General features: G+C 38.6%; 1 protein-coding gene across 1 annotated transcript; it reads left to right on the top strand.

The window, feature by feature from the left end:
* The first annotated feature begins 42136 nt into the window (after window positions 1–42136).
* FAM98A (family with sequence similarity 98 member A) lies at window positions 42137–57722 on the top strand. Its single transcript, XM_040224623.1, has 8 exons — window positions 42137–42288; window positions 45514–45662; window positions 47791–47925; window positions 51460–51644; window positions 52666–52746; window positions 53287–53403; window positions 55657–55824; window positions 55918–57722. The coding sequence occupies exons 1-8, from the start codon at window positions 42236–42238 to the stop codon at window positions 56584–56586; spliced, it is 1557 nt and encodes a 518-aa protein (XP_040080557.1). The 5' UTR covers window positions 42137–42235; the 3' UTR covers window positions 56587–57722.
* Window positions 57723–72089: the final 14367 nt, after the last annotated feature.

Genomic DNA, 72089 nt, shown 5'->3' with positions numbered 1-72089 from the left:
AAAACCACAATTTAAGAAAAAAAAAACACAAATGAGAGGATGCTCACTCATGAAGAACATTAATCCAAAGACTGGAAAAGGCTACCAAGAGTCAGACTAGAGAATGAGAAAAGAGCCACAGTAGAGTTATGTCACTATGAAATTCCTAAACATCAAGGTTTAAAAAATTATAAAAGCTTTCAGGACAAAAATATTATATAAAATGTCAGTTATAACGGCTTGGAATAGAGAATGATTAAATTAGACTTCTCAAAAACAATGACAGAATCTGGAAGCAATATTTTTCAATTCTGAGGAAAACTGCCTTCAATCTAGATTTTTATACTTAGCTGAAGTATTAATCAAGTACAAGAGTACATTTAAGATATTTAAGACAGGTTGAAGAATGTCCTTTACCAAAGTAAGTAAAATGAGAAAACAAACTTAGTATCCAATGAAACAGGAATCTAAAAGGGTGACAGAGAACACTGTTAGAGGATGGTTGTACAACAGGCCTAGAGATAGGGACAGGAAATGTGTGGGCACAAGGAAGGTCTCCAGAGAAAAAGAAGATCTGATGAATCATCTGATGAGCTTGTCCATTTACAAAATTGTATTAAGAGAAGTTACACATATCTGTTGAAAAGATATCTCTCTTACATCTCCTTCTGAAAGCAAGCAAGACCCTGCAGAGCCTACCAGGTACAAGAACCCTGCCATGTCCCACCCCCCACCTTTTTTTTTTTTTTTTTTTTTGTAGAAAAAACCTTTAGTCTCCTAGGCCTTCCCTGAGGTCCAACAAGCACATTCAAGCAGTTACTAATTAGGGAGGTGAGAGAATGCAAAATCAAAGGAAAAACAATCAAAAACAATAGTTCAGAGTCCTAATTCCTCCTCAGGGGATATATGTAACAATGAGTTGTTCTGCAGGCACTAAGACCCCACTCAGGTGGAAGATGTTGACAACATACTGAGCACAAGCAGGGAGACCCCAGACTGGCTGGAATCAACAGGCTGATAATTAAGATACTTGGATACTTAAACCACCACCCTCTTACCTCATCATTAACCAATCAGAAGAAAGTCAGGCACCCTGAACCCCTCACCCCAAATTTTGCCTTCAAAAACCCTTCCTTGAAAGCTATCAGGGAATTCATGGCTTTTTCATCATATGCTGCCTATTCCCCTTGATGGGTCCTGCAATAAACACTTCACAAACTGGTGTCAGTAAATTGGCTTTGCTGACAGATAGGCAAATGGACAGTTTCAGTTCAATAACACCTCCATCACTCTCTCTCTCCTTCTCTTTTTCCTATGTAAGTTTGTGTGTGTATATCATATACAAATGTACATAAATATATTTGTGTAAGTACTTTTATATATTTTCAGGTACATTAAAAATAAAGCAAATGAGAAAGCAACAATTATTAACTTTAGGATAAACAAAAAAAGAAAAAAGAATACAGAAAACAGAAAATAAACAAATAGGGAAAGTGAACCATGAAATCAGGCTGAGGGAAAACAATACTTCAAAGAGTTAAATCCTCATCTCTCATAATAGGAAATGAATAGATAATGCTCAGAAATAATATATTAAGACACTGCAGTATTATTTTAAACTATGAAGGAAGATACCAAAAGAAATAGGCAAAAGAGTTAAAAGTGCTTACCTCTGGGAAACTGAACTGGGGATTAGGAAGGATTAATCCAACAGGCTGATTTTTTTTCCCTTAAAGTCTTTTGCTTTATTTAAATGTTAAATTCCAGTTAGAAAAGCAAAATAAAATTTTTAAATTATATAAGGACCATACATCTATTAGAATGGCCAAAATCCATAATTTTCCTTCTCTATCAAGGACAGAAGTTAATCACCGGATAAAATATAGACCATACCAGAGAAATCTGTGTAACAAACCTTGCTAAAACTAGTCTGTGTCTTCCATTAATTTCCCCCTATATTTGCCTTCCCACAATTTGCCACCCTAGAAGCACAAAGTCATTTTCCTTTGTCTTGTCACTTCTCTAAAAATTTATTGGTCTTTTGTTAAGATGCTATATAAGCCCAAATTCTAACCACCCCTTAGAGTTTCTCATTTCTGAGGGCTCCCATGTGCATGCACAATGCATATGCTAATAAACTTATTTTTCTCTTCCTAATTTATCTTCTGTCACTTTAATTTACAGCCCCCAGCTAGAGAACCCAGGAAGGCAGAGGGGAAAAAGTTAAGTTTTTCCTCTCCTACAGCTACAAACTGTATGATTCAACCAAATGACATTCTGGAAATGACAAAACTGTGGAGACTAAAAAAGATCAGTGATTGCCAGAGGTTAGTGGAGAGAAAAAGATGAACAGAAGGGCCACAGAGGATTTTTAGGGCAGTAAAACTATTCTGCATGATACTGTAATGGTGGATTTGTGTCATTATACATTTGTCCAAACCCATAGAATGTACAACATCAAGAGTGAAACCTAATATAAACAATGGACTTTGGGTGATAATGGTGTGTTAAGACAGGTTCATCCATTGTAACAAATGTACCACTCTGGTGGGAGATGTTGATAATGAAAGAGGTTATGCATGTGTGGGGGTAGGAGGTATATGGGAAATCTCTGTACCTTATGTTCAATTTTGCTATGAACTTAAAACTGCTCGAAAAAAATAGTGATTTTTTAAAAACGTGTATTGTAAAAAGCATGGCATGAAAAAATTACATAGGATCTACTCTAATAGTGTCTTTACATAGGAGAGCATAACCAGGTAAAGCCAATGGGGAGTCAGAACAGAGACTAGGGAGTTTAGTCCTGCCTTGAGTCAACAGTTCACCATCTGGGTACATCTTGGAGACATCAATTCCCTCTCATGGGTACATATTCTTCCACTGAGGCACTAAGAAGTCATACTCGACCCACATGTGTTTGATTAATCATGAGTCCCACAAAAGGATACATTGGAAAAAAATAATTTGTAATCAAATAACTTTGGGAAGCACAATATAACTAAACTGTCTCTTGGAAACACTGATACACATTAACATTTTAAAGGGGGTGTGAAATCTTATAATAAAGAAAACTTTCTATTTTTTTAACCTTCATAAATCTCTTGGATCCTGTGTCTTCCTCATCATGTTTCCCCTTTGAACCTCTTGACAGGTCTCTAAACTATTGTTCTGTGAGAAACATAAGGAAACACCACCTCTTCTTGTCAATTCAAGCTGCTATGGCAAAATACCATAAATTGGGTAGCTACTGACAATAGAAAATTATTTCTCACAGTGTAGAGGCTAGAGACCTGCAATTAGGTTGCTGGCTTGGTCAGGTTCTGGTGAGATCCCTCTTTCAAACTGCAGACTTCTATTCTCTTATTATGGGCCTCTCATGGAAGAAAGAGGGCAAGAGAGCTCTCTGGAATTCCTTTCATGAGGGCACTAATCCCATTCATAAGAGCTCTACCCCTCATGACCTAGTTACCTCTCAAAGGCTCTATGTAATAATACCATCATAAGGAAATGGCAACCCACACCAGTGTTCTTGCCTGGAGAATCCCAGGGACGGGGGAGCCTGGTGGGCTGCCGTCTATGGGGTCACACAGAGTCGGACACGACTGAAGTGACTTAGCAGCAGCAGCAGCAGTGGGGGTTAAAATTTCAACAGATGAATCTGAGGGGGACACATACAGTCTATTAACACTACCCTAAGATAATTTCCAAGATGAATATTCTTACATTCCTTCGTTACATAAGATTTCACAGCAATACTCATACAATGGCTCTTGGATAGATTTAAGAAAAGCTACTAATAGGTGATGGACAGGGAGGCCTGGTGTGCTGCAATTCATGGGGTCACAAAGAGTCGGACACGACTGAGCGACTGAACTGAACTGAACTAATATTTAAATTATTTCTTGCCCTGACTTATTTCTTCAGTGCTGTGAAGTAACTTTAAAAGAAGTCATTTAATATAAGATGATGAATGTCATTTCAGAAATAAAATTCCCATAAAATGAATGATTATTTTAAAGCACAGCTTGGATCTACAGAATCATATTATATAAAACTTTTTATGTAGCATAAGTTACATAACAGATGAAAGTCTTCTTCTCTGAAAAATGAATAAAACACACACACAGAGGCACTGCCAAAGTGTCAGTGTTTTAACAAAGAACAGAACCAATTCAGTCATTCCTAGGCAAATAACAAATCTTCCTCTTCTGATAAAAAAAAACCTGAATAAAGAAAATATAATGTATTATTCCATAGCTGTAAACTAATTGGCTTACGAATTTGTGAACAAAGTTGAAGAGAACATTCTGTCAATGCCACAATGTAGAAAACACTGCTACCTAGAAGAAGAGAGAGAGAACCTGATTAAAATGCAGTCAATAAGAAGTGTCCGTCATAGATCATAGAGTGCTGAAAGGCGCTCTTGCTTTAATGCCCTGCAAACTGTGGGAGCAGATGCTGTTATTGGCTCAGGAGAGCCATCAAGGAAACATAAATATGAAACAGCAGTTATGCAGGAATGTTTAGGGGCCTTGTGGAAGCAAAGGGAGAAGGGGCTTCAAAGCATATCTACCAGGATAAGGCTCGAGAGAGAAGTCTGAATTTATAACAGTCATCAGCTATAGAAGATGCTGGAGACCTTGACATCATTAGCAATAACTCTGAGTAGATCTTTCCCCTGTGGGAAGTATTTATTGGTCAGTTTATAGTAATTACTCCCAATTCTTCCAATTAGGGTTATGTGAAAAATCCAACCTGCCAGAATTAAGATTCCATAGAGCTCTGTCTCCCCCAAATCATCACCAGAATCAAGCGGGAAAAAAATATCCCTGTCCAGGTCAATTTAAAAATAAATTGCCATCTGCCACTGGCAGGAAAACTTCTTTGGCCAAGAACAAAGAGACAATTCCAAAGCCATTGCTGAGTACCTGCTACAGCAAAGAACAAAAACCAAGTGTTCACACAGGCTCTGAGGCTCACAGTTATTACAAAATACACATATTTTCCACTTCATTAGCGTTTAGTCAACTCATCTTTTGTTTTCTCTGGATCCACAAGCACACAATTAACATGAAAATGATATTTTCTCTAGATTAGTTCTCAGTAGAAACTAGAGTAAACCAATCTGGTAAGACATCAAGTTGATAAAAATTATCAAGCAGAAAAAAATATCATTAGATGTTGGTGACGACAAACTAAAATCCAACAAGTAGAAAAATTAAAAGCAAGAAATCACGTTTTTATCATGTGAGGCAACTGCATTTTACACTTCCAGTGCACCATGTGGGCCACCAGCCCCCTCTCTCCTATACTGTGAGGCACCATGGAATTGGCCAGTAAGAGAACTCAGCCAAGGTCCACGGATAGAATAGAAGAATTTACTCCTGCTAATAGCGCAGGCACAGGAGGGCCTAGAGGAGCTATCCCACGTTGAAGGTCAGGAACTGCGGCAGGAAGGAGATCCCCTCGTCCAAGGTAAGGAGCAGTGGCTGTGCTTTGCTGGAGCAGCGGTGAAGAGATACCCCACGTCCAAGGTAAGAGAAACCCAAGTAAGATGGTAGGTGTTGTGACAGGGCATCAGAGGGCAGACATACTGAAACCATACTCACAGAAAATTAGTCAATCTAATCACACGAGGACCACAGCCTTGTCTAACTCAATGAAACCAAGCCGTGCCTGCGGGGCAACCCAAGACGGGTGGGTCATGGCGGAGAGGTCTGACAGAAAGTGGTCCACTGGAGAAGGGAATGGCAAGCTACTTCAGTATTCTTGCCTTGAGAACCCCATGAACAGTATGAAAAGGCAAAATGATAGGATACCAAAAGAGGAACTCCCCAGGTCATTAGGTGCCCAATATGCTACTGGAGATCAGTGGAGAAATAACTCTAGAAAGAATGAAGGGATGGAGCCAAAGCAAAACAATACCCAGTTGTGGATGTGACTGGTGATAGAAGCAAGAACCGATGCTGTAAAGAGCAATGTTGCATAGGAACCTGGAATGTCAGGTCCATGAATCAAGGCAAATTGGAAGTGGTCAAACAAGAGATGGCAAGGGTGAACATTGACATTCTAGGAATCAGCGAACTAAAATGGACTGGAATGGGTGAATTTAAGTCAGATGACCATTATATCTACTACTGCAGGCAGGAATCTCTCAGAAGAAATGGAATAGCCATCATGGTCAACAAAAGAGTCCGAAATGCAGTACTTGGATGCAATCTCAAAAACGACAGGATGATATCTCTTCGTCTCCAAGGCAAACCATTCAATATCACAGTTATCCAAGTCTATGCCCCAACCAGTAACACTGAAGAAACTGAAGTTGAACGGCTTTATGAAGACCTACAAGACCTTTTAGAACTAACACCCAAAGAAGATTTCCTTTTTATTATACGGGACTGGAATGCAAAAGTAGGAAGTCAAGAAACACCTGGAGTAACGCAAATTTGGCCTTGGAATGCGGAATGAAGCAGGGCAAAGACTAATAGAGTTTTGCCAAGAAAATGCACTGGTCATAGCAAACACCCTCTTCCAACAACACAAGAGAAGGCTCTACACATGGACATCACCAGATGGTCAACACCAAAATCAGATTGATTATATTCTTTGCAGCCAAAGATGGAGAAGCTCTATACAGTCAACAAAAACAAGACCAGGAGCTGACTGTGGCTCAGATCATGAACTCCTTATTGCCAAATTCAGACTTAAATTGAATAAAGTAGGGAAAACCACTAGACCATTCAGGTATGACCTAAAGCAAATCCCTTATGATTATACACGGGAAGTGAGAAATAGATTTAAGGGCCTAGATCTGATAGATAGAGTGCCTGATGAACTATGGAATGAGGTTCGTGACATTGTACAAGAGACAGGGATCACGACCATCCCCATGGAAAAGAAATGCAAAAAAGCAAAATGGCTGTCTGGGGAGGCCTTACAAATAGCTGTAAAAGAAGAGAAGTAAAAAGCAAAGGAGAAAAGGAAAGATATAAGCATCTGAATGCAGAGTTCCAAAGAATAGCAAGAAGAGATAAGAAAGCCTTCTTCAGCGATCAATGCAAAGAAATAGAGGAAAAGAACAGAATGGGAAAGACTAGAGATCTCTTTAAGAAAATTAGAGATACCAAGGGAACATTTCATGCAAAGATAGGCTCGATAAAGGACAGAAATGGTATGGACCTAACAGAAGCAGAAGATATTAAGAAGAGGTGGCAAGAATACACGGAAGAACTGTACAAAAAAGATCTTCATGACCCAGATAATCCTGATGATGTGATCACTAATCTAGAGCCAGACATCTTGGAATATGAAGTCAAGTGGGCCTTAGAAAGCATCACTATGAACAAAATTGTGGAGGTGATGGAATTCCAGTTGAGCTGTTTCAAATCCTGAAAGATGATGCTGTGAAAGTGCTGCACTCGATATGCCAGCAAATTTGGAAAACTCAGCAGTGGCCACTGGACTGGAAAAGGTCAGTTTTCATTCCAATTCCAAAGAAAGGCAATACCAAAGAGTGCTCAAACTACTGCACAATTGCACTCATCTCACATGCTAGTAAAGTAATGCCCAAAATTCTCCAAGCCAGGCTTCAGCAATACGTGAACCGTGAACTCCCTGATGTTCAAGCTGGTTTTCGAAAAGGCAGAGGAAACAGAGATCAAATTGCCAACATCCGCTGGATCATCAAAAAAGCAATAGAGTTCCAGAAAAACATCTATTTCTGCTTTATTGACTATGCCAAAGCCTTTGACTGTGTGGATCACACTCAACTGTGGAAAATTCTGAAAGAGATGGGAATACCAGACCACCTAACCTGCCTCTTGAGAAATCTGTATGCAGGTCAGGAAGCAACAGTTAGAACTGGACATGGAACAACAGACTGGTTCCAAATAGGAAAAGGAGTATGTCAAGGCTGTATATTGTCACCCTGCTTATTTAACTTCTATGCAGAGTACATCATGAGAAACGCTGGACTGGAAGAAACACAAGCTGGAATCAATTTGCTGGGAGAAATATCAATCACCTCAGATATGCAGATGACACTACCCTTATGGCAGAAAGTGAAGAGCTAAAAAGCCTCTTGATGAAAGTGAAAGAGGAGAGCGGAAAAGTTGGCTTCAAGCTCAACATTCAGAAAACGAAGATCATGGCATCTGGTCCCATCACTTCATGGGAAATAGATGGGGAAACAGTGGAGACAGTGTCAGACTTTATTTTTTGGGGCTCCAAAGTCACTTTAGATGGTGACTGCAGCCATGAAATTAAAAGACGCTTACTCCTTGGAAGAAAAGTTATGACCAACCTAGATAGCATGTTCAAAAGCAGAGACATTACTTTGCCAACTAAGGTCCGTCTAGTCAAGGCTATGGTTTTTCCTGTGGTCATGTATGGATGTGAGAGTTGGACTGTGAAGAAGGCTGAGTGCCAAAGAATTGATGCTTTTGAACTGTGGTGTTGGAGAAGACTTTTGAGAGTCCCTTGGACTGCAAGGAGATCCAACCAGTCCATTCTGAAGGAGATCAACCCTGGGATTTCTTTGGAAGGAATGATGCTAAAGCTGAAACTCCGGTACTTTGGCCACCTCATGCGAAGAGTTGACTCATTGGAAAAGACTATGATGCTGGGAGGATTTGGGGGCAGGAGGAGAAGGGGACGACAGAGGATGAGATGGCTGGATGGCATCATGGACTCGACGGACGTGAGTCTGAGTGAACTCCGGGAGATGGTGATGGACAGGGAGGCCTGGCGTGCTGCGATCCATGGGGTCGCAGAGAGTCGGCCACGACTGAGTGACTGAACTGAACTGAACTTAATATGGCTCAGGTTTCATAGTAAAGAAATTCTAAAATCACAAAGCTTCTTTGTCCAAGATCCATTGTGATTGTCTGCCTTATTAGCAAACAAACAAACAAAGTGTTCTCTGTCTTATCAGCAAACCAAAGATGTGGCCAAAAAACCACCAACCACTATAGCTGCCCACTACAGTGCACCCTAAGGTGCACCCTAAGGGAGAAATACTGGCCCTCAACAGTCCAGATGCATTTCAAAGGAGTAATTTCAAGCAGGTCAGACTTTTGCATCTTCCCAAAGAAAAGCACTAAATTCATTGAGTTTTTTTCCTTTAATTAACAGTACTTTTTTTAAAAATCTTTAGCTAGCCTCTCTCAATGTTAAAATCTTTTTGTTTTTTTATTGAAGGATAATTGCTTTACAGAACTTCATTGTCTTCTGACAAACCTCAACATGAATCAGCCATAGGTATACATATATACCCTCCCTTTGGAACCTCCGTCCCATCTCCCTCCCCATCCCACCCTCTAGGAATTAACATATTCTTTTGATGTTCTGACTACCTGGTTTTTGTTGCAAAAACTCCTGTATATCCTGGCTCCTCACCTTACCTCTTCAGTGGAGTCCCTTAGAGTTATCCAAGAGACTGCCTCCTTAAGGGCTTAAGCCCTCCACAAGTCTGCTGAATAAAACATAATTCTCAACTTTTAGGCTGTACTTTTTTTTTTAATCAGCATGATGAACATTTATCTAGGATTAAAATTGATTATGGTTGACTTTCTAGAGAGATTAGGGGATTTGGGGGTATTTTTCTAATTGAACTTTCTTAAAGTGAATTATATTTTTCTTGGAAGGGACAGGAAATTATCCTCTATATATTTTTTAAGTTACAGTTTTTAAGTTTCAGAGTTTATAATGTCCACATTATTTGATCCTTTTTGAAAGGGATCAGGACATGCTACACCAAAATATGCCACTGTGGCATAAAAATTATTTCAGAATGAAGGCATGTGAGTTCCTGAAACCCTTCATGTGCTAAAAGCAGAGACTTCCAAAAGAACTTAATTGTCAAAAGTCCCTTCCCTAGGGGCAACTCTAATCTTGATACTTACAACTTAAGAAATGGGTTCTACACCCAACAAGATGTCACAAAACAGTCATACCTCCCATCTATTGCCCTAAGAGCCCCTTTATCCTTCCAAAAAGTCTTTTCTATTCAATAAATTTCCTTTCTCCTGCCTGCCTTCTAATAAGTCAGTTGTTTTCCCAATGCTTTTTTCCCCTTCCCCAATTAACAGGACATATAAACCCTGAAGACTGACTACTCCTTTGAGTTATTCATTCTGAGCAATCCCATGAGTATGCATGTTTTTTTCTTTTCTTACTAATTGTTGTTTGTCAGTTTAATTTGCAGGCCTTCAGAATTAAACAGGAGAGGGTAGAGGACAGAGGTCCAATTTGTTTTAGGGTGAATTTAGGGGAAATTCTACTCAACAATAACACACCAATTCAAAATTTCATACCTCCTTTTGCATGCCCTCAAATCCCCTATTATTGGCAGCACATGGCCAAGGTGTTTGGTGTCTCAAATGAGGATAAAATTAAATTATGGAAGATGACTCTGGATCCAAGGTTGAAGCATAACTTATCTAGGAGCAGACTCTTGTTAAGCGGGCTATCATTTGAATGGTGGCTCTTTCTGTGATGCAAGAAAAAGGCAGGCAAGTAGCCAAGTCCTGGAAGAAACCTGTGAGGCCTGATAAAGGCCCTCCCATCTAAGACCCCACCTGTATGTAGCACTCAGGATCAGTTGGCCATTTTATTTAAGGATCCTAAGACCCCTGGGAGGAAAGACGCTTAAGGCTGATCCATGACCCAAGCAGATCAGAGTGGCTTAGAGGGTAGTTCACTGGTGGGAAAAGATATTGAAACCATGTAACTCAGACTAGGACTTGAACCTACAGTCTTTTAACTGAGATCATACACTTAGTTTAAGGACTTCATGAAGCTCAGTTTCTTGATATCTCATTGCAGAAAGAATTCAGTGAGAGACAAAGTGATAGGTAAAAAATGGATTTATTTAGAGAGAAACACACTCCACAAACAGACTGTAGGCTATCTCGGAAGGTGAGAGTGGCCTTGAAATACGTTGTAGTTAGTTTTTATGGGTTGAGTGATTTCATAGACTGATGAGTGAGGGGATTATTCCAACTATATCAGGGAGGGGCAGGGATTTCCAGGAATTAGGCCACCATCCACTTTTTGATCTTTGCTCATCAACTTCAGGACTGTCCTGGCACCTGTAGCAGTGTCATTTAGCTTGCTGATGTGTTACACTGAGGCTCAAGGTCGAATGGAAGTCTACTTATCTGCCATCCTGGACCTATTTGGTTCTAACCAGTTTATGCCGTGTCTTCAGCTATGCCATTCTTTTAAAACTTGTGCCCTGCCCCCTTCTATCCTGTTTCAATATCAAGAGCCCCAAAGTGGAATAACTATAGGGCACAGGAGTATGGGCTGGTCATCCAGGTTTGACTAAAAGCCAAAATCTAGTGTGGACAAAGAATGTTGCCTGCCATTCTAGTGAACAATGAATGTTGCTTACCACCAAGCCTTCAGCCACTGCAGCCACTCTGATGGTACACCCTTAGGGAAATTTAAGATGGAGGAAAACAGGATACTGACCTTAGAAAGTTAAGATGCACATCATAGGAATAATTTCAACTACCCCAAACTCTCATATCTTCCCATACATAGAAAAGCACAAAAACATTAACTTGAGATGCCTGGCTTTTGTGATTTGCAGTAATCTTTTTGTTTGATTACATGCGCTTTTGTTTTGTTTTCAGCAAAAATTCCTATATATCTTGGTTCTTCCCTTACCTCTTTGGAACAGTTCCTCAGAGTTATCTAGCAGGCTGTACCCTGGACTATAGTCCTTAGTAAGGTCCCCCCAAGAAACATAACCCTCAAATTTTAAGTTATGCATTTTGTTTTTGTTTTCAGCCAACATATGGAACCGATCCTAGCACAGAGGAGGGATGACTGTGCAGCCCATCCATATCCACTGAGCCTGTGGAGAAAACAGCTGATCACGTCAACATAAGCCTGAAGCCTGAGCCTTTATAAGGATCTGGGCAAAAAAAAGATATCAGTGAAGAAACAGACAAGAGTCCATCAAGCTATCCAAGACACTTAGCAGCAAAACTCAGTGACAGCATCTGAACAGGCAGATAATGGACTGTCAGGACTTCCCACCATGCTCTTTGCCTGATGTTAAGAAAAGACTGAAACTTTGATCAAAGGGTCCTTGGACAATTGGGAAGGGCAAAAAAAAAAAAAAAAACGCAGTGGGAGATACTTGATTTCCTGACAAATAAGGCATGTGAGGATGAAGAGCATGAAGTGATATTTTTCCTGAAGCAGGTGAAACAGGTCAGATTCATTTAAGAAAGATCATGAATTAATAAATTATGCACATCTAATAATAGAAATTAAACTGTTCATTTCTTAACTTTATTTTATTTGGCTGTGCTGAGTCTTAGTTGTGGCATGCCAGATCTTCAGTCTGTAGTTGCAACATGTAAACTCTTATTTGCAGCATGTGGAATCTAGCTAGTTCCCTGACCAGCAATTGAACTGAGGCCCCCTGCACTGGGAGCACAGATTCTCAGCCACTAGGGCACCCAGGTCTCTTGCATTGCAGGCAGATTCTTTACTATCTGAGCCACCAGGGAAGCCCACTAGGGCACCAGCGAAGCCCACTAGTGCACCAGGGAAGTTTTAAACTGTATTTTTAAACAATGAAAACTAGTTGTCATACCCACTCTCCACCACATGAGGGAGAAGAAAGGGATACCAATTTGAGAAAAACATCTAATTATTTTTCCTTTTTGGAAATATAAAGATGTCAATTTCAACATTTTAACCAGGACAAAAAATAAAAAAACAATGAATAAGAAAACTATCTGAATTTCATGTTTCTCTTTGAAGGTTATTTTCACAGGACATGACACTGTTTTCTAAAGTCTTTGGAATTTTACAAGTTCCCTTTGTTTCTATTTTGCTTGCAAGGGCAGATTTATATTAGCAGGAACCAAGTTAGCAACAATTATTAATATTCACAGAAATCTCTTTACCGCACAGAAAACCGAGATTATGAGTCTAATGAATGTTTCTAGTGCTTTATCAAATTCGGTTATTTGACCCCTTTCAAAGACACAGAAAGCTCTCTCTCCCCCAGAAGCTGCAGGAAAGAAAGAACCTTTCATTCTCTTCTTTTGGGGCCTTCTTCATTAAACAGAAAGACTTGCACTCACTGGAACTATAAGCAAAAAGCAGGCTGTAGACACTCACTGGAACTATAAGCAAAAAGCAGGCTGTAGATATTAATTTTATTCATAGAAATGGGTTGAGAAACGAATAGTCTTAGATATAGATGAAAATGGATGAAATAAGTATGAATAGTGGATTAAAGAGAATAAAGCATTAATCTTTCATTTTACAAGGCTAGACATTTTAAGATTACTTCTCTCTCCTAACTTCAGGCACCCTGGCCATGCTACACCAAAGGAGCCCTCTGCACATCCTTTACACCACTGTCTCTATGGCCAAATGGCTCAATCTTCATTCTTCAATTTTCCGATTGCAAATTCACAAAGGGGAAAAATGCTTGGCCCAGCTCATCTTTTAACAGGAGGCTATAGATCTGGGGGACATTATTCTTAAGTCATGTATTCTCCCCTCACCCAGTCAACTACCACTGTGACTGTAGGAAGACACAAAGGGATGTAGGAAGACACAAAGCCCCATTGTTGGATTAGCAACAGCAGAGAAAATTTCAATAAAAAAGAAGGTGGAAGGACCTCCCATGTGGTCCAATGGTTAAGACTCCATGCTTCCAATGCAGGGGGCGTAGGTTCCATGCCTGGTTGGGGAACTAAGATCCTACATGCCGTTTGGTGTGGGGGGAAAAAAAAATTCCAAAAAACAGGGAGGAAGTGAAAGGGGCAGGCAATGATCAATAACTCTGGGTTAACGATAAACTATTTTAAAGCTTCGATTAAAATATCTTAGAACTGCACTTACATACATGCTTCTTGGGTTTCTTTATCACTTTTCAATACTAAACAAATTCTGAAGTATCTTTTTTGGTAAGAGTGAAATGAAAAAATGAAGTTTCATAAAATTCAAAGGCAGAAGGAAAAGTCAAATCAATTCAAACAAATTTTGAGAACTTTATTCACTTTAGAATATGACAGTCTAAGATCTGATAGATAATATGATGATGAAACAAACCACCAAGACATTTATTGGGACAGATTTTGCTCTCAGTCTCAAGTACCAAATGTCACCCAGTAATCTGTGAATAACTAGTGGTCTTTTCTAGAAGAGAGATAGGGAGCGAGGGGAGCACCAGAATAGCTCAGGCTCTAGATCAGTATGTCACATACTGGATGACAAGTAAATGTTTATCAAATGTATTAATGAACCAAAGCTTTGGTTTTCTAACACTTTAGCAAAGTGAAAGCAATTAGGTAGTTTTAATTAAGATGCTAATGCAAAGTATTTTCTAAAGATGGGTTATAATGCAAACAGAAGAGGTAGTTTTAACTAGGCAAAAACAAGCCAAAATGGAGAAGTACATGTTGGGCAAAGATAGGAGGTGTGGCCTTACTTGGATTTTTCTTAGTGTGAATGAATTTACCAAAGAATATTACTTCCAAGTATTTAGAAAGCATAGGCCTCAGTTCCTTAGTAGTTTCTGGGAACCCAGAGTCCACTCTCAGGACACCTCTGCATAACCAGCAAAAACAACCAGGCCATCTGGGGAGCTATCTGCTCTCAAGGACAGGATCTAGGGGTCTAAGCAGGTACTGTATCTCCATGCTCCTGTAGCTACTCCTTCTCCCCCCCTCTTTCTCCCAACTCTGTCCTCTACCATCTTTTAGTTAATGGAGAGTAAGGCAGTGAAGTGTACTTTTGGAGTCATTTGGCCACGGTTCTTACTCTTCTGACTTTCAATGCCTGTTGAGAGGTTACTCACCCTCCCTATGTATTGATGTTCTCATTGGTAAAATAGGATAATTATTGTACCAATCTCAAGGCACAAGTGAGATGATACTTGTGAGGCTCTGAGAACAGTACCTGGAACATCGTGAGTCTTCAATACATTCGATAATGGTATTCTGACATTTGGAATAAAGGTCTAACATTGGTTACATGGAAAAGGTGTTTGAGCATCACATGTTCATCTTCTTCTTGTCCTCTCAAACTGCACCCAACTTTAAAAGCCTTCAGAGGACAAAAGCCCAAACTCAATTTTACCATCTCAGACAGTTCTCTTAGTGGACAACTGAAAGACTGGAAGGCAAGCTTGAACTCAGTGCCTCTGAGAACAGGAGGCTATATGTATATTCCGCCCATAAAACACGCTGCCAGCTTGAAAGCCAAGCATGGATATTCTACTGCCTCTTTCTCCACTGCTACTATTTTTTCTGACTTCTCTTCACATAGCATTTTTATAGATAAAATGTGATCTGACAAGACACCCTATCAGTGAACACTTTTACTGGCAAGTTTCTCTACTAAGAAAGTTGGCCAGGTGAATTCTCTATGATTCAAAAGAAACTCTTACTATAAGTGCTTAGTGATGGCATCCTGTATAAATTTAGAACAGTATCTCTTTAAGCTTCAGTTTCTTATTAAAAAAATAAAAAGACCATTTTTCTTATTCAATTTCACTATTCAACAGTTTATATTAGAAAAGAGCTACAAGCTTTGTTTTACATTTCTTCAAAATAATAATAAAAATATTTACTGATTGCTTACTATATGCCAGGATATGTGTTCTAAACACATTGCATAGAATGTGTCATTCAAGCCTCAAAACAGCACCATGAGATAGATACCCATTGTACAGATGAGAATGCTGAGGCCCAAACATATCATGTAACTTTCCTAGAATCATACATTTATTAAAGGAAAGAGCCTTTATTCGGGATACTATTATTTAGTAATAGGGAGTCTATTACTAAAACCTAGACTTTTAACTACTCTATCATAGATATAAAGAGGACAGTTAAGACTATCCTGTTTTCAGGAACTTCACATATAAGAAGGAAGAAAAGCCATATGTTGCACGGTGCTATTAATTGTGGTTTAAGAGACAGACATTTAATAAAAGGCATAAAGTTGAACTTTGTGATATCTAATTCCTTTATGCATTAAAGAAATATTTATTTAATATTCACATTGTGCCAGATACGGTTTTAAATATCCACAATGGTAGACAAGTGCTTGATACCATTAGCCAAGAAGGAAATAAAAATTAAATCACAATGAGATAAACCAAGGCCAGTTAGCAGAATGGCTAAAGTGAAAAAGACAAACAATAACAAGGGTTGACAATAACAAGGAAGTGAAGGAACCAGAATTCTCACTTATTCCTGATGAGAATGTAAAAAGCTACAACCTCTTTGGAAAACTTGGTAGTTAATAACTATTCTATGATCCTGTAATACTACTCCTAAGTATGTATCCTAAAGAAATAAACTCATAGCAATCGATCTACTCACAAAGATTTGTGTAACATTTATAGCATAGCAAACACAAAATATGACTTTGTGTGGATCACAACAAATTGTGTAAAATTCTTAAAGAGATGGGACTACCAGACCACTTGACCTGCCTCCTAAGAAATCTGTATGCTGGTCAAGAAGCAACAGTTAGAACTAGACATGGAACAACAGACTGGTTTCAAATTGGGAAAGGAGTACATCAAGGCTGTTTCTTGTCATCCTGCTTATTTAACTTATATGCAGAGTATATCATGCAAAATACTGGGCTGGATGAAGCACAAGTAGAATCAAGATTGCCAGGAGAAATATCAATAACCTTAGATATGCAGATGACATCACCCTTATGGCAGAAAGCAAAGAACTAAAAAGCCTCTTGATGATAGTGAAAGAGGAGAGTGAAAATGGCTTAAACTCAACATTCAGAAAACTATGATGGCATCTGGTCCCATCACTTCATGGCAAATAGATGGGGAAATAGTGGAAACAGTGACAGACTTTGCTTTTTGGGGGGGCTCCAAAATCCCTTTAGATGGTGACTGCAGCCATGAAATTAAAAGACGCTTACTCCTTGGAAGAAAAACTATGACCAACCTAGACAGCATATTAAAAAGCAGAGACATTACTTTGCCAACAAAGGTCCATCTAGTCAAGGCTATGATTTTTCAGTAGTCATGTATGGATGTGAGAGTTGGGCTGTAAAGAAAGCTGAGTGCTGAAGAATTGATGCTTTTGAACTGTGGTGTTGGAGAAGACTCTTGAGAGTTCCTTGGACTTCAAGGAGATCCAACCAGTCAATCCTAAAGGAAATCAGTGCTGAATATTCATTGGGAGGACTGATGCTGAAGCTGAAACTCCAATACTTTGGCCACCTGATGTGAAAATCTGACTCACTCGAAAAGACCTTGATGCTGGGAAAGACTGAAGACAGGAGGAGAAAGGAATGACAGAGGATGAGATGGTTGGATGGCATCACAGACTCGATGGACATGAGTTTGAGTAAGCTCTAGGAGTTGGTGATGGACAGGGAAGCCTGGTGTGTTGCAGTCCATGGGGTCGCAAAGAGTCAGACACAATGGAGCAACTGAACTGAAACACAAATTAAGTTATGATGTACAGATTAATGAATCTTTACAAACATCTAAGAAGACCATGTTTTTTTTCCCTTCTTAGTCTCTAACCCCTCAAAGTTTACTACTATCTTGACATCAAAGATGACAAATTAGTTTTGCCTGGTTTTGATCTTTCTATAAATAGACTCACACACTACTGTACTCCTTCTCTGTCTTACTTCTGTTTTCAATGTTTGGGATTCATCAATACTGTAAGTAAAAAAAAAATACTGTAATTATGGTTTGCACATTTGTGCTTCTGTCTAGTATTCCAACGTATGTGCTGTGCTCAGTCTCTCGGTCGTCTGACTCTTTGAGACCCCATGGACTGTAGCTCACCAGGTTCCTCTGTCCGTGGGGACTGTCCAGGCAGGAATACTGGAGTGGGTTGCCATGCCCTCTTCCAGCAGATCTTCTCGACCCAAGGGATTGAACCCAGGTCTCCCACATTGCAGGAGGATTTTTTACTGTCTGAGTCACCAGGGAAGCATTCCAATGTATAGCATTTTAGAATAACTTTACTCAGAATAAAGGGAATACCCAGATTTGTAATATACAGAGCACTGGCTGACAACAGAATGAAGGGAACCAAAATGCTGTCATGCCCGTTGCCCTTCAGGATGGTAGCACATGGAGTCATAGCTCAAATCTACCTCCAATTTGCCAAATAGACCCGCCTTCTACTCATTTCCCCAGCCTCTGAATGTAGAACAGTGATGAATATAATCACCAGCTGAAAGAATCACAAGCCTCTCTGAACTGCAGAATAAGGGTCACTATGGTGGGAAAGGTACAGAAGAAACCCCTGCAAATGCCTCCATGACCTTTATTTCCACCCTCTGGAGACTCTTTCTGTTCATCACATTTAGCCACATCTGACATAGGATTGAAGTCCTTCCATGAGCACTGAGCAGATTTCCTGGGCAGCTTTTTGCCCATGAAAGGTTCAGGACCCTAAATCATAGTTAAGTCTAAATCAATCACAGCTTCTTTGACCAAGTTTGCAGTTCCTTTGCCAAATTAACTCCTTTAAACAGGTCTCCCATTTTGTGATTCCTGTCAGCTCTATAGCTCTGATTTGTCTTTTTCAGGCAGAGTTCTCAGAATAGGTACATTCCTTTGCTTTCTAGCCCTCAAGACTCTCATGTGAATTAACTGCATGTATCTTGGTTATAAGGTTTCAGGGGGAACACCTTACATTTAATCTCTTTTCCTTGAATCACTGGAGGGATTTACTGGGCAAGCGAATTTAGGTGGATGCTTACTCTGAAATATCTTAGTTCATTCCATTGTTTTAATATGGAGAGTTTAACACTTGACACAAGATCGAATTTTAATCAGCTTTGAATGCACAGAAGCCTTTTCAGTACTGGTTTTTTCTAGTGAAGACTAAGAAGCAACTGTTTCTTCCAAGAGTAAGTCCCTGAATTTGAGGCCTTTCTCTGCTCCTGATGGCCCACACAGAAATTCTTTCCTGAGTTCATCTCTTTCAAATAATACCTTGCAAATGCAACCAATAAAAACCTAAATAAGCTTCTAACATTCTGTTTTCCAATTTTATTCCCTACATCTAAACTTTTTGACTTATATGTCTCCAAAGTTATCACAGGAAATAGTTTTATCAACTGATTCACTATTGCATAACATGGAGTTATGTTATCATTATCATTCTCCCAGCTTGTAAAGCTCCTCCACACCTTAGTACTGCTAAAGAAAATATTTTTTGTGACACCTGTCACAATGGTGAGGTAGATTTTATTCAGGCGAACTAGTACCATGGGGTGCTGGGGGAAAATTTTACCACCCCAATATGTCTCTTTGGGCTGTGGATTATTTCCGGCTGAAAATAATCAAGGCCCAAACCACTCAGGAAGGAACTGAGACCTCCCCTCTGAAGGCCTAAGAGAATGTAGACAGAAGGCCTATTCTGGCAGCCAAGCTATCACCACAGATCTCTGCATTCTGTCACATACTGTTACGCTTTCCAAAAAATCTATTATTATATTAACGGAGTGTCTCATAATAAATTATACCTCACAATCAAAGAAGTATTTCTACCTATGGAAAACACCCTGAATTAAAAACACAAGGATTCTCAGGCAGGCTCCTGATCCCCACATGGGGCCTGCCGGTAACTCTCCTTCAAACTTCCCCATCCACGGCGCACTGAGGGGACCCGCAATCCCTGGAGGACCCGGAGGGCGGCCTGGAGGACAAGGGCAGGCCCTCTGCAGCAGCCAGGAGGGCCCGGGCCTGAGACGGGTGATCCCATGTGAGGTGCACGTCAGGGGCTGCGGGACTTGGCGTTCAGGCTATCCCGGGATGGTCCCTGGGCCCAGGCCTCGTAGGAATAGAGTTAGCCACGAGCAGGGGCTTATGCAGGACACACGGCGAGGTCAAGGTCCACCCAGCTTCAAAACATGAGTTACCTGTTTCCCTGCAGCCTGAAGCCACGTCTCACCGGAACGCCTGAAAGTCTGCCATCTCCCCCCCACCCCCCGCAAGGCCTAATAGTCCTCTGAGGAGATGAGGAGAAACATTCGGGAACTTGACCCTCACAAACGTTCTGTGTGTCCTCCAACAGGTCGGGCTCCAACGCCCTTCTCTACTCAGTATTATACATTATACGTACGCTGCAATTGATGCGCAGCTCAACAAAGGCTGCTGGCAGAGCTGAGGTAGCCTGGATTCTCACAGACCTAGAGGTTCCTGACGCCCTGGGCAGGTGACCGTTGACGAACTGCGAAGGCGCGTGCCGCCCCCACACAGCTTCCAGGCTCTCTCGGTTCAGCACAGGTTCGGAAACGCCGAGGGGTAGACTTAGCCACAGTCAGGGACTTCGGGGGGGACAAGCTGATTGGTGCGGTCCATCCTGCTCAAAAGGTAAACAAACAACAACAAAAATCCATATGCAGAAAGTTGAGGATCAGAGGAAGTGGGTTCAGGTATCAAATTCCTCGTTACTCACGGTCTGGAGCAGGTCAGTTCACACAAACTAAAAACCCTCTTTCCTAAATAAATATACTGCCCAGGGCACATTAGCCTAGGAAACAATCTCAGGTTCTGAATCTCCCTTTGAAAAACTCCTCAATCTTAAAACACTCCTCATTAGTGGAATCGGGGGAGTAATCTGTTCCTCTGTCAGCATAACTCCTAACCTCATTTCTGTTGGAGAAGTTGTTCCCATACTACTGATACTATCATCCATAGTTTTCTCATGTCCAAGTTCACAGTAATAAAGTGAGCAAATAAAAGAACAAATACCTTTCCTCTTCCCCAACCCTATCATGTCTTCAGATCATTTTAAAAAAAGCTTCCTTGTGGTCTAAATGTCTGTCATACCCCTATAATAGTTTTTTAAAAATTCCTTAGAGTTCTCCTTTATCTCTCTTTTCCTACTCTAAGCTTAGGCCCCCTTTTCCATTGAGCATATCAAAAGTCCACTTAAGTGTTATTGCCCTGTAACACACTCAGAACCATTCTTCCTGGACAAACCCTGGTCAGTGTCTCAGATTAAGTGTGTACAGAGCCATGCCCTCTGCTTAGGCTGAGATCTTTACCCAGTTTGGCTGAATGCCTGGATGTTTGTTTTTCACTGCTAAAGGATGTTGAAGGCAAGACTTCAGTTTCAGGTATTTGCTCACTGGGTCCCAAACATCTTCCCATTAGGCTCATCAGACATGTCTGAATCCTTAATGAGTAACCATCTCTTAGGCTTTTGTGTTTGGACTCTCTTGTTTGTTCTATAGTCCCTAAGTCATGTCCAACTCTTTGTGACCCCATAAACTATAGCACTCCAGGCTCCTCTGTCCTCCACTGTCTCTGGGAATTTGCTCAAACTCATGTCCATTGAGTCAATGATGCCATCCAACCATCTCATCCTCTGTTCTCCTCTTCTCCTTTGGCTTTCAGTCTTACCCAGTATGAGGGTCTTTTTCCAATGAGTCAGGTTTGTGCATCAGGTGGCCAAAGTATTGGAGCTTCAGCTTCAGCATTAGTCCTTCCAGTGAATATTCAGGACTGATCTCCTTTAGGACTGACTAGTTTGATCTTCTTGCAGTCCAAGGGACTCTCGAGAGTCTTCTCCAGCACATTCTTTGGCACTTGGCCTAACCCTCACATCCATACATGACTACTGGAAAAACCATAGCTTCAACTATACAGATATTTGTCAGCAAAGTAATGTCTCTGCTTTTTAATATTTAATATTGATATTTCTGATATCTGATCATTATTGATATTTCTCCCAGCAGTCTTAATTCCAGCTTCTGATTCATCCAATCTGACATTTCGCAAAATGTACCCTACAGAGAAGTTAAATAAGCAGGGCAAAAAGACAATATACAGCTTTCATGTATTCCTTTCCCAATTTTGAGCCAGTCCATTGTTCATGTCCCATTCTAACTTTTGGTTTTTGACACTCATTCTAACTTTTGGTTTCTCAGGAGGCAGGTAAGGTGGCCTGGTACTCCCAACCCTGTAAGAATTTTCCAGTTTCTTGTGATCCACACAGTCAAAGACTTTAGGGAAATCAATGAAGCAGATGTTTTTCTGGAATTTCCTTGCTTTCTTCATGAGCCAACAAATGTTGGCAATTTAATCTCTGGTTCCTGCCTCTTCAAAACCAGCTTATACGTATGGAAGTTCTCGGTTCACATACTGCTGAAGCCTAGCTTGAAGTGTTAAGCATAACCTTGATAGCATATGATAAGACCACAGTCAATCCCTGGGTTGGGAGGATCCCCTGGAGGAGGGCATGGCAATCCACTTCAGAATTCTTGCCTGGAGAATCCCCATGGACAGAGGTACCTGGAGGGCTATAGTCCACGAGATTGCAAAGAGTTGGACATGACTGAGGGACTACACACAGCACAGCACAGTACAGTAGTTTGAACTTTCTTTGGTATTGTCCTTCTTTGGGATTGGAATGAAAACTGACCTTTTCCAATCTTGTGGCCACTGTTGAGTTTTCCAAATTTACTGGCAATATTGAGTGCAAACTTTAACAGCATCATCTTTTAGGATTTGAAATAGCTTAACTGGAGTTCCATCACCTCCACTAGCTTTGTTGGTAGCGATGCTTCCTAAGGCCCACGTGACTTGACACTCCAGGATGTCTGGCTCTAGGTGACTGACCACATTATTGTGATTATCCAGGTCATTAAGATCTTTTTTTTATAGTTCTTTTGTGTAATCTTGTCACCTCTTCTTAATCTCTTCTGCTTCTATTAGGTATTTACTGCTTCTGTCCTTTATCATGCCCATCCTTGCATGAAATATTCCCTTGATAACTGCAGTTTTCTTGACGAGATCTCTAGTCTTTCCCATTCTATTGTTTTCCTCTATTTCTTTGCATTGTTCACTTCTCTGCATTTAGTTAAGTATATCTTTCCCTTTATCCCTTGCCTTTTGTTTCTCTTCTTTCCTCAGCGCTTTGTAAAACTTCCTCAGACAACCACTTTGCTTTCTTGCATTTTTGTCTTTGGAATGGTTTTGGCCACTGCCTCCTACACGATGTTATGAACTTCCATCCATAGTTCTTCAGGCTTTCTGTCTACCAGATCTAATCTATTGAATCTGTTTGTCACCTATAAGGGATTTGATGTAGGTCATACTTGAATGGCCTAGAGGTTTTCCCTACTCTCTTCAATTTAAGCCTGAATTTTGCAACAGAGATTCATGATCTGAGTCACAGTCAGCTCTGGGTCTTCTTTTGCTGACAGAAAATTATAGAGCTTTTCCATCTTTGGCTGCAAAGAACATAATCAATATGATTTCAGTACTGACCATCTGGTGATGTCCATGTGTAGAGTTGTCTCTTGTGTTATTGGAAAAGGGTGTTTGCTATGACCAGTATGTTCTCTTGACAAAACTCCATTAGCCTTTGCCCTGCTTCATTTTCTACTCCAAAGCCAAACTTGCCTGTTATTCCAGGTATCTCTTGACTTCCTACTTCATGGATCAACCTTGTTGTGGCAGAGGGGATTGTGTAACTCAATGAAGCTATGAGCCATGTCATGAGCCTCTCAAGACAGACAGATCATGGTGAAGAGTTCTGACAAATCATGGTTCACTGGAGGAGGAAATGACAACCCAGTCCTGTATTCTTGCCTCAAGAACCCCATGAGCTGTATGAAAAGGCAAAAAGATATGACACTGGCAGATGAACCCCTCCAGGTCAGTAAGTATCCAATATGCTACTAGGGAAGAATGGAGGGCAATTACTAATAGCTCCAGAAAGAATGAAAATGGCTGGGCCAAAGTGGAAATGACACTCAGTTGTGGATGTGTCTGGTGGTGAAAGTCCAGTGCTATAAAGAACAATGTGCCATAGGAACCTGGAATGTTAGTTAGGTTCCATGAATCAAGGTAAATTGAACATGGTCAAACAGAAGATGGCAAGAGTGAACATAGGCATAAGAATCAGTGAATTAAAGTGGACAGGACTAGGTGAATTTAATTCAGATGACCATTCTAAAAGAATCCCTTAGAAGAAATGGAGTAGCCCTCGCAGTCAACAAGAGAGTCCAACATGCAATACTTGGTGCAACCTCAAAAATGACAGAAAGATCTGGGTTCATTCCCAAGACAAACCATTCAGCCTCACAGTAATCCAATCTATGCCCCAACCACTAAAACTGAAGAAGCTGAAGTTGACTGAAGTTCTCTGAAGACTTACGAGACCTTTCAGAACAAATATCAAAAAAATTTTCATCATAGGGGATTGTAATGCACCTGGAGCTTCTTGTACTTAGGCATAAAATGAGGGTGATCAAACCATAAAGTGAAATACTAAACCTGGAAAAGACAGATTTCCTCATCCATTTTTTTCAGGCTGCTTATCAGTGACCTGAAAGATCAATTTAGTGGCTCCCAACCAGCATTTTCAAGTAAATGAAATAACTTAAAAAAAAAAAATGGAAAGAAAAGAAAAAACAAACAGGGCTAGCAAAGGGTATGATTTGTTTCATGAAACTGTTTCAGCTGTATATGTGCAGCTTTCTTACTGAGAGACATCAGTCTTTTTAAACAATGTAAAAGTTGTTCTAGATCTATAGTTCTTAAATTGTGGTCTCTATACCAGCAGTGTCAGCCATTACCTGGAGATTCGTTAGAAATGCAAATTTTTGCACCTCACCCAAGACCTACTTTATTAGAATATTTAGTGGTGAGGCAAAACAATCTGTGTTTTAAAAGACCTCCAAGTAGTTCTGATAGACACAAAAAACTTGAAAACCACGTGGATCTAGATAATTTAGCCTTTCTTAATCAAAGGAGAGATATGAGCCTTAGAGAAAATGTGACTCTTTTTTCCGGTATGATTATATAGACAGCTGGCATTGTAGACACAGAGGAGAGACCCAAATTATCACAAACAGTGGATGCCTTAAGGGTTTAGTGCTTAATTCTCTCTTGCAGGTGGTTGAGAAGGACTGGTCTAATTTCCCAAATTTTTCTTGAGTCAAATTTATATGACTTTATACCTAAATTCTCCAAAACACAAAGTAATCCAACACAAAGATTTGAATATAACTGTTTCTGCTCAAAATAGTTTCTTCTTATTTCTATTGTTTTCTAAACAATTATCCTATTGTGATAATAAAGAAATTAAGTATATAACTGTTATCGAGAACTGGAAAACAAGATTTGCTGCTGACACATAATGCCATATTGACAAGTTCACCCTAGGACAGTGATTTATAGCCTTAATCCTCCTTTCACCCTGTTTTGTTCACAGGACACTACCAATCAGTATCATTTCTCACCACAATGTTGCTATTCTCATGGGGACTCTTTTGCAGGGAGGAGAGAGCTTGAAAAGTCTCCTTGAGGATTTTAGCCTCCCCATACAATAATGGATCACAACCCTAGGATGAAAGACAAAGTTGCTAATAACAATCTAAATCAGTAGAGAACATATCGTCCTACCAGAATAGCCTAGTTTTAAATAGGCATTGACTGAGTTCCAGGATGATCCAAGAGCTCAGAGCATAATTCATTGTTGTATACTTATTTATTCCCTGCAAAGAATCACTTTATTCTTTCAGAAGAAAGCAAAATCCAGTCATGAGAAAGGGAAAATTTTCTTGTCAATCAACTAATCAACATTTTTCATGCTTATTGTGTATGCATCAGTGTACTAAGAACTATGTAGGATGTGCACGTTCAGGACGTGCAGTTTATAGCAACTGCATAGAAATGATCAGACCATATGAAATAAGCAGCATAAAAATATAACATTAATATTAACTTGTGAAGGTTGAAGTATGAAACCATTTGATATGGCTTTTAAGAAAAATGGATTCTTATACTCAATCCTAGAAATGTTGATATAAAACTTATCAGAGGCAGGGCCCAGGATGAGACCCAGAGCCCATTTAAGCCTTCCTGATGTTTATGATCGGAGAAGGCGATGGCACCCCACTCCAGTACTCTTGCCTGGAAAATCCCATGGACAGAGGAGCCTGGTAGGCTGCGGTCCATGGGGTCGTGAAGAGTAGGACACAACTGAGCGACTTCCCTTTCACTTTTCACTTTCATGCATTGGAGAAGGAAATGGCAACCCACTCCAGTGTTCTTGCCTGGAGAATCCCAGGGATGGGGGAGCCTGGTGGGCTGCCATCTATGGGGTCTCACAGAGTCGGACACAACTGAAGTGACTTAGCAGCAGCAGATGTTTATGATAGTCAAGCTAGGTACCTTGCACCTTCAAAATCCAGAAGAGGAAAATTAATCTCAACTACTACAATCAGGGAACACCTCTGGCACAGTGAAGCTGAGCTCAGTTTTGAAGACAGGGTAGAATGTAAAGAAAGCAAGAGAGAGACCAGAGAACATCTTGGCACCTGCCTGAAGCAGGAATGTTAGCTGGGACAAAGTGAGGGAAGCTTTGAAAAGGAGAGAATGAGAGCCTAAGGCAGTCAGAGGAGGCTTTGCCCAAACTGAGCCTAAAAGATTGGCAGGAAGAATCTGTCAAACAGAGGGAAAGGGTATTATAGGCAGAGGAATCAACTTATACAAAGTATAGAGATGTAGAAAGGCAAGCTGTGTTAAGTGAATGACAGAAGTTTCATATGACTAGCGAAGGGGATCAGAATTTTACCATCCCAAAATATGCTAGCTTGGCAAGTGGACAAAGGATGCCACCTGCCATAGTATCAGCAAACAAAGGATGTTGTGGTCATCACTGCGGTTGCCCCCAGTGGTATGCCCTGAGAGGGTTCAGGATGAAAAAGAACAGGATACTGGCCCTGGAGAGTTAAGGAGTGTATCAAAGGAATAATTTCATCAGGTCCAGACTCTTGCATCTTCCCATACATAGAAAAATACTAAATTCATTAACTGGAGATGTTTGCTTTTTCTTTAATTAACAGTGATATTTTGATGTTCTGACTACGTACCTGCTTTTTGTTGCAAAAACTCCTATGTGTCCTGGCTTCTCCCTTTCTTCTTCAGAGCAGTCCCTCAGAGCTATCTGAAAGGCTGTCTCCTGAATAAAACATAATTCTTAACTTTTAGGTTGTGCAATTTTTTTTTCAGTTGACAGGCAGATAGATTATTTGGAGCTGAAGTCAATTGAGAATCAACAGATGCAGAAAGAAATCTTCTCCTTCTCAGAGTTTGCATTAAATGACTATAAGCAGAAACTTCTAAGAAACCAGGAGTGTCATAAATCTCCACTCTGAAGGAGTTGTACGGCCATGAAGAAGAAAGTTGGCACTGAAATGAATTTACACACAAAACACACCTTACTAAAATAATGCTGATCTTTCGTTAGTTTCCCCAATACATTTACCTTCCCGCAATTTACCACCCCTAGAAACTCAACAAAAAGTTGCAGAGTCAGACACAACTTAGCAATTAAACAACAACAACTCAACTTCCCTTCCCTTTGTTTAGTTACTTCTTCACAGTGTATCAGTTCGGTTCAGTTGCTCAGTCCTGTCTGACTCTGTGGCCCCATACACTGAAGCAAGCCAGGCTTCCCTGTCCATCACCAACTCCCGGAGCTTACTCATATTCATGTCCATCAGTCAGTGATGCCATCCAACCATCTCACACCCTGTCTCCCCCTTCTCCTCCTACCTTCAATCTTTCCAAATATCAGGGTCTTTTCAAATGAGTCAGTTCTTCGCATCAGGTGGCCAAAGTACTGGAGCTTCAGCTTCAGCATCAGTCCTGACAACGACTATTCAGGACTAATTTCCTTTAGGATTGACTGGTTGGATCTCCTTGTAGTCCAAGAAACTATCATCTGACAAAACGTGGTCCACTGGAAAAGGGAATGGCAAACCACTTCAGTATTCTTGCCTTGAGAACCCCATGAACAATATGAAAAGGCAGAAAGATAGGAAACTGAAGATTAACTCCCCAGGTTGGTAGGTGCCCAATATACAGGAGAACAGTGGAGAAATAACTCCAGAAAGAATGAAGAGATGGAGCCAAAGCAAAAACAACACCCAGTTGTGGATGTGACTGGTGATGGAACTAAAGTCCAATGCTGTAAAGAACAATATTTCATAGGAACCTGGAATGTTAGTTCCATGAATCAAGGTAAATTGCAAGTGGTCAATCAGGAGATGGCAAGAGTGAACACTGACATTTTAGGAATCAGTGAACTAAAATGGACTGGAGTGGGTGAATTTAACTCAAATGACCATTGTATCTACTACTGTGGGCAAGAATCCACTAGAAGAAATGGAGTACCCTCATAGTCAACAAAACAGTCCAAAATGCAGTTCAGTTCAGTTCAATTCAGTTCAGTCGCTCAGTCGTGTCCGACTCTTTGCGACCCCATGAATTGCAGCACGCCAGGCCTCCCTGTCCATCACCAACTCCCAGAGTTCACTCAGACTCGCGTCCATCGAGTTAGTGATGCCATCCAGCCATCTCATCCTCTGTCGTCCCCTTCTCCTCCTGCCCCCAATCCCTCCCAGCATCATAGTCTTTTCCAATGAGTCAACTCTTCACATGAGGTGGCCAGAGTACTGGAGTTACTTCTTTAGCATCATTCCTTCCAAAGAAATCCCAGGGCTGATCTCCTTCAGAATGGACTGGTTGGATCTCCTTGCAGTCCAAGGGACTCTCAAGAGTCTTCTCCAACACCACAGTTCAAAAGCATCAATTCTTCGGTGCTCAGCCTTCTTCACAGTCCAACTCTCACATCCATACATGACTACTGGAAAAATCATAGCCTTGACTAGACGAACCTTAGTCAGCAAAGTAATGTCTCTGCTTTTGAATATGCTATCTAGATTGGCCATAACTTTTCTTCCAAGGAGTAAGTGTCTTTTAATTTCATGGCTGCAATCAACATCTGCAGTGATTTTGGAGCCCCCCAAAATAAAGTCTGACACTGTTTCCACTGATTCCCCATCTATTTCCCATGAAGTGATGGGACCAGATGCCATGATCTTCATTTTCTGAATGTTGAGCTTGAAGCCAACTTTTTCACTCTCCTCTTTCACTTTCATCAAGAGGCCTTTCAGTTCCTCTTCACGTTCTGCCATAAGGGTAGTGTCATCTGCATATCTGAGGTTATTGAGATTTCTCCCGGCAATCTTGATTCCAGCTTGTGTTTCTTCCAGCCCAGTGTTTCTCATGATGTACTCTGCATAGAAGTTAAATAAGCAGGGTGACAATATACAGCCTTGATGTACTCCTTTTCCTATTTGGAACCAGTCTGTTGTTCCATGTCCAGTTCTAACTGTTGCTTCCTCACCTGCATACAGATTTCTCAAGAGGCAGGTCAGGTGGTCTGGTATTCCCTTCTCTTTCAGAATTTTCCACAGTTTATTGTGATCCACACAATCAAAGGCTTTGGCATAGTCAATAAAGCAGAAATAGATGTTTTTCTGGAATTCTCTTGCTTTTTCCATGATCCAGAGGATGTTGGCAATTTGATCTCTGGTTCCTCTGCCTTTTCTAAAACCATGCAGTATTTGGATGTAATCTCAAAAACGACAGAATGAACTCTGTTCGTTTCCAAGGCAAACCATTTAATACCACAGTAGTCACAATGTATCACTCTTCATTAAAGTGGTATATAAACTCTGTGGGGCTTCCCTGGTGGCTCAGTGGTAAAGAATCTGCCTGCCAATGCAGGAGACTTGGGTTTGATCCCTGGTCCAGGAAGATCCCACGTGCCATGGTGCAACTAAGTCCATGAATCACAAATACTTAGCCAATGCACTAGAGCCCTCAAACTGCAACTCCTGAGCCCATGTGCCAAAACTACTGAAGCCTGTGTGCCCTAGAGCCCAAGCTCTGTAACAAGAAAAGCCACCACAATGTGAAACACTCACATCACAACTAGAGAGTAACCACTGCTTGCTGAAACCAGAGAAAAGCCTGCAAAGCAATGAAGACCCAGCACAGCCAAAAATAAATAAATAAATAAAAATTCAAAACAATTTGCCTTAGATATTAAGATAAAAAATGTGATACATACCTGGAAGAAAGGGACAGATTCTCAGAAAAGTTCAATCTTCCGAGACTAAACCAGGAAGAAATAGAAATTATGAACAACCCAATTACAAGCACTGAAATTGAAACTGTCATCAAAAATCTCCCAAAAAACAAAAGCCAAGGACCAGATGGCTTCACAGGAGAATTCTATCAAACATTTAGAGAAGAGTTAATGCCTTTCCTTCTAAAACTCTTTCAAAATATTGCAGAGGAAGGAACACTTCCAAACTCATTCTACAAGGCCACCATCACCCTGATACCAAAACCAGACAAAGAAAGCACCAAAAAAAGAAAACTACAGGCCAATATCACTGATGAACATAGAGGCAAAAATCCTCAACAAAACTTTTGCAAACAGAATTCAGCAACACATCAAAAAGCTCATACAGCATGATCAAGTTGTGTTTATTCCAGGGATGCAAGGATTCTTCAATATATGCAAATTAATCAATGTGATACACCGTATTAACAAATTGAAAGATAAAAACCATATGATCATATCAATAGATGCAGAAAAGGCCTTTGACAAAATTTAGCACCCATTTATGACTAAAACTCTTCAAAAAATGGACATGGAACCTACCTCAACATAGTAAAGGCCATATATGATAAGCCTACAACAAACATTATTCTCAATGGTGAAAAACTGTAAACATTCTCCCTAAGATCAGGAACAAGACATGGGTGTCCACTTTCACCACTATTATTCAACACAGTTCTGGAAGTCCTAGCTACAGCAATCAGAGAAGAAAAAGAAATAAAAGGAATCCAGATCGGAAAAGAAGAAGTAAAGCTCTCACTGTTGGCAGATGACATGATACTGTACATAATTACTAGAGCTAATCCGTGAATTTAGCAAAGTTGCAGTAAACAAAATCAATACACAGAAATCACTTGCATTTCATCAATCCCATTCACCACTGCAACAAAAAGAATTCAATATCTAGGAATAAACTTACCTATGGAGACAAAAGAACTGTATACAAAAAATTACGAGACACTTATGAAAGAAATCAAAAGACAACATAAACACATAGAGAGGTATTCCATGTTCCTGGGTAGGAAGGATCAATTTTGTGAGAATGATTATACTATCAAATGCAATCTACAGATTCAATGTGATCCCTATCCAGTTACCAATGACATTTTTCACAGAACTAGAACAATAAATTTCACAATTCATACAGAAACACAAAAGACCCTGAATTGCCAAAGCAATCTTGAGAAAGAAGAATGGAGCTGGAGGAATCAACCTTCCTGACTTCAGATTATACTACAAAGCTACAGTCATCACTGACACAAAAACAGAAATATAGACCAATGGAACAAGAGAGAAAGCCCAGAAATAAACCCATATGCCTATGGGTACCTTATTTTTTACAAAGGAGGCAAGAATATACAATGGGGCAAAGACAGCCTCTTCACTAAATGGTGCTGGGAAAACTGGACAGGTGCATGTAAAAGAATGAAATTAGAACATTTCTTAACACCTTACACAAAGATAAACTCAAAATGGATTAAAGGTCTCAATTTAAGACGAGAAACTATAAAACTCTTAGAGGAAAACATAGGCAGAACACTCAATGACATAAATCACAGCAAGATCCTCTATGACCCACCTCCTAGAGTAATGGAAATAAAAACAAAAGTAAACAAGGGGGACCTGATTAAACTTAAAAGCTTTTGCACAGCAAAGGAAACCATAAGCAAGGTGAAAAGACAACCCTCAGAATGGGAGAAAATAATAGCAAATGAAACCACTGGCAAAGGATTAATTTCCAAAATATACAAGCAGCTCATACGACTCAATGCCAGGGAAAAAAAAAAAAAACAACAACAACAACAGCCTGACCAAAGAGTGGGAAATGGACCTAAACAGACATTTCTCCAAAGAAGACATACAGATGTCTAACAAATACATGAAAACATGCTCAACATCACTCATTATTAGAGAAATGCAAATCAAAAACACAATGAGATATTACCTCACACAGGTCAGAATGGCTCTCATCAAAAAGTCTACAAACAATAAATGCTGGAGAGGGTGTGGAGAAAAGGGAACACTCTTGCACTATTGGCAGGAATGTAAATTGATCCAGCCACTATGGAAGATGGTACAGAGATTTCTTTAAAAACTAGGAATAAGACCACCATATAACACAGCAATCCCACTCTTAGGTGTATACCTTGAAGAAACCAAAACTGAAAAAGACACATGTATCCCTTTGTTCATTGCAGCACTATTTACAGTAGCTAGAACATGTAAGCAACCTAGATGTCCATCAATAGATGAATGGATAAAGAAGTAGTGGTACATATACACAATGGAATATTACTCAGCCATAAAAAGGAACACATTTGAGTCCATTCTAATAAGGTAGATGAACCTAGAACCTATTATACAGAGTGAAGAAAGTCAAAAAGAGAAAGATAAATATCATATTCTAATGCAATACCCAGCTGTGGATGTGACTGGTGATGGAAACAAAGTCCGATGCTGTAAAGAGCAATATTGCATAAGAACCTGGAATGTCAGGTCCATGAATCAAGGCAAATTGGAAGTGGTCAAACAAGAGATGGCCAAGAGTGAACGTCGACATTCTAGGAATCAGCAAACTAAAATGGACTGGAATGGGTGAATTTAAGTCAGATGACCATTATATCTACTACTGTGGGCAGGAATCCCTCAGAAGAAATGGAGTAGCCATCATGATCAACAAAAGAGTCCAAAATGCAGTACTTGGATGCAATCTCAAAAACGACAGAATGATCTCTGTTCGTCTCCAAGGCAAACCATTCAATATCACGGTAATCCAAGTCTATGCCCCAACCAGTAACGCTGAAGAAGCTCAAGTTGAACGGTTCTGTGAAGACCTACAAGACCTTTTAGAACTAACACCTAAAAAAGATATCCTTTTCATTATACAGGACTGGAATGCAAAAGTAGGAAGTCAAGAAACACCTGGAGTAACAGGCAAATTTGGCCTTGGAATGTGGAGTGAAGCAGGGCAAAGACTAATAGAGTTTTGCCAAGAAAATGCACTGGTCATAGCAAACACCCTCTTCCAACAACACAAGAGAAGACTCTACACATGGACATCACCAGATGGTCAACACCAAAATCAGATTGATTATATTCTTTGCAGCCAAAGATGGAGAAGCTCTATACAGTCAACAAAAACAAGACCAGGAGCTGACTGTGGCTCAGATCATGAACTCCTTATTGCCAAATTCAGACTTAAATTGAAGAAAGTAGGGAAAACCACTAGACCATTCAGGTATGACCTAAAGCAAATCCCTTATGATTATACAGAGGAAGTGAGAAATAGATTTAAGGGCCTAGATCTGATAGATAGAGTGCCTGATGAACTATGGAATGAGGTTCGTGACATTGTACAAGAGACAGGGATCACGACCATCCCCATGGAAAAGAAATGCAAAAAAGCAAAATGGCTGTCTGGGGAGGCCTTACAAATAGCTGTAAAAGAAGAGAAGTAAAAAGCAAAGGAGAAAAGGAAAGATATAAGCATCTAAATGCAGAATTCCCAAGAATAGCAAGAAGAGATAAGAAAGCCTTCTTCAGTGATCAATGCAAAGAAATAGAGGAAAAGAACAGAACGAGAAAGACTAGAGATCTCTTCAAGAAAATTAGAGATACCAAGGGAACATTTCATACAAAGATGGACTCAATAAAGGACAGAAATGGTATGGACCTAACAGAAACAGAAGATATTAAGAAGAGGTGGCAAGAATACACAGAAGAACTGTACAAAAAAGATCTTCATGCCCCAGATGATCACGATGGTGTGATCACTCATCTAGAGCCAGACATCCTGGAATGTGAAGTCAAGTGGGCCTTAGAAAGCATCACTACGAACAAAGCTAGTGGAGGTGATGGAATTCCAGTTGAGCTATTTCAAATCCTGAAAGATGATGCTATGAAAGAGCTACACTCAATATGCCAGCACATTTGGAAAACTCAGCAGTGGCCACTGGACTGGAAAAGGTCAGTTTTCATTCCAATCCCAAAGAAAGGCAATGCCAAAGAATGCTCAAACTACTGCACAATTGCACTCATCTCACACGCTAATAAAGTAATGCTCAAAATTCTCCAAGCCAGGCTTCAGCAATATGTGAACCATGAACTTCCTGATGTTCAAGCTGGTTTTAAAAAAGGCAGAGGAACCAGAGATCAAATTGCCAACATCCCCTGGATCATGGAAAAAGCAAAAGAATTCCAGAAAAACATCTATTTCTGCTTTATTGACTATGCCAAAGCCTTTGACTGTGTGGATCACAATAAACTGTGGAAAATTCTGAAAGAGATGGGAATACCAGACCACCTGACCTGCCTCTTGAGAAATCTGTATGCAGGTGAGGAAGCAACAGTTAGAACTGGGCATGGAACAACAGACTGGTTCCAAATAGGAAAAGGAGTACGTCAAGGCTGTATATTGTCACCCTGCTTATTTAACTTCTATGCAGAGTACATCATTAGAAATGCTGGACTGGAAGAAACACAAGCTGGAATAAAGATTGCCAGGAGAAATCTCAATAACCTCAGATATGCAGATGACACCACCCTTATGGCAGAAAGTGAAGAGGAACTGAAAGGCCTCTTGATGAAAGTGAAAGAGGGGAGTGAAAAGTTGGCTTCAAGCTCAACATTCAGAAAACAAAGATCATGGCATCTGGTCCCATCACTTCATGGGAAATAGATGGGGAAACAGTGGAAACAGTGTCAGACTTATTTTGGGGGGCTCCAAAATCACTGCAGATGGTGACTGCAGCCATGAAATTAAAAGACACTTGCTCCTTGGAAGAAAAGTTATGGCCAACCTAGATAGCATATTCAAAAGCAGAGACATTACTTTGCTGACTAAGGTCCGTCTAGTCAAGGCTATGATTTTTCCAGTAGTCATGTATGGATGTGAGAGTTGGACTGTGAAGAAGGCTGAGCACCGAAGAATTGATGCTTTTGAATTGTGGTGTTGGAGAAGACTTTTGAGAGTCCCTTGGACTGCAAGGAGATCCAACCAATCCATTCTGAAGGAGATCAACCCTGGGATTTCTTTGGAAGGAATGGTGCTAAATCTGAAACTCCAGTACTTTGGCCACCTCATGTGAAGAGTTGACTCATTGGAAAAGACTATGATGCTGGGAGGGATTGGGGGCAGGAGGAGAAGGGGACGACAGAGGATGAGATGGCTGGATGGCATCACTGTCTCAATGGACGTGAGTCTGAGTGAACTCCAGGTGTTGGTGATGGACAGGGAGGCCTGGCGTGCTGCGATTCATGGGGTCGCAAAGAGTCGGACACGACTGAGCGACTGAACTGAACTGAACGCATATATATGGAATCTAGAAAAATGGTACTGAATAATTTATTTACAGGGCAACAATGGAGAAACAGATATAGAGAATAGACTTATGGACATGGGGAGAGGGGAGGAGAGGGTGAGATGTATGGAAAGAGTAACATGGAAACTTACATTTCTATATGTAAAGTAGATAGCCAATGGGAATTTGCTGTATGGCTCAGGTAACTCAATCAGGGCCTGTGTATCAACCTGGGGGGGTGGGATGGGAAGGGAGATGGGAGGGAGGTTCAAAAGTGAAGGGATATATGTACACCTATGGCTAATTCATGTTGAGATTTGACAGAAAACAACAAAATTCTGTAAAGCGATTATCCTTCAGGGGTCCAGGATGGGGGACACATGTACACGATGGCTGATTCGTGTCAATGTATGGTGAAAGCCACTACATTATTGTAAAGTAATTAGCCTCCAATTAAAATAAATTAATTAATTTAAAAATAAATAATTTTTTAAAATGTGGTATATAAACTCTGAAGTCCAACCATCTTCTTGGAGTTTTCACTTTATTTCTGTGAAGCATCATGAACATTAATAATAATATCAATAAAAATTTGAATGCCTTTTCTCCTGTTAATCTGTCTTGTGAGTTTAATTTGTAGGCCCCATTCATAAACCTAAGAGGGCAGAGGAAAAGATTTTTCTTCCCCTATACTAGAATGGGCAACAGAAGAAGGAGAGGCCTCTCTGAGAGGGAGGGTAGGAAAAATGGTTGACATGATTAAGAAGTAAAAAAATAAAACTGAGCTTCTCAAACCCTCAGGGGAAAAAGTAAATTGCTGGATACACATGCATATGATATACTGTGTGAGTGATAGGATCCACAAAGAACAGGTAGATTCATGTCACATATAGAAGGGGCAGCCTCTTCAACCCAAGCCAGTTGCTGCCTTGTTGGGCATGAAGGGCCTGGTGCTGCCAAGTCATCTGATTTATGTTTTCAAGGAAACCCAGAAACCCAAATTTTTAGATACTATCCCCAAACTTTAAATAATGACTCAAAATTCTTCAAGTTATTTTTCAGGCCAAAATGCCCTACAACTATGGAGCTGATATGGATACTAGTTTATCATTACCGAGCTAGAGTCTAATAAACTCTTACTACATCCAAATTAGACCAGTGTCTGTCTAATTCACCATGTGCCTAATTCATGGGTTGGCAGAACATGGCAGCTAGGCTGAAGAGTTGTTGGGAAAGAAAAAAAAAATCATGTTTGGAGATTTTATTCTGGAAAGACCTGTTGCACGCTCTCTCTCTCTCTCTCTGTATATATATCCATATATATATATCAATATGACTTATATCTATATGTATATCTGTATCTTTCTCAGTTTAATTATAAGCAAGATATTATTCTCGAACTTTGTAATATTCTTCAAAAATTGCCAGGGTTTAGAAAATATACTAACATAGCCAGGGACATGATTTTGAAAACAAGTGTTCTTAATTGATGAACTTCATTCTATTGTGCTTCACTTTATTGCACTTCACCATTTTGCAACTTGAAGGTTTGCGGCAATCCTGCTTCAAGTAAGTCTGTACTGTGCTGTGCTCAGTCGCTTCAGTTGCGTCTGACTCTTTGCAATCCTATGGACTGTAGCCCGCCAGGCTCCTCTGTCCATGGGATTCTCCAGACAAGAATACTGGAGTGAGTTGCTGTGCCCTCCTCCAGGGGATCTTCCCAACCCAGGAATCAAAGCCATATCTCTGGGGTCTCCTGCATTGCAGGCAGGTTCTTTACACACTGAGCCACTTGGGAAGCCCCTTGACCAAATCTGCCAGCCCCATTTTTCCAAAAGCATTTGTTCACTTGGTGTCTTGTACACTTTGGTAATTCCTGCAGATAACAATTTTTTCACTATTATTTGTTAAGGTGATCTGTGATCAGTGATCTTTGATGTTACTACTGTAATTGTTTTGAGGCTCTAGAAACTATGCTCATATACTATGGCTAACAGTAAATGCTGTGTGTGTTCTGACTGTCCCCACTGACCAGCTGTTTCCTGTCTCCCTCCCTCCAGCCTCCCTATTCTCTGAAACACAACAGTAATTAAATTAGGCCTGTTGATAATCCTTCCTTTATTGTGTGGGCCTCTAAGTGTTATATTGTGGTCTCTAAATGTTCAAATGAAACAGAGTCACGTATCTCCCACTTTAATCAAAAGCTTGAAATGATTAAGCTTAGTGAGGAAGTCATATCTAAGGCCACTAAAGTTCAAAATTTAGGCCATTTGTGTCACAGTTTGCCAAGATGTGAATGCAAAGGGAAAGTTCTTGAAGGAAATTAAAATGCTACTTTAGTGACACACTAAGACAGCTTTATTGTTGATACGGAGAAAGTTTTAGTGATCTGGGTAGGTCAAATCAGCCACATTTCCTTCAATTAAAACCTGAACCAGAGCAAGGCCCTAAACTTTCTTCAATTCTATGAGGAAGGTAATAAGAAAGATTGAAGTGAACTGCGGTTGGTTCGTAAGTTTAAAGGAAAAAAGTCATCTCCATGATGTTAAAGTGCAAGGTGAAGTATCAAGTGCTGATGTAAAAGCGGCAGCAAGTAATCCAGGAGACCTAGGTAAGATAATTCATGAAGGTGGCTACCATAAGCCACAGATTTTCAGTGTAGAGGGAACAGTCTTCTACTGGAAGAAGATGCCATCTAAGACTTTTACAGCTAGAGAGAAGTCAATGCCTGGCTTTAAGAGTTCAGAGGACAGGCTGACTGTCTTGTTAGTGATTAAAGGAGCTGGTGACTTTAAGAAGCTAATACTTATTTATCATTCTAAAAATCTTAGAGCACTTAAGTATTTTGCTAAATCCACTTTGCCTGTGCTCTATCAAAGGAATAACAAAGCCGGATGTCAGAACATTTGTTTACAACATGGTTTACTAAATATTTTAAGCCCATTATCAAGGTCTACAGCTCAGAAAAAAAAAGATTCCTTTCAAAATATTACTGCTCACTGAAAATGAATTTAGTCACCCAAGAAATCTGAAGGAGATGTACAATAAGATGAATATTGTTTTCATATCTGGAAACATGACACCTATGCTGCAGCCCATAGATTAAGAAGTAATTTCAACTTTCAAGTCTTACTGTTGAAGAAATACATTTTGTAAGGCTGTGGTTGACTTAGCAATTCCTCTGCAGGATCCAGGCAAATTACAGTGAAAACCTTCTGAAAAGGATTCACCCTTCTAGATGCTATGAAGAACACTTGTGATTCATGGCAAGAGGTCAAAATATCAACATGCATAGAGGTTTGGAAGAAGTTGATTTCAACCCTCATGGATGACTTCAAGATGTTCAAGACTTCAGCAGCGGAAGTAATTTCAGATGTGGTGGGAAAAGCAAGAGAACTAGAATTAGAAGTGAAGCCCAAAGATGTGACTGAATTGTTGCAATCCCATGATTAAACTTTAACAGATGAGGAGTCGCTCTTTATGGATAAGCAAAGTGTTCTCTTAAAATGGAATCTACTCCTGGAAAAAATTGTGAAGATTGCTGAAATGACAACAAAGGATTTAGAATATTACATCAACTTAGTTGATAAAGCAATGACAGGGCTTGAAAGAATTGGCTTTGGTTTTGAAACAAGTTTACTGTGGGTAAAATGCTATCAAACAATTTTGCATGCTACAAAGAAATCATTTGTGAAAGATTTAATTAATGTGGCAAACTTCTTTGTTGTCTTATTTAAAGAAATTACCACACGTACCCCAAACTTCAGTAACCACCACCCTGATTAGTCAGCAGCCATGAACATCAAGGCAGGACTTGCTACCAGCAAAAATGTAATGACTCACTGAATGCTGAATGGTTAGCATATTTTAGCAGTATTTTTTAAATGAAGATATGTACATTTTAAAGGCATAATATGCACACTTAATAGACTATGGTATGGTATAAATGTAAATTTTATATGCACTGGGAAACCAAAATATTCATGAGACTCCCTTTATTGTAATATCCACTTTATTGCTGTTGTTGGGAACCAAACCTGCAACCTCTCCAAGGCACACTTATAAGAGTATTTGAGACTCTACAAGATTAATTCTACATGCTAATATTTAGGGGAGGGGAGTACTGTTTTCAGTATGCATTCTGAAAAGGACTTTATTTATTAAATACCATATACAAACTTTAATTTCATGAGCAACACAAGCAAATCTAGGGGTTTTCTTATTTTCTCCCGTTGGAGAGTCATTCTAAAGGCAAATTCATCAAAAGTGGAAAATGCTGTAATTTTTCAACTTCTTTTAACTGAGGGGAAACAATTTTAATTTTAGGTGCCTGTTTAACCAGCTTTGAGAAACCATTCTATGACAAATCTCATATTCTAATTAGTAGCAATTTATTTGTCATTATAAAAACTACCCTTGTATGGATTTTAAAAGTAACTCTTACAAATCTCAGCCGCAAATAATTTAACTACTACATAATTCAGAACTGCACCTATAATCATCTTTAAGGTAGTGACATAAAAAGATGTTCCTCTGAAAACTAAATCCAATTTTCATTTCCATTTTCCCTATTACATTTTTTTCCCCACAAGTATAGAATATATTTACTCTTTACAAGGATCGTTGGAAAGTTTGGACTTCAAACTATGATTATTCATCATTTCTAGTTGAACACCTTCTAAACAGAAAACTTCTCTCTTAAAGATAATCTGATGGACTTTAGAAAACTCTAAAGAAAACTCTTAAATTGAACTGAGGCAAAAACCAGGGTTCCCTCCTCCCAGATCAGTTTTTTCATGTAATTCAGCTCAAATGATGTCCTTAGCCAGGTTACAATACAAATATAAAATTTTCAAAATAAAATGCAAAAGAGTCCTATTAGATCCTATAGAAATGACAGCAATATTTACTCTTAAAAGTACTGCAGTAAAGTCCCTTATAGATTTATTCTATGTAATATTAAAAAAAAAACTTTATGTTGGCTACCCTTCATTTACTCTAACAGTTTGCCTTAGATAGAGAGAAATAATATATGTAGAGGAGTTATCACTTGTTCACTCACTAATAGTATTTGTTCCCACTTACACTGAAAAGTGAGTCCAGGGCTTCCCTGGTGGCTCAGTGGTAAAGAATATGCCTGCCGATGCAGGAGACACAGGCTCAATCCCTGATCCAGGAAGTCTTCATATGCTGCAGAGCAACTAAGCCCCTACGCCACAACTATTGTGCTGGGAGCTACAACTACTGAAGCCCGCATACCCTAGAGCCTGTGCTCTGCGAGGAGCCACAGCAATGAAGCCCACAGACCTCTACCAGAGAGTAGCCCCTGATCACCAAAACCAGAAAAAAAGCCCACATGGCAATGAAGGCTCATACTGCCAAACAAACAAACAAATAAAATAATAACTATAAAAAGAAGAAAAGTGAGTCAAGAATGAAACCTTTTTCCCCTTAAACTGATTTTGCACTGAGAATTACTTTTTGTTTAGCACCTTCAACAACCCAATGAGAATAATTATTCCATTTTTATCGTTAAGGTAATTACATATAAGATACACAATCATACATAATCTGTTTATTCAACTAGCTAGATATTCCTCTTTTCATATCCTGCTTGTAAATCCTTATTGGACTACTCAGGTAAGAACTATGGATTTAGAGATAACTCCATTTCAAAAGCCAGTTCCTTATTGGTGGTACCATTTTTGACAGACCATTAAGTTCACCTAGCCCTTAGTATCCTCATCTGTAAAATGGGAGTAATACTTGTATAGACTTACTGTGCTTGCATTAATACCACGTCAAGAACACAGTGGGTACATAATAAATTCCCTCCACTCCAGATGGTGCAAAATAAAGAATTTTAAAAATTACTATTAAGGGTGGGAAGCATTTATCCCTCAGACACGAAAACGGTTAAGAACTGCAAAATTAAATCTACTAGTACCAATGTGAAAACTCTTTAAATGCCTACATAGTGTGCCACATGCCAATTTATAGTTAAATATAATTTTCCAAATATATCACTTTGAATACATTTTTTTCTCATGTTTTTCAATAATTTCTAAGCACATACCCAACCAGTACATGCCAAGAAACAACCAGTTGTGAACCTTGTCACATTCTGCCAAGTCAATAATAGTACAAAAAAAAATGTATTTACTTTTTAAACTGCGTAGATTTAAAGATATTTTAGTCTACTTGAGATTGATATGGAATGAAGACCTCCTCTTACCTCCCTCCCCGCTTTAAAATAAGATGCTTTAGTGTCTGGGAAGGGCTTAAGAAGTCAAGAACGCAAAGGGAGGGAATGAAACAACTTTCTTAATCCGTGTCAAGGGAAAGTCGACTCCTCCGTAACGCTAGAAATACAACTACTGCAGCCACAAGGAAATCCAGTCTTCTCCCATTCTCTCGGCACTTGGCCCGTCTACTCCTAAGCTAAGGAACTCTCTCGGAGCGCACTGATGACCCACAGCTACAGCTACAAAATGCCAGCTGGCTGCAGACATCCACTCTGGTGACTCTTTGAGACCCAGAGACTCATTCTCAGCCAGCACTCCCCCAAATCTTTGGACCCCCGCCCCCGACGATCCTCCCCCATCTGCCTCACCCCATGACTCGCACATGCGTACACCAATTAGAAAAAACTTAGCGCGCTCCCCGCCCCGCCTAAGCCCCCACGCCCAGCTGCCACGCAGCCAGACTTCCTGCCCTTCTTGGGGCCGCCGGCTTCACTATTCAGCAATACGCATGTGCAAAAGGTATCTCCTGGCCATCCTTTAGGCGGCCGGGGCAGGGCGACAGGCGGAACCGAGTTTCTTGCGCACGCTCCAGACATGCGCAGTGCAGGGGCTGAGGCGCCAGCTGTTGACTTGGAGGTTCCGGAGAGACAGCGCATGCGCGAGTGTACGCGTTGCCGGCGAAGAGGGGAGCCTGACGACTCGGAAATTTGAATACCACAGTAGCATGGAGTGTGACCTCATGGAGACTGACATCTTGGAGTCGTTGGAAGATCTCGGGTAAGACTGCCAGGGCACCGGTTTCCCAAACCCCACGTTACAGACCTCTCGGGAACTCCTTCTCCGCCTCAGTCAGAGACACCTGCCTCCCCGCGCCGCATCCCGTGGCTCCTGGCTGTCGCTTCCATGTAGCTCCGGGACCCCAATGCTACGTCCACTGCCTGCCCTGTCGGTCGGGGTCCTCCAGATACGACGCCCCTAGGCCTGCCCTGTGCGCCCTGCAGCCGAGTTACCCGCAGCATTTGTCAGTCATGCGTGTCATTGTCTGGGTTCTGGCTCTCGCCACCACCCTCCCTGAGCTCCGCTCCTTGCTCCCTATCCTCCTGCCCTACCCCCTCACTCTGGAGGTTGCCAAAGTTGATTTTTTGTTTTCCTACTTGTCCTCCAAACTTCCTGCTCCTGTCTTGGACCCCTACTCCTACACCACCCCAGTTCTCAAAAAAAAAAAAAAAAAATCTCCTTTGCCCAGTCATGTCTGCATGCACCCAGGCTTCCCTCAGCCACAAGTCTGTGCGCTGCATCCGTTCCTCCTGCCAGCTCACTTGTGCACCTAACCTGTCGCCACCTTCTTGGGAATCATGGGGAGTTTCCCTTGATTCTGATAGTCCTTCATTGAGCTCCATTAGCCCTTTCCCTTAGGGGCATCTTCACCCACCAAGTCTTTGTATTTGTTATGCATTTTTTCTCTCCCCATGACAGTTACCGAACCGTAATTCATTAGTATATAGAAGCTGGCAATAGGGTTTCTTATCTCACTGGGTCACCCAGTTCAGGGTTCTCAATTAAAACTTGAGAACTTAGAATTTCTTGGGCCAAATGTGGTTCCAGAAACAAACTGTATGATTAAATATTTGCTTATAGGTATGGTATACCCCCCCCCCAAAAAAAAAGGAAAGAAAGAAAAGAAAAACAGATTTAGGTATGTTACCAAAACCTTCCCCTAGGTTTTACCTTGCTGTGGAAAACCTTTCTTATATAGGAACGGATACCATGAGGTTTCCCAACGTCTGCCTGTTTAAGTAACTTGTCCTGGCACGGATTTTTAGAAAAGGAAATGGTAGTGCTTATCATCTTTTTTTGGTCAACGTGAATTGTCATTGTACTTTTCTTTGGAACTTGCTCTGAATTTTCATGAATATTGTAGGCTTTAGGTGGCTTATTTCTTTGATGAGGGCCTATGGAAAAGAAACACGGTGAAATGGTGTTTTTTTTGGTGGATTTCTCAAACTTTAAACTGCTAGAGGTCAGACATGAAACCATTCAGTAAACATTTTCGAGGAACACTTGTTCTGTTGACAGTGTTGGTCTGAGCACTTAAGGGTAGAGAGTGAGGTAGAAGAGAAGTTCACACTGTGAAAAGACAGTGAAGAGAACTGAGGACAACCAGGAAAAGGAGAGGAAGTGGGGAAAGAAAACTGGAAAAGGAAACAAGTCCTAAGCTTCCTGGAAGAGCACTTAAAATTAATGATGAAGGAGAAGTAGAGAGAGGATAGAGGTCCGTTAACAATTAAGTGATGCCTCTTCTTCCCATTATTGTTCTTTTATTCTCTGTTGACTATGTTTTTCTTCTCTTGGGTACTATAAAAGTCATTGTCACTATAATAACTCTGTTTAAATAAATCATGGAGATGGGTTGTAATGTAAACCGTGGGATTCTCTGAAAATTTGACTATAAATTTTAACATATAACTGCCTAGTTTGGTGGCATTCAGCCATTAAAATTTAGCCTTAATTAAATGACATGTACTTTTCAAGGATTTGCTGTGAAAGATTGAGGGCAGGAGAATTAGGTGTTGGAGGATGAGATGGTTGGATGGTGTCACCGACTCCATGGATGTGAGTTTGAGCAAACACTGGGAGATAGTGAAGGACCAGGAAAGTGCTGTAGTCCATGGGTCACAAAAAGTCGGACATGACTGAGTGAGTGAAAAACAACAACAATTAGAAATAAATGACAATCATTTATTTTTAGCCTGGTACACAGTAAGAATTCAGTAATTACTTGCAGGGAAAAATTAATAAAGTTTGAATGTGTAGCAGGAGAAGTTTCTAGGCCTGGCTTTTTTAATTTCACTGTCTAATAATGATTTTAAATCTAGATGCCAGACTGTACTATATATAACCTCATTTTTTTGTGTAAGGTTTCTTCTGTCCCAAAAAAAATATGTAAGCATATAGTTATATTTTAAAAAGAACTGAATGTTATTTCTCTGGCATATCTGTACTTCTAAATATCAAATTACCTTGAGCATATTTAATAAGTATTTATCAGTATTACATTTAAAAAATAAAATAACCTGAAAAATGTATATTTTAAAATGACTTTGAGGATGACAAAATACTTAATTCTAGCTATTTTCTAGATTGAGGTTCATTGTTACTGTTGTCTTTTATGAATATTTAAACATTTAATAATTTTTTTTAATTATATTTGAATCCCTTACAAAGGATTGGGATTCATTTGTACCAGTTCACCCAAACATCAACTTGCCAGCAATTATTAAATTAATCTTGACATTTCTGTGCTACTAGTACGTCTTACTAATTTTAACTATCATTAAATATAGAAGGAGATAATAATTGGCAAGTTTTTGCTTTTAAAGACAGTCATTAAAACCTCTAATTAATTTCTGGAATATCTTCTAGAAAAGACAAGCTAAGTTTTATTTCTCAAATAGTAAACTATAGCATGCATGTGTGCATGTTCAGTCGCTTCGGTCGGGTCGGAAGCTTTGCGGCCCTATGACTTTAGCCCACCAGGCCCCTCTGTCCGTGGGATTCTCCAGGCAAGAATATTGGAGTAGGTTGCCATGCCCTTCTCCAGGGGATCTTCCCGACCCAGGGATCAAACCCGTGTCTTCTGCATTGCAGGTGTATTCTTTACCACTGAGCACCAGGGAAGCCCAAACTATAATTTATCACTTATAATCTAGTTTTAATTCTGATTCAATTAAAGTGAGAAAGCAAACCTTTGTACAGTGAGCTGTCAGTAAATGTAGAGAGGTTGACATAATTTACTAGTACATGTGAGTCTATTCAGTATTCACATATTTTGAAGGGGTTAGCTTGTTTTTTTAATGGTTTATATATGCAAGTTTAGAGATTGGTCATTGTAGCTTTATTAAGCCATTGCTTAATTAAACAAGTAAAATGTGAATATATTGTATTTATAACATACTAGATGTGATTTTATGTTCTTCTGAAGTGTAATTTCTTACTCACCAGTTACAAGGGTCCATTGTTAGAAGATGGCGCTCTGTCTCAGGCCGTCACTGCTGGAGCCAGTTCCCCTGAGTTTACCAAACTCTGTGCTTGGTTGGTGTCTGAATTAAGAGTGCTCTGTAAACTAGAGGAAAATGTGCAAGCAACTAACAGTAAGTAAACATTCATTTTTAGGTGCAAATATAAAATGAAGTTTGTATTTTGAGTGAACATTATCAGTATTACAGCTGAAATTTCAATTTCTTTATAAATGTAAAAAAAAAAAATTCATAAGGAAACAGAATGCTTTTTTTCCCCCTCCATTGTTTTTATAGATAAGGTGATTCTAAAGTTGAAAAACCAGAATGTAGTCATACAGCTGTTTGTGGAAATTGAAAAGACCCTTTTACTGAGATACAAAAAAATGGAGACAGAGTATATATGAACTTTTCATTCTTTGTAAAAATTATAAGATCTTAAATTGTTGACCCAAACTAGAAATTGGGTGTTTTTCTCTGAGGACTACCAAATTCCAGAAGTATATGTAACATGTAAATACATTGTAATTCTGTTATACATGAGGAGAAAAAACACCTTATTAAGGAACTTTCTGTGTCATAGTAATGTATCACTAGGTGCATCACAATCAGATCCATCATCATCAGATTTATGGTGTGGAGAGCTGTTTGATATTTGCCAGTTTTGTTACTGCTTTAGCACTAGTTTAGATGCTGTGAAAGAATCAAAAGCTTGCGACCTGACGCTTACCACCTGGTTCCCTCCTATCATAGGTAAACCCATAATAGGAAACAAAGAGAAATGCTCACTTGCTAATCCACCATTGTGGAAAACTATACACATAATCTCCTCCTACGGAATCCCATGTCAAAGAGCTTACTCTTACGTATTTAGTACATTTAATGTGTATAGTTAATTGCATCCAACTGTAATTATTAAGGAGAGTATAGTGTAAAAGTAGTAGAAACAGCTTATACTTACTGAGCACTAGCCATATTTTAAGCACTTTACAAGTGTTAACTCATTTAAACCCTAGGGCAACCCTACTAGGCTGCTTTATTCCTCCTTTTATACATCAAACAAGGAAGCACAAAGGTTAAATCCCTTGCCTGAGGTCACACAACCAGTAAGTGATACAGGCAGGCTTCAGTCCCCAGCAGTCAGGTTTGGAAGCCAGTGTTCTTTACATTGCCTGTTTCCCTGACATTTCAGAGACTATGGGTGCCTTTGAAAACACCTGATACTAGACGGTATCTGTTTATAACCAGGAGCCCTGTTGTTCAGATGAAAACATACAGAAGTCAATACAAAACAGGTCAAAGTATGGTGTTCTAGTTGAAGTTGAGAGGGAGTGCTTTGAGCACAGCTGTCTTCTCCAGCTCCCTCTAACAGAGTTCTTTGAAATTCTAGAATTCACAGAAAAGCTTGCAAAACACTGATAATGCATTCTTCCCATTTTATAGGTGAGAAAATGGAGTCAAATCAAGTGACTCTCTCAAAGTGTATTAGTTAAATTTTACCCCTTTGCAATACTGGATAGAGTACTATCAAAACAGTAAGGAAGAAGAGCATTGCTTTTTCTTGGTTCACCAAGTAAATGCTGTATCTGACATGTTATGAGAATACAGAAATCCAAATCATGTTCACCGTCTTCAAATGGGAATTTTAGACACAACTGAAACAAATGGAGATTAGAACAGTAGTTAAATGGTTCACTTTGTGGTTCACAGGGAAGGAAACTTGGTGAGTGTAGCAGGCTTTGGGGACGGTTTCATCAAGGAACAAGACCATTGGACTTTGGTGGATATCTGGGATTTAATAGAGGCGGAGAGGGTAGAGGGCATATCAATCACAGGGAGTCACTTAAGTTAGGACATGTAGGTAGAAATGAGACTGACCATTTCCAGGATGGTGAGGAGACCAGCCTGGCACAACTAGAGGGAAAATTTCTGGAGGTTGTAGGTAACTATTATATACGAGTAATAGGAATTACTCCTACCAATATACTGGAAAGGGCAAGCAGAGAGGCTATGAAGAATCTTTAAAGGCAAACAGAAAAAAATTAGATTGGATGAGGTGGAACTTAGGAATCCATTAAAGTTAGTAACCTAATGAAAACTGTTTAAGAAAGCAAATAGGCAGTCGTGTGAGAAAGGATGGATTAGAATAGAAAGGAACTTTTGTTAGGAAAATACTATTAAATTTTTCAATTTATAGATAATTACTATGCTAATGGGGAAAACAGTAATTTTTGTTAAATAAGATTATTTTAATTCTTAAAAGGCCCAAGTGAAGCTGAAGAATTCCAGCTTGAGGTGAGTGGGCTACTAGGGGAGATGAACTGTCCATATCTTTCACTGACATCTGGGGATGTGACCAAGCGCCTTCTCATTCAGAAGAACTGCCTCCTTTTGCTCAGTAAGTTCATGGCTACTAGAATGTAGCTGTTATTTTCTGTTTATGTTTTCCATGACTAATAAAACAGATTTAAAGAAAACGTTGTTTAAAATTTCTAACTAAGAAGCTAATGGTGGGTTTGTGCACTGGTAGCAGTGTCCTTTTGTAATTGCTACTCTTTTACAGTTTAAATTCGGTGTGGTGCTCAGCCTGCTGTTCTTACCTAACATGACCAAAAGTAGTGCTAGAGGGTTATCCAAGTGTGGCATCATGCAAACATCAGTGTTCTAGACCAGAAGCACACTAAAATCAACTAGGAAGATACTATGGAAATAATGAAGTTTGGTTGTTTTTTTTTTTAATTTGTGGACAGTAACCATTCTAGGCACAGTAAATGGAAAATGTAATTATTTAAGTATTTTGTGTTGTTATTTCTTTATGGCTGGGTAATTGTGGATTTTGATTTGTTTGTAAAGATGTCAAATTACAATGTAAGCATTTCTAGAATACTATTTGGATTGTTCTGTACTTACTGATCAGTTGGGAAGTAAATTTTTATGAAAAGTTATTTCCTTCTATGTTATTTTTTAAATATACTAACTACTATTTTTCTTTTCGCCCTGAGAAACAGTAAGTAGACTCACAAAGTTTATTGCCTTATGTAAACTCTACAATAAATAACCACCAGTCATCTTAAACTCAGAATTTTTGTAGCATTCTGAGACACATTTAGATTAAGCTTTGGTTAAGTGAATAGCATAGTTCTTATTATGACAAACACAGTTCAGAGCATCTTTTAAATGTTTGTCTTTACAGTTTTAACTTTGGCTTCTGAAAAATGATGCAACTCCAATTTTGAATGTTAAGTTTTTAAAAAAGCATGTGTTCATAGCCATTATATTTAGGAACTAAGGTATTCTAAAATCACTTTAACTTCCCCTTTGTCAAATGATGTTACTAGGTATAGGGGTGGTGTATGGGTGCATATCGTTAGATATTGCTTTAGATACTGATATTGCTGGCATGTAGTTCTTATACATGCATTCATTATCCTTCAAATCGTATAATTTCAATAACTGGCTCAGCCACAGTATACTCACTGAATCTTCCTTTGTAGCACTGCTTATCCTTACCAATACCTGATATTTGGCACTTAGAATATGTTATCTTACATAGGAAGACAACAGCTGTGTGGAAAGCTCAGTAAGGACCCTGAATTAACTCATTCTTGCAGAGAGCTCAGAGTTTGGTCTTTTTGTTCCTGATACTTATACAAAACCACTTGGAATATAAGTATTTTATAAAAATGCCTTTAACTCTTTCCTGTTTCTTAAGCAGACTGTTCTGAACATTATTATTTTGGACTCAGGGTCATCATTATATTGTAATGTGCTGTTACCTCAAAAGCTCTTCAAGAATATACAACTGTTTGCTCCTCAACTAAATGACTAAATCAACTAAAGCTTACTCTGCTTTTGGAATTCTTCATACACACATACACACTGCTCCCTTCCTTCTCTTTATCTTTGCTTCTGCTCTTTCCTCTTTCTGAATATTTCCTGGTTTGTATCCCCTCTCATGCTAGTACGCATTTATGTACATGTACTCATTCTCTTTCCACTCTGTATAAATATTTCTCATCTTTCCAAGTCTCAGTTGTCACATCTCAGTGCTATAATTTTACTTGCTTCTTGCAGCACCCTACCTTATTAAATTGGATCTTTTAATACATTGCGTCCTAAACCTCATTAGAATTGTTAGTAAAACAGAATAGTGTATTCTCTAATAGTCTATAGTGGCTGAAAAACTCTCATGTGTCAGGTTAAGAACTGTTGTGGCTGTGGATTGGCCTTTGTGGTTGTCAGGATATTAATATTTCCCTTAGGTATATAAGTCTGATATCTTTGTATGCATATATTATTTATTTCTAATAAGATTGTCAGTAGAGATAATCTTTTTTTGTTGTGTTTTATATCTTCAGTGCCTTTTCTGATTTTATGAACACACCAGTTACAGTTAATGCTTTTTGATGGTAATTGTGTTGGTAAACTAATTTTGTGAATGCCTGAGCTATGTTGTCCCAAATTTAGAGACCAATTTATTAAATCATATATATGATTTTCTAGAGCAAGGGTTGGCAAACTTTTTCTTAAAGGGCCACATAGTATATATTTTCTGCTTTGTGGGCCATAAGCTCTCTGGCAACTACTTAACTCCACTGTTGTAGCATATAAGTGGACAATGATGACATGTAAATGAATTTTAGAGTGTGGCCACATTCCAGTAAAACCTTATTTGCAAAAACAGTTGATTATTTTCATGGCAGTGGGATTTTACTGTTTTGATCTTTTAACTCATGCAGTTTGCTATACAGAACATGTTAAGATTCTATCAAACCCATTTAGGATGACCTTTCCAGAAACTTGGTTGTTTATTCTAGAATAGGATTTGGCAGCTTTTCAGAAATGGTCTGCTAAAATTATGACTCCTGTACTTCTCACATTACACCTTGGGTGTAGGAAATGAGATATTCAAGCTGATCATTCTTTTATACTTACTGTAGGGCTTAAGAGCCCAGAAAATGTCTTTTTCCAGCTCTCTTCCTAATATTGTCAGAAGTTCTCACGTTGTCACATAACCTGAAATCCTATGATCCAAATGATTATTAAACATCTAAAAATATAAATGTCCTTTGGAAGGAAAAAGGAATAAGATTGAATATTTTTACCTTCAACTGATTTACCTGAAGCAGATTGCAGCCCTCATTATACCTGGCTGAAGTCAACAAACAAGGCAATGATACTGATATGAAATGACTCCATCCAGAAATGATTAGAAACTTTTGGGTTGTTTTTTCTTTTCCCCCGGGGAGGGGGTGAGAATGAGGAATGTAAGAGGAAAGGGAATGTTAAGAAGAATATAGATGAAAGAGGGTATTGTGTGCCCTGCCAGAAGGTGACAGGCTACTGGAGAACATGTATGAAAAAGGGATGTTTGTAAATTTAGTACCTTCCCCCTTCTCTTGTAAGTGAAGCTTTGACTACTTAAAAATACTCTTTCACCCCAGTCTTAAACAGACTACTTGAGTATTGGAAGGTAAGAGGGCAAGATAGTTATATCACTGGTGTGTATCAGTTGTGAGAAGTAAAATACAGATATATGTATATATATAACTTTTTAAACTGTTGCTGAAAATTAGCCACCTGCCATCTTTTGTCAATTTGTTAACAGATGCCAACCCATGTTCTAGAGGTTTCTTAATAGTGAAATGCAAGAATCAGATTTTAAGATGTGATCTACCTTGATCTTTTGGTTTCAAAAAAGAATTGCTTGCTTTTAAATCAGGCTTTAAATATATATTGGTTAAATACTGAATTACAGAACCAGTTTATGTGTTACATAATTTTCAGGTAAAAAAAATGGTTTTCCTTTCTTGTTTTTATCCATTCTTGCAGCTTTATTACATATCATTAGGTCTATAGAGTTGTGACTCCAGACTTATGACTATTAATTGTAGCTGTATCTCATTTTGAAATCTTATTTTGTTTACTTCAGCATACCTCATCTCAGAACTAGAAGCTGCCAGAATGCTCTGTGTGAATACTCTTCCAAAAAAAGCTCAAGAAGGAGGCGGTAGTGAGGTCTTTCAAGAGTTGAAAGGCATATGTATTGCTCTAGGAATGTCCAAACCTCCAGCCAATATAACTATGTTCCAATTCTTCAGCGGGATTGAAAAAAAAGTAAGACCTTTAGTACCAGATTGTAGTGTATTAAAGGCATAGTCCTACAGTTGTTTGAAATGAAGCAAGTTAATTTCTCTTAATGGGAACCTAATGTACATATTTTTAAGTGATTGTTACTAAATGAGTTTTGCATTTTAAATCCTAGATACCTTCAAGAAAAATTGGTATTTTACTATTTTTTTAAAACATGTTTCTTTTTCAAAAAGGAACCTTTGCACCTTGATTTATAAACTGAAATAAACTAGAAATAATGTAAAGAAAATTAGGACTTATGTCCATTTAAAACTTATTTTATCATTGAACTTCAAAACAATTAATTTTAAGGTCTTTATCATTAAATTTTACCACCATTCTCCCCATTGACTGGACAGAAAAGGATGTAAATGTTTTGGGATTTTAATCCAGTCACTTTAAGTCTTACATGTTTCATTTGACAAACTAGTTGTGTTAACTGCTAATATAATCTAGTACATGAAAATAAGTCAGAATTGTTTTTATACCACATATTTTCAACAGTTAAGAGTCTTTATATAATTGATTAGGAACAAGCAATTTCAATTTAAAAATTAATGAACAGAAGAGAATGATACTTATCATAGCAGAGTTATTCTCTATATGCATATCTGCTGGACTCTTAAGAATTGGTACATTTGCCTTGTGGGGTAGATGGACGCCATGATGCACAAATTTGGCTGAACTCTACCGGGGAGCAGCAGTGTATCCATAGTCCATATTTTTCTGTGTGTTCATTCATTCATTCAGCAAATACATATTGAGTGCCCACTGTTATCAGGCACTGTTCTAGGTGCAGTGAAGGACTCATACTTCATAGACACCTGAGGAGTGGGTCAAGTGAGTGTCTTTATCATGTGGGTCTTGTACATTTCAAAACATCCTCCACCTTTGCCTCTGTCAGGAATCTTCTTTTGATGGCAGGATATGATGGGAGTTGGGAAGATGAGGAGGATGTGTTTTACCTTTAGATTTGTTTATTCATTCATTTATGTTTTTGTGTCAGTTAAAGGAAACATTAGCAAAAGTTCCACCTAATCATGTGGGAAAGCCTTTATTGAAGAAGCCAATGGGACCGGCCCACTGGGTGAGTAGTGAGCATCCTGAGTAAACTTTGTAAGGAGCCATCTACCTATCTCAGGATATTTATGTTTGTGCTTTGAAGTTATATTCTCTAATATGGTGGACATCCTTAGAATCATTTTTGTAAGTCTTAAGATTTACCCAAAATAATTTTATTTATGTAATGTTAAAAGTACTTCTTTCATAATTTGTAAAAAATTTCACACAGCTGATTAAATTGAAGTTCAATATGATGCATGTTTCTAATTGCCAAATGGGTTGCCTTCAAGCCAAAAGCTTCACTGGGCTGAGCTCCACACAGTGAGTTATAGGAAAACTAAATGAGAATTTTGTACTTACATATTCTTTATTCTATTTCGAGATGACATTATTATGCCTGCCATTTCGTTAGTTTATTATAACTTATTATTCTGTTTATTATATAACCTAAATCATTTTGTGCTGAGTGCTGGGCATTCAGTTGTGAATGAAGCAGTTTCTCCCCTTTTGGAATAGGGGGTCAAGCAGATTTAAATTCTAACTGGTCTTTTTAATTTTGTTTCAGGAAAAGATAGAAGCAATTAACCAAGCCGTGGCCAATGAATATGAAGTTCGGAGAAAGCTGCTAATAAAACGTTTGGATGTCACCGTCCAGTCTTTTGGCTGGTCTGACAGAGCTAAGGTACACATTAAATCACTGAAAAGAGCGGAGTATTTCTGGACATGATCTTTAAACATACTTAACACAGCTTAGACATAGTGCAGACTATAAGAGAAATACGTAGGAGGTACACGTAGGGGTTTTTCTTTAGGGAATTACTGAGGAACCATTCAGCAATAGTGAAAACATTTATTTTTCAATTTTTTAATATTTCTCAGCAAAGCTATATGTTGTAAACCCTACTGGAAGTATCCATTTGTAAGAAAAGTAGAGTAGCTAAAAATTACTAAAAATAATAAAATTTTAAATTGTTTACTTTAAGCCAACAGTTTAACTTGCTAATTAAATAAATTAAATTTAAAATATTGATTTTGGAGGACCAAATATTGTGACCCATTTATAGAGAACTGGAGAATTCAGTAAGACTTCATTTTGTTTCAGCTTAAATAAGATAATCCAGGTAAAGGTCTTGGTCATTCCAACAGATATTTATTAAATTATCTACTATTTTATCAGTAAGTGGTAATTAATTGGCACAGTTGGTTAATTTGACCTTCTTAGACCCCTGAAAGACTAATTCCTTGAATTTATGTGGAGATTGATCCAAAATGTTAGAAGTTCCCTTGATGGTGCATTCATTTTTAAAAGTAGATTTTTTCTGAACTTTAATTGACTGAGAAAATGTTTTTATTTAGTTCTCCCATTATCTTCCTAATACAATAAATGTTAGTTTCACCTAAGATCTTTAAACCATAGTATAGTCCTATTTAGCTGCTAAATTGATGGGGTAGATATTTACTGACCTACAATATCTTAGTGTTGGAAAAGGGTCTTAGAGATCAGTCTTAACTCTCCTCATTTTGCAACTGAAAACAAATGGAGACCCAAGTGAATGGAAGGTTTTGCCTGAGATCTCACAGTGAGTCAGTAGTAACACAGGGAATAAATTGTTCTCTTTTGGGCCTGTTGTTGAGGAAATACCAGTCCTTTCTTAAAATATCTTTAATGATAATCATTTCACTCTTGGCATAATACTGTACTTCAAAAACAAAAACCTGCAACTTTCAGCTAGAAAAGCATGCAATGATTGATGGATGTGCATTGACCGAAGAAGGTATTAACACTGCAACTCTGGTCTTAACACTGCCATTAGTAGACTTTGCTTCTGGGGTTCTGATGCAGTATGTCTGAGCTTCTGTTTACTCTTTGAACTTTTGTTTCATGTAATGAAATTTATGTATTTATATCTCACTTTGAAATTATATTATAAAATCAGTTTTATTTAAAGCTTATATGAAACTATTTTCTCAAACTTGTTTCTATTCACCTAAAGATTGATGGAGCCCTTACTGTAGGTACAGTAGTGACCACAAGGAAATGAAACATAAGACATTCAGGAAACGTTTCCCAGACAAGCTAATCTCTTCAGCCTTTTAATTATTAAAGAAAATTTTTTAAAATAAAAAGTCATTTAGCATCCCACTGTCTTAACCACAATAGCTGGTTCATTTTTAGCATTATCTTCTTTACATATATAATCATAGTAAACATCTCTTTTTATACCTTTTCACATAATATAATTTAAACTTTTACCATCAATATTTGAGTACCTGCACGTAACTAACAGACTGAGCAATTACGTTTTGTTCTTGTGCTATTTTCCTATGTATGTAGCTGTAGCTGTTGCTTCCAAAATTTGATAGGTAAGAATTTGTTGTTGTTTCCCCGCATTTAGGTTACTTTAATTTGCATTTATTGATCCTGTATGGAAAATATGTTTTATACTTATTGGAACTTTATTTTATCTTATGTAAACTTGCTGTTTATATCCTTTGCTCATTCACCTTTTGTGATCTTATGTTACAAGTACATTAAATGTACTTCTACTAAGTGGTTATAAAGTAGACTCTCTTTTTCTTATTTATAATAGAAATGCCTTCATTTTATCTATTTAAAAGATCCAGATAAAGTGAAGGCATTTGAGACCAATGGCATGGGAAACCTTTTTGTTCCACAGTCTTAAAGGGAAGCCCCTTTATCTCCATACCCCCTTCTATCCCCTTTATCATTCCTTGTTGTATCAGCAGGTCCGACAGCTATACTCTAAGATAGTTCTTCACTAGATAGGAGCAGTGGTGAGTATGTAACTTTTTCTCTCATTTGGAGCCTAGTAAATACTATCATCAAACATTTTGAAAATCTTTAACTTGTTTAGTATCAATGTTTCTGTGTCATCTTGAAAACCGACATTTGTCTTTGAACACTTCCTTTCAGAGTCAAACAGAAAAATTGGCGAAGGTTTACCAGCCAAAACGCTCAATCTTATCTCCTAAAAGTACTATTTCTGTTGCCCACCTTTTGGCTGCAAGACAAGACTTGTCAAAGATCTTAAGGACAAGCAGTGGCTCCATAAGAGAAAAGACTGCCTGTGCCATCAATAAGGTGACAAGACTGCCTTTAATTTTCTTTCAAACTCATTTATTTATATTTTTAAAATACAGTAATTTAAAATTTAAAATATTTCTTATCCCATAGGTGTTGATGGGCAGAGTTCCTGACAGAGGGGGTAGGCCCAATGAAATCGAACCTCCACCCCCCGAGATGCCACCATGGCAGAAAAGGCAAGATGGCCCCCAGCAACCGGCAGGAGGACGAGGCGGCGGGAGAGGGGGCTATGAACATTCCTCATACGGAGGAGGACGAGGAGGGCATGAACAACAAGGCGGAGGGAGAGGTGCCCGCGGCGGCTACGACCACGGTGGCCGCGGGGGAGGAAGAGGAAATAAGCACCAAGGAGGCTGGACAGATGGAGGGAGCGGGGGAGGGGGCGGCTACCAAGATGGCGGTTATCGCGATTCGGGTTTCCAGTCCAGCGGCTATCACGGTGGCCACGGTGGCGGCTATCAGGGCGGGGGTTACGGTGGCTTCCAGACATCTACGTACACAGGAAGTGGATACCAGGGTGGTGGATATCAGCAGGACAATAGATACCAAGATGGTGGGCATCACGGTGATCGAGGCGGGGGTCGTGGAGGGAGAGGGGGTCGTGGAGGCCGAGGTGGACGCGCTGGCCAAGGAGGAGGTTGGGGAGGAAGAGGGAGCCAGAATTATCATCAAGGGGGGCAGTTTGAACAGCACTTCCAGCATGGAGGTTACCAGTATAATCATTCTGGATTTGGACAGGGAAGACATTATACTAGTTGAGGCTACATAGAACCTTACATTTTGCTAGAGCTCAAGTAATAGAAACTTAGTTTCAGAATCCTGAATTCAGCATTGACTTTGAATTAATGTGAGACCACCGGTGACAGGCAGATTCCTGCTTGGCATAAGCATTTGTAGGTCTTCATACAATACTGTTCCTTTGTTTTTTTTTTTAATGGACTTACATAATGCTGTTTATTTGAGAAACACATACAATATCTCTCCTTTGTATGAAGAATTTCTTAAAAGGTAATTAAAACTGCCTTCAACTGACCAGTAGACTAATTCCACAGTCAGAACATGCGTATTTTTCTGAAGAAATTACTTGAACAAGTAGTTTTCATGTTTTCAATATGCAGTTTTGAAAAATGAGAATTCTTCTAGATTTTTTTAGATTTACAACTAGGAAACCTTCCTCATATTAACAGTCCATTTATATGTGTTTTCCTTAAAGTATTCTAATGCCTATTTTCCAAGCACAGTTCTGCCCTGATTGGCTTTTTATTCAGAGAGGTTATGCAACATTAGCTTCATGATAGAACTTTAAGGTCAGTTCCTATTAAATGAGCTCTTCTGCAGATAGCACATTGAGTAGCCTTATCCTTTTGACAGAATACTGTACCATATGCTCAACTCTGAAAACATTGAACACGGCCAAAATCCATAAAAATTATAAAAGCAGACTAAGTTGTGAACCTATAGTACATGTAGTCATTTAGTTAAGTTTAGCAATTCAAACTGACCTGCATCCATTCAAAACAAGTTCCTCTTTCAACTTTATTTTTACTTGAAATCTGCTAGAAGAAACAGCAAACTGAAATTTGTTTTATGCACGAGTTAATACCACTGGCTCAGCAGATACAAGTTGGTTTGCTTTGGGCAGGAGACTTTTTGTAATGAAAGAAATGCACTACCGAGTAAGAGAACAGACTTTTGCTTAGAGCAGGAGGCCCTTTATTATTGCTGCAGAAAACAAAAGCCTGGCTGAGTTGATGTTTGACACTCACCTTTACTGAAATCTACATGACGCTTCTTGCTGGGTTTTTGTACACGTAAATATTGTCAAGCTGTGAAAGAAAACGGCTGGAGGTGTGCTTTGTGTGAAAGGTGAGCAATAAAGTATCTGTATGTTCTCTCTTTGGTTTGAGTTTTATTTTAGCCACTTTTTTTTTAACTGATGAGTTTGAGCAAGCTCCAGGAGTTGGTGATGGACAGGGAAGCATGGCGTGCTGCAGTCCATGGGGTCGCAAAGAGTCGAACACAACTGAGCAACTGAACTGAACTGATTCTGGACGCTTGCTTCAAGCTTCTGAACTAAGGCCTTTGTTCCCCAAAGATTCTCAAGCGTTTCCTTGAAACACAGTTTGTGGTAAAAGATAAAACCTTACCCTAAGTAGAAAAAGCTATTTCCAAATTTACCTTTTACTGTCACTTTATAGCTGGATGACGTCACTACTCATGCTTGACCACTAGGTGTAGCTGTTGCTACACGGTATGTCAGGCAAAGATCCTTTAATGGCCCTGATTTTTTAGAGGCCTTTTTTGTTTCTCCATTCTTCTTAGAATGAAAGACATTTTGAATGAAGTGAATTCAAAATATAAATATATGTTTGTAAGAAGAAATAGTATTTCCTTTTCCTACTAAATTGGGCTTTTCAGAGTAAAGAATCAACTCATAACTTACCATTAAAAATACTCTTATTTGCTGTTGAGATAAGCACATTCTTTTGATTGCCTAAACCATTTTTAAAAGCCTTGATCATTTTGTTAATTTTACCTGTTTATTAGATTTTTCAACTGGAATTTACCATTCTAAAGTGTTCAGATTTGAAGATAATTTAACATGCTTTTATTTATCATTAAAGATTTTCAAGTTCTATCTTGAAAGTTTTAAGTGTTTGCTTTATGCTGTTAAATGTTCAGTACGTATAGGAGTTTCCTATTAGAAATAAAATTGTCAAGGTTTTGTATCTTAAGATGGTATCTTAGAATGTATTAACACATACCTTAGTGTTTGCTTTAATCTGTTTTCTAGTATCAGACTCCACAATGTACTTAATGTGTTTCATTCTTTCGACAAATAGAATTTTGATTTATTTTTATGGTTAATAGCTTACATTTCTTATGTCATTTTTATGTGATTACTTTTCATGTGTGAGCATGTAAGAAAACAAATGATATATTTCTTGACAATGCACTATACTTTCTGCTTCATATCAGAACTTTATTTTCAGATTATAAACCCATAAAAGAATTGTCTTTTAGTTTCTTTTCTTTGACATATACTTTAGTACTCTAGAAAGAGGATATTTCAAACCACTAGTTAGTTTTGTTATATTAAAGTTCTTAGGTTTATTTAGAGTGTTGATTTTACATACGTTCTTAACCTTTACTTGTAGAAAATAATAACTTACTGGCATAGGGAATGTAGAAATTTCTTGGAGAAACAATTTTTAGGAGGGAATTTTTGACGTGTGAAATCTTAAAATATATATGTATTTTTTGGCCACACTGCATAGCATGCGGGACCTTAGTTCCCCAACCAGGGATGTAACCCATCCCCTGCAGTGAAAGTGCTGAGCCTTAACTGCTGGACTGCCAGGGAAGTCTCAAAATACTGTTTCTTAATAGACTGAGACAGACAGTACACTTTTGTTGGTGTTTTGTTTCCACCTCTACCAGGAGCGAGAACAGGATGTCAACATTTTCTGTGAAAATTACCAGAGATACGCCACTACCATTTCCATTTCTTGCTCTAGGTCCAAACAGAGCTGGTGTCTGTTGGCTACCCCCAAAATATACCACAATGGCATATTGATTATTTTAAATTAAGAAACTGCCAACAAAGGAGGGACACTGACCCTCCTTTCTGTCTCACAGAAAGCAAGAAATGAGTCTCTCATGTGAAACATACACTCCATGCACCTAAAGATAGAAGGACACCCTATTTGCGGAAGATAGGGGATTCAGGTTGAGAAGCCCATAGAAACAACCTTGTTACTTCTTTAATTTACTACCCCAAGCCCAAACTGTTTAGTTTTCACTAATTAAGTGCCCCAAACCTGAGTTTCTTTGTCCTATTAATTCCTCACACAAAAAAAAATTTTTTCTTTTATCTAAAACATAAAAGCTGACTTCTTTGGCTGGGTTCCATTTCTGTGAGACCTCAGCATGCAGAAATTAAAACTTGTTTCTTTTTCTCCTACTAATCTGTCTTAGGTCAATTTTATTATTAGTCTGCAAGAACTCAAGGAGGGTAGAGGTGGAAGTTTCTTTCTTAACACATCCAACTAGAATAGAGTTAAATAAATTCATGCTGAGGGAAAGCATTTAAGTTTGTTTCTATGTACAGCTGATCTTTGAACAATGCGGGAGTTAGGGTTGCTGACCCTCTGCACTGTGCATTGTGCTGCAGATTGTATAGCACTGTATTGAAAAAAAAATCCACATTTAAGTGGACCTGTGCTATTCAAACCTGCATACTTAGATGTTTTTCCACTGCCCAGGTCATTTACATTCTTACACTGAGATTTTTTTTGTTGTGCCCATCCTAACATTTTGGACACTTTATTTGCCTGTGTTACACTATTTTGAAAATAGATTTTTAATGTGTGTATACTACTTAACCATCTCCCCCTTTAAGTAACCTGGATGGTATTTGATTCAAAATTTTTTTTAAATAGGACTATTCAGTTTACCTAAATTTAAAAATACATTCATCACAGGGTATCTAATATTATCTAAAGCTCTTTTCCCCCTACTTGTTTCTCTCATTTTCCACTGATATGATGGTAGTCACTAGAAATGCTATGTGTTGCTCAGTCAGTGCTACACATCCACATTTGTATAGGTTAATGAGTTCCAAGGGTTCAGGTCAGTGTTTAACCAGGTATGTATGTCAGTGTTGAAACTCTCCTTCACCTTGGGTGTTTTGAGTCACCTGCAAAATTGTGTTGCTAAAGACGTTGCATAAACTTAACAGTTGGCGTGAGAACTTCCATAGTAAATCATTCACTGCCCACTAAATGTAAATGCAGAAGCCTAGGGTGCGAATGGAGAAAAAAAAGAAATTTAACATATTTCCTAGGAATTTGAGGGAAAACCTTAGGGGGAAAGTCTATGAAAATGACCAGTACCTGTTAAGTTACTATATTTTCCTCAATGAGAGAGGCCTGCACTTCAGTAAACACTTGAATGCTGCTCTATTCAGGCATCATGTTGGGTATTTGAAGCACAAAGGTCAGAAAGTCCCTGCCTTGGAAAATGTCCAGAGGCAGAGCCAGAAATAGATGATTGTATCATAAGATAATAAAAACTGAATATTGTACCAGGGTGCTAGGCTAGCACAGTGTCAGAATTGTTCATATGAGGTGGAAATTGGCTGGAGAAGTTGGGAAGGTTGCAGGGGTCAGGTTATGGAGGGCTCTATATACTTTCCTAAGTAAATTGAATCTAATGTATGTGCCTTAGTATGCTGAGGCTTGTAGCCTGGTCAGTTTTGGATTCTGTTTAATAATCACTGGCTAAGAAGTAGAGAATTTAAGGAGGGAGGAAAAGATTGGAATGAGGAGCTTAGAGCTTAAATTAATATAGCATAATAGAGCAAAAGGACAAATTGAGGAAATATTTAGGAGGTAAAATTATAAGAGTTTTTTGTTTAAGAAATCAGTGTGACTAGTTTTTTTGTGTGTATGCTGTATTTTCTTTTTTTTTCAATAATCTGTTCACTTTGAATTGAAGGTTCAGTAGAAACCAGTTGTGTGGTATAGAAGACCAGTCACAAGTCGACTACACTAACGTGAAACTACAGAAAAATTTGTTTCATTCTAGCTAATCTTCCAATTATCAGAAACTTATTTAAACATTTCGAATGAAACAAGTAGAAAGTAAACCCTAACCTAAAGAGATGAGAAAGGGCCATTTGATAATCTTATTTACAATGACGATGATCTATAACAGTTTAATATCTTATATGTGTGCGCTGTACGCTAAGTCACTTCAGTTGTGTCTGACCCTTTGCAGCCCTATGGACTGCAGCCTGCCAGGCTATTCTGTCCATGGGATTCTCCAGGCGAGAACACTGGAGTGGGTTGCCATGCCCTTCTCCAGGGCATCTTCCTGACCCAGGGATTGAACCTGCATTTCTATGTCTCCTGCATTGGTAGGCAGTTTCTTGACCACTAGCACCACCTGAGAAGCCCTTGATATCTTGTAGGGCTGCTATCAGTTAACTTCTTATCCAGTTACTGAAGTGCTTGCTATGGAAAAACAAAAGTGGTTGAAAACATGTTTCCCCAGAGGCACTTTCTCTGTAACAAACTAGAGCTATGAATGTGTATCTATTAAAATTCAAAAGCAGTGGCTGGTTGCAAGAAGTACTTATCTAACGATTTATTTAGAACACCTAGAGGCAGGTAATCTGGATTCAGAACCTGGTACACTAGCTCTGTGACCTTGAGCAAGTTATTTAATTTAGTTAAACTATACTGGGGTTCCCTAGTGGCTCAGCAGTAAAGAATCTGCCTGCCAGTGCAGGAGATGCAGGTTCAATTCCTGGGTTGGGAAGATCCCCTGAAAGAAATATAAGGAGGAAAGAAAGGAAGGAAATGGTAACCCACTCCATATTCTTGCCTGGAGAATCCTGTGGACAGAGGATTCTGGTGGGCTACAGTCCACAGGGTCACAAAGAGTAGGACATGACTTCGCAACTGAACATCACCAACAAACCGTAAATAATCTTCCAGTCTGGAAAATCTGGATAGCAGTTCCCACCTGCATAGGACAAGTATGTGGTTTAACTGTGATAATCTGTGTTAAGTGCCTACCATAGTGTATGGTACATAATAGGCATTCAGTGTTTAGCAGTTATCACTACAGAGGTAATTAATACTCCAGAATACCTTCAACAGAACCTAAGAGATTATATCTCTTTTCTCCTCTTGTTTCATTTTGAAACAAATATTGCAAAGAAGTACCTAGCATTCTCTCTTTTCTACAATTTCAAAACAGCCTAAAATATCCCAATTGCCTGCACATACAGAGTCTATGATGGACAGTCACTATGCATCCATTTGCTTTTTAGGTTTTTGTTCTTTTTTTTTTTTTTTTTTTTGGTCTGACATGAGAATTCTTTTCCAATGTATTTAGTGTGTGTTTAGAACAGCCTTGTAACAGCATCATCAAGGAAAACCAAGGGAGTGAGTTGAAAATTAGGAGACTCATTGCTCATTGGCTCATGTTACAGAATTATTTTTATATCTCTTTTGAGTGTTCCCTCTAGGTGAGCATCTTTTTTTTTTTCCCCATCAAAAATCCATCTAAAGAAGGTAAGTTGATGTCTGTGATTTAGCATAATGTTTTTCCGAAATGGAATAAGCAAGAAAACAGTCATTGCAAGGGATATGCTGCTTGAACGGATTGCTTTAGGCAAAAGAATAAATTTAAAATCCTCATGTTTCACAGGTATTCTTTCCTAAAATGAGCTGAGAAAATAAGTTTTCCCACTTTGCAAAAATAAAAAATTCCAAAATACATCCCACATCTTCCTCTTACGAATTGACCCATCTAGAGACACAGTTCAGAGCAACCGAAAGAGTACTGGTTAATCATATGGATTCTTTTAAATATATAAATAGACTATTTTACATAATCTATTGAGACACATTGGAGTAAAATTCATGGGAAAAATGTTAAGTGACTTTCAGGGGTCTTTATGCCTTAAATAAGATATAGATAAATAGAACTGATTTTATCAAATCATCATGAGATATGTATTCTGATCACTATCAATATTCATTTTATTTTACAGAAAACAAAACTTTTAAACATGATAAAACATATATAAACTTAAAAATGTGCAGATGATCAGAAAGGCTTAAATTGATAAACTAATTTCTGATTGATACGTCTTCATGTGTGTTTGAGGAATAATTCATTTCTAATGCATCGTCGTGAACCAAAAAAATCTCTCCTTGTATATTATATACCAGACCAGCCCCTTTATGTAAATATAAGCTCTGTCTTTGGAGTGTATAGAACACCACCTTTAAAGTCATTTTAGCCATGGGAAAAATAAGGATAATAGTGTGATATACTGGAAAGAGAACCATATTAGGAGCTGGAAAAAAATGGTTCTTGTCTCAGTTCTGCTAATACCTATTTCTACCATTTTTCTGTTTCGTTAAGTGATTATTAAAAGCATAACTATGCGTTCTTCTGTAGTCATTCTTAGGAATTTGTTGCAAAGGGGCACTTGTCACTGTTCACCTTGCCCCAATTTGTTCCTGTGTGACACAGACCCTAAGGAGGGTTAGTCCATGCTCCTGTGCTCAGTCACTAAGTCTTGCCTGACTCTTTGTGACCCCAGGGACTGTAGCCTGCCAGGCTTCTGGGTCCATGGGATTTCCCAGCAAGAGTACTGGAGTGGATTGCCATTTCCTCCTCCAGGGGATCTTCCTGACCCTGCGATGGAAACTGCATTTCCTGCATTGCAGGCAGATTCTTGACCACTGAGCCACCAGGGAAGCCCAAGGAAGGTCTGTGCCATTCTTTTAGTACGATTATTTAATTTTTGAATAGGTAATAACATGGATCAAAATTTTAAATGTAGGAGAAAGTTATTCAAAGAAATCTCACTTTTGCCCCTCAGCCACATGGTTCACAGACATCTAATTTGTTAGGGGTGTGTGCATTCATGTGCTCTCTTTCAGAGATATTTAAACATAAAGAGATTAAATTTATTCATTCTTTCCCCTCATTTGTACACAAATGATGGCCGCAATACATACCATTTTTCACTTTGATTTTTATTGAATATTTTCGAGACCATTATCACTTCATAGTTTGGTTTTTTTTTTAACATCTAAATGGTATTACATTATGTGGATATAGCCGTTTATTTAGCCGAAGCTTTATTAATGGATAATGGATTATTTCCAGTTGTTTCCTATTCCAAACAATGCTGTTGTGAAAAACATGCTCACTTTGTATTTCTCTTATGTGCAAGTGTATCTTGAGAGGTCGTAAGTAACAGCCTGGATTCTGAAGACGTGCTGCTGGGATTTGAAGCCTGGCTGCACCATTTAGTAGCTGTGCATCCTTGAGCCTGTGATGTAACTTCTCTGTGCCTCACGTTTCTTATCTGTAAGAGCTCAGGGTATTGAAAAGATTCAAAGAATCCCTTTATATAAACTACTTGAGTGAGTGCCTGACATACAGTAAATGCTGTTTTGGTTGCTGCTGCTACTGTTATTGGCATTACTATCACCATTATTTTTAGGGTAAGTTCCCAGACATGGAACTACTAAGTCAAAAAGAAAATACAGTTCTAATTTTGAAGGATATTGCCAAAATAGTCTTCAATCGAGATTCTACAAATTATTACCAGCAATGATATGTGAATAGAATGTTTCTCCACATTCATGCCCAGAAAGTATTTAAAAATTTTGAATCTGAATGAGTGAAAACTATTATTGCATAGCAGTAAAACAAGTTATTGCATAGTAGTTTAAAAACTTTTAAAAAGGTTTTATTTCTTTTTTGTGAGGAGGGTAATACGGTTTTATGAGTCCTTTGGATTTCTTTTGGTGTGACTTACCTGTTCAGTTCCTTTGCCCATTTTATTTGAAACCAGGATGTTGAATTTGTTGTATGAATTTGTAGCTCTTTATATTAAATAAACTGTGTGTTAGTGGTATGACTTGTAAATATTCTAAAACATTTTTAAAATTTATCTTTTGACAACTTTTGCTGGGAACAGCCACTCAGACTTATTTATTTTTTACATAGCTGATTTTTATGTCTTCTCTTTTATGATTTCTGGATACTGTCATGTTTAAAAAGGCATTTACTATCCAAGATAACAATTTAAAATAATCATTCCATAGTTCACATTCCATAGTTTACAATCATTCTATAGTTACAAAGTGGTTTGATTTTTTTTCCATTTAAATCTTTTATTCATTTAGAAATTATTGTGATAGAAATTTTTAGCTATCAATCCAAATTTAAGGTTGCTACCCAGTTGTCTCAAATTATTTTACTGAGTAATATCTGTTTTTGAAATGATATGAGATGGCCACTTTATTGTATACTTAATTACTGTATTATCTCTCCTGTTTCAGACTTCTTAGTCCTTTTCTATGGATTCATACCCTTTCAAAAAACCGTTTTATGCTTTAATATCTGACAGGGCTAACTAGTACTCATTGCTTTTTTTCATATACTTCCTAGCTATTTATGTATATGTTTTTCCTCCTGTAAACTTTAAAGTCAATTTGCTAACACACACACACAAATTATCTTGGTGTTTTTTGAAGTTCACAGTAAAGAATTCAAAGGTTCACTTGAAGAAAACTGAAATCTTCATGATGTTTCCTTCCTCTCCAGGAACTTGGTACCTTTCCATGAATTTCAATCTTGTTTTGTGTCTATCAAGAGCATTTTAAAGCTTAGTTTGTTAACTATTTTGTCACTTGTATATGAGGTCTTTTATTTTCTGATTACTGTCTGTATTAATGACTGTTATTTCTATTCATTTAATACCTTATTGGTTTTTCTTTTTCTTTGTAGTAAGTTTTCAGTTGATTCACTTGTAGTTTCTCAATGTAGTCACTTCACGGTAATTGTTTTTGCCTACTTTAAAATATTTATACTCCTCTGTCCCTTTTTATCTTATGTATTACTTAACACCTCTCAAAGGCAATGTTAGATAATAAATGATGGTAGGCCTTCTTATCATCCGCAAGTCTTTACTAACAATGCTTACAATATTTTCTAAGTATCTTCCTGGTTTGGCAGTTGAGATAAATACATTTTAATCACATTCAAAAGTTTTCATCTATTTTTGTAAATTTTTTTTCAAGAGTTTTAAATAAAAATGGGTATTGAATTTTGTCAAATATTTAAGCATTTATTAAGACGGTCATATAATTTTCTATTTAGATTTTAACCTAATCACATATCCATAGATAAAAGAATACTGAACCATTTTAAAATTCCTAGTACTAACCTGTATATTTTCCACTGTACTTAAAATAGTTCAGATTTGCCTTGATATTCATAAATGATTTTTCCCATTTTCTGTTGATGTCAATATTATGTTTGACTTACTTTAAAGTTTTTAGAAGTCTTTATTATGTTCTAGAACTATGTAAATTATACAGAATTAATCTATAATTTAAAAGTTTGATAACAGTTTTTAGTAGAACTATCTGAGTCTGATGATAACTTTGGACAGCAACTCTTCAATGACCCCACTATTTTTTTCTTAAGTCAGGTTTTGCACATTGTATTTTCCTAGAAATTATCCATTTTAACTAGGTTTTCTATTTTCCCCTTGTTTTAGGTCTAAATTTAAATAGTCCTTTATTTTTATTCATTCTTGTATATTAATATATTCATATATTTAAGACTGACTTTTCCTGTTATGGACGGTGCTTCTGTGGAACTTGTAGGAAGTATGTATAGTGTCTTCATGATCATTTCTTGTAAATTCTTCAATATCTTCATAAAGATTTGGAAGAGGTAACTTTTGTTTTAACTTCTGGATTTTGGGGAATTTATTTTTCTATTTTTGCCATCAAGTTCTAATTTTATAGTATTATGATAAAGTTTTATCTCTATTATTACCAAATTTTGGAAATTTACTGATTTCCTTGTGACCTAACATATGGACGATTTTTGTAATTGTTTCATTGAAGAAGACAGAACTAAAGACAGTCTGTTTTTAGAGGACAGGGTTAATATGTATATGCATCAATTTTAACATCATGGTTTAGAATACAGACTCTAGAGCCAGACTTCAGTTCAGTTCAGTCGCTCAGTCGTGTCCGACTCTGCGACCCCATGAATCGCAGCACACCAGACCTCCCTGTCCAGCACCAACTCCCGGAGATCACCCAGACTCATGTGCATCGAGTCGGTGATGCCATCCAGCCATCTCATCCTCGGTCGTCCCCTTCTCCTCCTGCCCCCAATCCCTCCCAGCAACAAGGTCTTTTCCAATGAGTCAACTCTTCGCATGAGGTGGCCAAAGTATTGGAGTTTCAGCTTCAGCATCAATCCTTCCAATGAACACCCAGGACTGATCTCTTTTAGGACGGACAGGTTGGATCTCCTTGCAGTCCAAGGGACTCTCAAAAGTCTTCTCCAACACCACAGTTCAAAAGCATCAATTCTTTGGTGCTCAGCTTTCTTCACGGTCCAACTCTCACATCCATACATGACCACTAGAAAAACCATAGTCTTGACTAGACAGACTTTGTTGGCAAAGTAATGTCTCTGCTTTTCAATATGCTATCTAGGTTGGTCATAACTTTCCTAGTAAGCATCTTTTAATTTCATGGCTGCAATCACCATCTGCAGTGATTTTGGAGCCCAAAAAATAAAGTCTGACACTGTTTCCCCGTCTATTTGCCATGAAGTGATGGGACCAGATGCCATGATCTTCGTTTTCTGAATGTGGAGCTTTAAGCCAACTTTTTCACTCTGCTCTTTCACTTTCATCAAGAGGCTCTTTAGTTTCTCTTCACTTGCTGCCATAGGGTGGTGTCATCTGCATATCTTAGGTGACTGATATTTCTCCCAGCAATCTTGATTCCAGCTTGTGTTTCTTCCAGCCCAGCGTTTCTCAGGATGTACTCTGCATATAAGTTAAATAAGCAGGGTGACAATATACAGACTTGATGGACTCCTTTTCCTATTTGGAACCAGTCTGTTGTTCCATGTCCAGTTCAAACAGTTGCTTCCTCACCTGCATACAAATTTCTCAAGAGACAGGTCAGGTGGTCTGGTATTCCCATCTCTTTCAGAATTTTCCACAGTTTATTGTGATCCACACAGTCAAAGGCTTTGGCATAGTCAATAAAGCAGAAATAGATGTGTTTCTGGAACTCTTTTGCTTTTTCCATGATCCAGCAGATGTTGGCAATTTGATGTCTGGTTCCTCTGCCTTTTCGAAAACCAGCTTGAACATCTGGAAGTTCATGGTTCACGTATTGCTGAAGCCTGGCTTGGAGAATTTTGAGCATTACTTTATTAGCATGTGAGATGAGTGCAATTGTGCGGTAGTTTGAGCATTCTTTGGCATTGCCTTTCTTTGGGATTGGAATGAAAATTGACCTTTTCCAGTCCTGTGGCCACTGCTGAGTTTTCCAAATTTGCTGGCATATTGATTGTAGCACTTTCACAGCATCATCTTTCAGGATTTGAAATAGCTCCACTGGAATTCCATCACCTCCACTAGCTTTGTTTGTAGTGATGCTTTCTAAGGCCCACTTGACTTCACATTCCAGGATGTCTGGCTCTAGATGAGTGATCACACCATCGTGATTATCTGGGTTGTACAGTTCTTCTGTGTATTCTTGCCACCTGTTCTTAATATCTTCTGCTTCTGTTAGGTCCATACCATTTTTGTCCTTTAGCGAGCCCATCTTTGCATGAAATGTTCCCTTGGTATCTCTAATTTTCTTGAAGAGATCTCTAGTCTTTCCCATTCTGTTCTTTTCCTCTATTTCTTTGCATTGATTGCTGAAGAAGGCTTTCTTATCTCTCCTTGCTATTCTTTGGAACTCTGCATTCAGATGCTTATATCTTTCCTTTTCTCCTTTGCTTTTCGCCTCTCTTCTTTTCACAGCTATTTGTAAGGCCTCCCCAGACAGCCATTTTGCTTTTTTGCATTTCTTTTCCATGGGGATGGTCTTGATCCCTGTCTCCTGTACAATGTCACAAACCTCAGATATACCAGATATTAATTCAATATTGAGTATTTATGAACCTAAAATGTATTCTGGCCAATGCCTTATATGTTTGAGTATTTATGTAAGTGCTTAATTTCCTTTAAACTAACTAAATAGAGCTCTTTTACAAATTAATTTTGGCAGTGCCACACATCTATTATACACATACAAACACACAAACACAGGGACCTCAAAGGTCCCATTCCAAATATTCAGTCATGAATCAGGTACAGCAATGTAAAGCCCATCAGTTACAAAAGAGATTGTATTCAAATTGGATTTCTGGCAGATGTGAGAAATAAGCTAACTTGTCTAGATGGCAATACTCTTTTACAATAATATTTATGGAAAAGACACTTCTATTCATAGATTTTTGTGATTTTAGGAGCCAAATGGAACCTTTCTCTTCTTCTTGGGGATGTCCCACTCTTGGACAAGAAGAGACAGGTTTTTTTCCTTTTTTTTTTTTTTTCCTGATCCTTTCCTCCATTTGACATCAGTATAAGTCTTAAATATCACAAAATTTCTTTGGCTGTAAATGGAGAGACAATACCAAACAAAATGAAAAACCCAAAGAACAAACACAAAATCCTAAATAAACCCTCAAGTTTGGTCTTGGGGTTTTATAAATACCAACCACACAGTAGACCGTAAATGATGTAATTAATACAAGAAAGGTCACAGTCCTTGGGGCACAGGGCCCTGAGATAACCCTGCCTAAACCCCTTGTGGAGATCCCAACAGGTACTATGGCCACACATTGTTACAATAAAATATCATCATTCTCCCACTCATGCATTTGTCTCATTCAAAATAAGCCTCAGAAGACTTGCTTTAGGGATAGTTGAAACTTGTTGATCATTTAAAATTCTCCATTTTTAAAGACAGGAAATTCAAGACAAGCAAAATACATATTATACACACAAATGCATCCAAAAAAAACAAATGAACCAGTTCATAAATCAGGTAAATAAGTCCAACCACTCTTGCCTCTCTTCAAAAGGGTACCCTACTCAAATATAAAATAAATTGACTCTTCCAGAGAAAAAGCCCTAGAGAGGAAATAAAGGCCCGACTGTTCACACCAGGATGACTTACCATACTGCACGGATCCCATTGGCTCCCAAATGTTGATTCTTTGCTCTGACTGCCAAACACTGGGGCAGCCGGTGCTGCCTTAGGGAAATTCAAAGGGAAGATCCTCAGGACGAGGGACGCCAGCACCTGCTAGGGCCTTACCTGAAAATTCCCCAACCAGGGCTGGCTAGCCATGAGCAACAAGGCTTTTGACTGACTACAACAAAATTTGTTACCAAGTTCAAGTTTGTACTGCTTGCTGCATGACAGGCCAATAAATCAAAAGATAAGTTTTTGGAGCAAGGAGTGGCAGCTTTATTCAGAAAATCAGCAGTATGAGAAAATAGTGGACTCATGTCCCAAAGAACCATCTTGCCTGAGTTAGAATTCAGGCTTCTTTTATATTAAAAGGAGGAAAAGTAAGGTCAAACATTTCCTGTTTCCTGTCCGCCTCATAAAGGGATGTTAATTTCTTCCTGCCTGTAGTCATCCACAGGTGGGCCTGGTCAGGTTGTTTCCTGTGAGCTAAACAAAGGTATTTTAGCTTAATGCTCATTACCTGGGAGGCAAGTTCCCCAGAGATGCACCATTATATATAATTTAAGCTTATAGGCAACATCCCTTTAGTGATTGATTAGCTTCTAATAGAATACAAAGGTTCTTCCCTATTACATAACGCTCTACCTAATATAACAATTGTTAACATCCTGCCACATTTACTTTATCACTCTACAGAAAAAGCTTTCCTTTTTTTACTGAACCATTTCAAAGTAGATTGCAGATATTGATACTTCATCCCTAACTACTTCAGTAGATATCTCCTAAAAATAGGCATTCTCCTGCTGCTACTGCTGCTAAGTCGCTTCAGTTGTGTCTGACTCTGTGCAACCCCATCGACGGCAGCCCACCAGGCTCCCCCGTCCCTGGGATTCTCCAGGCAAAAACACTGGAGTGGGTTGCCATTGCCTTCTCCAATGCATGGAAGTGAAAAGTGAAAGTGAAGTCGCTCAGTCGTGTCCGACTCTTCCCGACCCCGTGGACTGCAGCCTACCAGGCTCCTCTGCCTATGGGATTTTCCAGGCAAGAGTATTGGAGTGGGTTGCCATTGCCTTCTCTGAGACATTCTCCTACATAACCATAAAATCTCAGACTGGAGTGAATTAATAACATTCATTCCATATGTCATTTAATTGCCCAAATTTAAATATTTAAATATATTGCCTTCCCCAAAATGTCTGCTTTATTTATTTTTTGGTCCAGAATCCAATCAAGGTTTACAACACCTCAATTTGTTGTTGGGTTTTGGTTGAGCCATAACTGCTCTGTCCCTCCTTTTACTTTTTTTTTTTTAAGCCATTTTATTTTTGAAGCATTAGGGTCCACTGCTTTATGGAATGCCCCATGTGATGCTTTCCTTATGCTATTTTGTGTAAACTGCAAGTCACTTAGATTCTGAATAGATGTGAATTCCAACATGGTTGCCATTAACCTCTTAAGAAGAGAATAAATATTTTTGTTCGAGGTCTGAGTACTCTCTAAACTTCAGCAAGCAAGCTGTGGATGAAGCATGGAGGAAGCAGTTTTCTGATGAACCTTAAATTCAAGTAGTTTCCTATCATTACCACCTTCAGTAGTTATGGAATACATTGCAGATGTCAAATAAATGGAATACTTTTTATTTAAAAAGTT

This window comes from Oryx dammah, unplaced genomic scaffold (genome assembly GCF_014754425.2).
Source record: "Oryx dammah isolate SB20612 unplaced genomic scaffold, SCBI_Odam_1.1 HiC_scaffold_25, whole genome shotgun sequence".
NCBI classification, from domain to species: Eukaryota; Metazoa; Chordata; class Mammalia; order Artiodactyla; family Bovidae; genus Oryx; species Oryx dammah.
The sequence above is the reverse complement of the archived record's forward strand: the minus strand, read 5'-3'. Positions and strand labels throughout refer to the sequence as shown.

What these genes read in the sequence shown, in the direction of transcription:
- FAM98A (XM_040224623.1), top strand. Translation starts at nt 42,236, where the DNA reads ATGGAGTGTGACCTCATGGAGACTGACATCTTGGAGTCGTTGGAAGAT. An exon ending in AAATGTGCAAGCAACTAACA is followed by an intron (nt 45,663 to 47,790) that starts GTAAGTAAACAT and finishes AATTCTTAAAAG; the next exon opens with GCCCAAGTGAAGCTGAAGAA. An exon ending in TCAGCGGGATTGAAAAAAAA is followed by an intron (nt 51,645 to 52,665) that starts GTAAGACCTTTA and finishes TTTTTGTGTCAG; the next exon opens with TTAAAGGAAACATTAGCAAA.